Raw genomic sequence first — 72,089 nt, 5'->3', positions numbered from 1 at the left:
AGCCCTAGAGTTCGTACTAGAATAACACCTTAAGACACAAATCAACCAAAACCCTAATGTCACCTAGATACTCCAATGTCACCTAAAGTGGGTATGATTATACGATATGCATCACACAATCTCATATTCCTCTATTCAACCAACACATAGAACCTCAAAGAGTGCCCCAAAGTTTATACCGGAGAATCACGACGAAAACGTGTGCCAACCCCTATGCATAGGTTCATGGGCGAAACCCGCAAGTTGGTCACCAAAACATACATCAAGTGAATCACGTGATATCCCATTGTCACCACAGATATGCACGGCAAGACATACATCAAGTGTTCTCAAATCTTTAAAGACTCAATCTGATAAGATAACTTCAAAGGGGAAACTCAATCCATTACAAGAGAGTGGAGGGGGGAAGAAACATCACATGATCCAAATATAATAGCAAAGCTCGTGATACATCTAGATCGTATCACCTCACGAGAGAGAGAGAGAGAGATCAAACACATAGCTACTGGTACATACCCTCAGCCCCGAGGGAGAACTACTCCCTCCTCGTCATGGAGAGCACCGGGATGATGAAGATGGCCACCGGAGAGGGATTCCCCCCTCCGGCAGGGTGCCGGAACGGGTCTAGATTGGCTTTCGGTGGCTACGAAGGCTTCTGGCGGCGGAACTCCCGATCTATTGTGCTCTCGGATGTTTTTAGGGTATATGGAGATATATAGGCGGAAGAAGTACGTCAGGGGGGCCACGAGGGGCCCACGAGGGTGGAGGGCACGCCTAGAGGGGTGGGCGCACCCCCTACCTCGTGGCCTCCTCGAGGCTTCCCTTATGTGCACTTCAAGTCTTCTGGGCTTCTTTCCTTCCAAAAATGAGTTCCGTGAAGTTTCAGGTCAATTGGACTTCGTTTTTTTCCTTTTCTTCGAAACCCTAAAACAAGGTAAAAACAGAAACTGGCACTGGGCTCTGGGTTAATAGGTTAGTCCCAAAAATGATATAAAAGTGTATAATAAAGCCCATAAACATCCAAAACAGTAGATAATATAGCATGGAGCAATCAAAAATTATAGATACGTTGGAGACGTATCAGCATCCCCAAGCTTAATTCCTACTCGTCCTCGAGTAGGTAAATGATAAAAACAGAATTTTTGATGCGGAGTGCTACTTGGCATAATTTCAATGTAATTCTTCTTAATTGTGGCATGAATATTCAGATCCGAAAGATTCAAGACAAAATTTCATATTGACATAAAAATGATAATACTTCAAGCATACTAACTAAGCAATTATGTCTTCTCAAAATAACATGGCCAAAGAAAGTTCATCCCTACAAAATCATATAGTTTAGTCATGCTCCATTTTCATCACACAAGAATGCTCTCATCATGCACAACCCCGATGACAAGCCAAGCAATTGTTTCATACTTTAGTAATCTCAAACCGATAAACCTTCACGCAATACATGAGCACAAGCCATGGATATAGCACTATGGGTGGAATAGAATATGATGAGGGTTATGTGGAGAAGACAAAAAGGAGAAAGTCTCACATCAACGAGGCTAATCAATGAGCTATGGAGATGCCCCATCGATTGATGTTAATGCAAGGAGTAGGGATTGCCTGCAACGGATGCACTAGAGCTATCAATGTATGAAAGCTCAACAAAAGAAACTAGTGGGTGTGCATCCAACTTGCTTGCTCACGAAGACCTAGGGCACTTGAGGAGGCCCATTGTTGGAATATACAAGCCAAGTTCTAATAATGAAAATTTCCCACTAGTATATGAAAGTGACAAAACAAGAGACTCTCTATCATGAAGATCATGGTGCTACTTTGAAGCACAAGTGTGGTAAAGGATAGTAGCATTGTCCCTTCTCTCTTTTTCTCTCATTTTTTCATTTTTTGGGGCATTTTCCTTTTTTATGGCCTTTATCTTTTTTTTGGGCATTCTCTTTGTTTTATGGCCTTTCTCTTCTTTTTTTTATTCCTCACTTGGGACAATGCTCTAGAAAATGATGATCATCACACTTTTGTTTATTTATAACTCAATGATTACAACTCGATACTAGAACAAAGTATGACTCTATATGAATGCCTCCGGCGGTGTACCGGGATATGCAATGGACCAAGAGTGACATGTATGAAATAATTATGAACGGTGGCTTTGCCACAAATACTATGTCAACTACATGATCATGCTAAGCAATATGACAATGATGAATGTGTCATGATGAACGGAATGGTGGAAAGTTGCATGGCAATATATCTCGGAATGGCTATGAAAATGCCATAATAGGTAGGTATGGTGGCTGTTTTGAGGAAGATATAAGGAGGTTTATGTGTGACAGAGCGTATCATATCACAGGGTTTGGATGCACCAGCGAAGTTTGCACCAACTCTCAATCTGAGAAATGGCAATGCACGGTACCGAAGAGGCTAGCAAGGAGGGAAGGGTGAGAGTGCGTATAATCCATGGACTCAACATTAGTCATAAATAACTCACATACTTAATGCAAAAGTCTACAAGTCATCAAAAACCTCGGCACTACGTGCATGCTCCTAGGGGGATAGATTGGTAGGAAAAGACCATCGCTCATCCCCGACCGCCACTCATAAGGAGGATAATCAAATAACACCTCATGTTTCAAATTTGTTACACAATGTTTACCATACGTGCATGCTACGGGACTTGCAAACTTCAACACAAGCATTTCTCAAATTCACAACTACTCAACTAGCATGACTTTGATATTATTACCTCCATATCTCAAAACAATCATCAAGCATCAAACTTCTCTTAGTATTCAAAACACTCATAAGAAAATTTTACTAATCTTGAATACCTAGCATATTAGGATTTTAAGCAAATTACCATGCTATTCTAAAGACTCTCAAAATAATATAAGTGAAGCATGAGAGATCAATTATTTCTTCAAAATAAAACCGCCACCGTGCTCTAAAAAGATATAAGTGAAGCACTAGAGCAAATGACAAACTACTCTGAATAATATAAGTGAAGATCAATGAGTAGTTGAATAATTATGCAACTATGTGAAGACTCTCTAACATTTAAGAATTTCAGATCTTGGTATTTTATTCAAACAAAAAGCAAAGCAAAATAAAATGACATCTAAGAATAGCAAACATCATGTGAAGAAGCAAAAACTTAGGATCAACCGATACTAACCGATAGTTGTTGAAGAAGAAAGGTGGGATGCCAACCGGGGCATCCCCAAGCTTAGACGCTTGAGACTTCTTGAAATATTATCTTGGGGTGCCTTGGGCATCCCCAAGCTTGAGCTTTTGTGTCTCCTTAATTCCTCTCATATCACGGTCTCCCTAAATCTCAAAAGCTTCATCCACACAAAACTCAACAAGGACTCGTGAGATAAGTTAGTATAAACCATTGCCAAAACCTTATCATACTCTAATGTAGCAAATCACTAAAATTATTATTCAACATTGCATACTAAATGCCTCTGTATATTTAATAGTCCTATCCTCAAATAGAACCATTAAAGAAGCAAACATATGCAAACAATGCAAACATAACAGCAATCTGCCTAAACAGGATAGTCTGTAAAGAATGCAGAAACATCCATACTTCCCTAGCTCCAAAAATTATGAAAGAAAATCCCCACTGTATTAAATTTATCAGAGCTTAATATGCAAAAGGTTTCAACATTTTATCACATTTTGAATTTTATAGGGAATTATTGCAACAGTGGTAAACTTTCTGTTTTCAAACAGCAACATGTGGACTTCTAAAATAGGCATAGTAAAGGCTATCAATGCCACTTTTATTGAAATAAAAGATGCAAAACATTGTTCTAAATAACAGCAAGCAAATCCTAACAAAATAAATTGACACTCCAAGCAAAACACATATCATGTGGTGAATAAAAATATACCTCCAAGTAAAGTTACCGATGAACGAAGACGAAAGAGGGGATGCCTTCCGGGGCATCCCCAAGCTTTGGCTCTTGGCTATCCTTGAATATTACCTTGGGGTTCCTTGGGCATCCCCAAGCTTAGGCTCTTGCCACTCCTTATTCCATAGTCCATTGTCGGAGTAAATAACCATGGGTAGCCTAGCCGGCTCCCCCTGGCCCTTCTGAAAAAATTACGAGCCGATTCGGCCCTCAAGAATCCAAGACGCAGGGCCGCCTTCCCCTTGCCAGCTGTCTCCAGGCCGGCTATCGAAAGGCGGCCCGACTTCAGCCCTCATGAAGAGAAGCCGCGGGAGGGCCGGCTCCGAGAAGCCGGCCGCGAGAAGGCCGACTCCAAGAAGCCGGCTCCCATAAAGCGGTCAAGATCGTACCCTTGAAGTCTGCATCCACATAACGGCGATGTGACGGGGCGTGGCTACAGTGAAGCCTGCCACCCCCTAATCCCGGAGCACGCCTGGCACAGTGCGCTGTACGGGTGGCCATGACCCGTCCGACGCAGCACTGTTGCCACGTTGACCCTGATGTCATCCACGACAGGTTACCAGTACGGCCCACGGGCGATGGGCCCCTTCGGGCAGAGAGACACCCGAAGGCGGCCAGACCTCCCCCAGTCGGCCCAAGATAGAGCCGGCTCCCCACAGCCGGCTTGCCACCTCCCTCGAAGAAGACGCCCCATTAAGGAGACAAGACGCGGTGGGGCTACAGTGATCGCCCACCGGGCAGCGGCACTGTAGCCACGCCCACTTCAGCGAAGCCCTCGCCACCAGGATTGAGCAACAGTAACCAGCCGCCGACAAGGCCCTGACAGTGGGGCCTGCCTGTCGACCAAGGAGCCGGCAGCCGGCGGGACCCACTAGCGGGCGGGCCCCAGCAGCCGGCGCAGAAGCCAAAGAGCGTAGACACAGACGGCTGGGCCCCGCGCCCAGCCAGATTACCATTGTACCCCCGGGGGGTAGGCCTATATAAACCCCCCGGGGCATCCATGCAAAGAGAGATCAATCCCTGCTAGTCTCAGACACCACATAGGGAGGAGAAGAGAGCAAGCCGTGCCCTTCTTCCTCCTCTCGCCAACAGCTCAAGGAGCACCGTGTAGCTACTTGTTCATCTAGTGACCATGCGGAGACCCCGCAGAGCAGCAGTAGGGGTGTTATCTCCACGGAGAGCCCCGAAGCTGGGTAAGATTCACCGGCGTGCATGTCTTAGCCTCATCCCGTTTCCAGGCACCGGCGACGTCTTACTGGCTCCCACAATGATAAGCCACTCGTTGGCATATGTCGCACCTACCACCCGACATCCATTGAATCCTTACCCAAAACTTGAAAACTTCACAACACAAAACTTAACAGAAAATTCGTAAGCTCCGTTAGTATAAGAAAATAAATCACCACTTCAAGGTACTGTAATGAACTCATTATTTGTTTATATTGGTGTTAAACCTACTGTATTCCAACTTCTCTATGGTTTATAAACTCTTTTACTAGCCATAGATTCATCAAAATAAGTAAACAACACATGAAAAACAGAATCTGTCAAAAACAGAACAGTCTGTAGTAATCTGGATCAAACGTATACTTATGGAACTCATAAAATTATCAAATAAATTTCTGGACCTGAGGAATTTATCTATTAATCATCTTCAAAAAGAATTAACTAAATATCACTCTCCAAATAAAAATGGCAGCAATTCTCGTGAGCGCTAAAGTTTCTGTTTTTTACAGCATGATCAACAAGACTTTCCCCAAGTCTTCCCAACGGTTCTACTTGGCACAAACACTAATTAAAAGCATAAAACGACATATAAACAGAGGCTAGATGAATTATTTATTACTAAACAGGAGCAAAAATCAAGGAACAAAAATAATACTGGGTTGCCTCCCAACGCTATCGTTTAACGCCCCTAGCTAGGCATGATGATTTCAATGATGCTCACATGAAGGATAAGAATTGTAACATAAAGAGAGCATCATGAAGAATATGACTAGCACATTTAAGTCTAACCCTCTTCCTATGCATAGGGATTTTGTGAGCAAACAACTTGTGGGAACAATAATCAACTAGCATAGGAAGGTAAAACAAGCATAACTTCAAAACTTTAAGCACATAGATAGGAAACTTGGTATTATTGCAATTCCTACAAGCATATATTCCTCCCTCATAATAATTTTCAGTAGCATCATGAATGAATTCAACAATATAACTAACACCTAAAGCATTCTTTTCATGATCTATAAGCATAGAAATTTTATTACTCTCCACACAAGCAAGATTCTTCTCATTAATAGTAGTGGGAGCAAACTCAACAGAGTAACTATCATGGGATTGAAAATTGAAATCAAGATGACAAGTTTCATTGTTATTATTATTCTTTAAAGCATATGTGTCATCACAATAATCATCATAGATAGGAGGCATGCTTTCATCATAATAAATTTGCTCATCAAAACTTGGGGGACAAAAAATATCATCTTCATCAAACATAGCTTCCCCAAGCTTGTGGCTTTGCATATCATTAGCATCATGGATATTCAAGGAATTCATACTAACAACATTTCAATCATGATCATCATTCAAATATTTAGTGCCAAACATTTTATAGATTTCCTCTTCTAGCACTTGAGCACAATTATCCTTTCCATCATACTCACGAAAGATATTAAAAAGGTGAAGCGTATGAGACAAACTCAATTCCATTTTTTATAGTTTTATTTTATAAGCTAAACTAGTGATAAAACAAGAAACTAAAAGACCCGATTGCAAGATCTAAAGATATACCTTCAAGCACTCACCTCCCCGGCAACGGCGCCAGAAAAGAGCTTGATGTCTACTACACAACCTTGTTCTTGTAGACATTGTAGGGCCTCCAAGTGCAGAGGTTTGTAAGACAGTAGCAAATTTCCCTCAAGTGGATGACCTAAGGTTTATCAATCCGTAGGAGGCGTAGGATGAAGATGGTCTCTCTCAAGCAACCCTGCAACCAAATAACAAAGAGTCTCTTGTGTCCCCAACACACCCAATACAATGGTAAATTGTATAGGTGCACCAGTTCGGTGAAGAGATGGTGATACAAGTGGTATATGGATAGTAGATAATAGTTTTTGTAATCTGAAAATATAAAAACAGCAAGGTAACTAAGGATAAAAGTGAGTGTAAACGGTATTGCAATGCTAGGAAACAAGGCCTAGGGTTCATACTTTCACTAGTGCAGGCCCTCTCAACAATAATAACATAATTGCATCACAAAACTATCCCTCAACATGCAACAAAGAGTCACTCCAAAGTCACTAATAGCGGAGAACAAACAAAGAGATTATGGTAGGGTACGAAACCACCTCAAAGTTATTCCTTCCAATCAATCCGTTGGGCTATTCCTATAAGTGTCACAAACAGCCCTAGAGTTCGTACTAGAATAACACCTTAAGACACAAATCAACCAAAACCCTAATGTCACCTAGATACTTCAATGTCACCTCAAGTATCCGTGGGTATGATTATATGATATGCATCACACAATCTCAGATTCCTCTATTCAACCAACACATAGAACCTCAAAGAGTGCCCCAAAGTTTCTACCGGAGAATCACGACGAAAACGTGTGCCAACCCCTATGCATAGGTTCATGGGCGGAACCCGCAAGTTGGTCACCAAAACATACATCAAGTGAATCACGTGATATCCCATTGTCACCATAGATATGCACGGCAAGACATACATCAAGTGTTCTCAAATCTTTAAAGACTCAATCCGATAAGATAACTTCAAAGGGGAAACTCAATCCATTACAAGAGAGTAGAGGGGGGAAGAAACATCATAGGATCCAAATATAATAGCAAAGCTCGCGATACATCAAGATCGTATCACCTCAAGAACACGAGAGAGAGAGAGAGAGAGATCAAACACATAGCTACTGGTACATACCCTCAGCCCCGAGGGAGAACTACTCCCTCCTCGTCATGGAGAGCACCGGGATGATGAAGATGGCCACCGGAGGGGGATTTCCCCCTCCGGCAGGGTGCCAGAATGGGTCTAGATTGGCTTTCGGTGGCTACGGAGGCTTCTGGCGGCGGAACTCCCGATCTACTGTGCTCTCGGATGTTTTTAGGGTATATGGAGATATATAGGCGGAAGAAGTACGTCAGGGGGGCTACGAGGGGCCCACGAGGGTGGAGAGCGCGCCCCCTACCTCGTGGCCTCCTCGAGGCTTCCTTTACGTGCACTTCAAGTCTTCTGGGCTTCTTTCCTTCCAAAAATGAGTTCCGTGAAGTTTCAGGTCAATTGGACTCCGTTTGATTTTCCTTTTCTTCGAAACCCTAAAACAAGGTAAAAACATAAACTGGCACTGGGCTCTGGGTTAATAGGTTAGTCCCAAAAAATCATATAAAAGTGTATAATAAAGTCCATAAACATCCAAAATAGTAGATAATATAGCATGGAGCAATCAAAAATTATAGATATGTTGGAGACGTATCGACAACAACACTCCGAGCAATGCCGAAGACAAAGAAGACCCCGTCGAGCTAACTTTCGAATAGGACGATCGGGAAGATGGGCAAGTTAGCCTTAACGAACAGGCCGTAAACAAAGACTCGGAGGACAGTAATTGTCTCCCACTCTTCGAGGACGAGGTGAGCCTCGGTGACGAAGACTTTATCATACCTGAGGAACCTCTCGAGTAGGAGCGATTTCAGCGTCGGCTAATTGCCACTGCAAGGAGCCTGAGAAAGAAGCAGCAGCAGCTTCAAGCTGATCAAGATCTGGTCAACGATAGGTGGACTGATGTCCTGGCAGCCGAGGAATACAGCCTCGAGCGCCCAATCAAAAGTTACCGAAGTGTAAACTGCTACCCCAATTTGACGACGAGGCCCTCGAGCCCGCACCGTCAGCGCGTAATGCGGCTGACCGACCACCTCGTGGCCGGGACAAAACGGCAACTAAAGCCGAACACCAGCCCATACTACCTCGCCGTAAAGGTAGAGACATAACGGCTCAGGGATATACACATGACCTGCGGCAAGACTTGGACAATAGAGCAGGTCAGACCAGATCGATCTACGGATCGTGGGGCGTGCACTGATGCGCGACGACTATCTAGCCGGACATGACAAGCATAATCACACCCGGGCCGAAAACCGCAGACGGACTCCATCCGAGCTGCGTCGCGACTTGGCCCGATATAGAGGCGCCGCACACCCCCTATGCTTCACTGATGAAGTAATGGAGCATGAATTCCCAGAAGGGTTCAAGCCTATGAATATCAAATCGAATGATGGAACAACAGATCCCGCGGTATGGATTGAGGATTTTCTTCTCCATATTCATATGGCCTGCGGTGATGATCTTCATGCCATCAAATACCTCCCACTAAAATTAAAGGGACCAGCTCGGCACTGGCTAAACAGCCTCCCAAAAAACTCTATTGGCAACTGGGAAGACCTGGAAGACACCTTTCTCGACAACTTCCAAGGTACATATGTCCGGCCTCCGGATGCTGATGACCTCAGTCACATCATCCAGCAGCCTGGAGAGTCCGCCAGGAAGCTCTGGACTAGGTTCTTAATTAAAAAGAACCAAATTGTCGACTGTCCGGATGCCGAAGCCCTAGCGGCTTTTAATAATAGAGTCTGAGATGAATGGTTGGCCCGTCACCTCGGCCAAGAAAAACCAAAGTCTATGGCAGCTCTTACCGCACTGATGACCCGCTTCTGTGCGGGAGAAGACAGCTGGCTGGCTCGCCGAAACAACAGCACCAGCGATCCTGGCACCTTTGAGGTCAGGGACGGCAATGGCAAGCCTCGACGCAATAAAAACAAGTGTCAAAACAATAATGGAGGAACCCAAGACACGTCGGTCAATGCCGGATTCAGTGGTTCCAAATTCGGTCAACGGAAGAAGCCATTGAAGGCAAAAGATGGCCCATCCAGTTTAGACACGATATTGGATCGGCCCTGTCAAATTCATGGCAGCCCTGACAAACCCGCCAACCATACCAACAGAAATTGTTGGGTTTTCAAACAAGCAGGCAAGCTCAACGCCGAACACAAAGGGAGGGGGCTGCCTAGTGACAGCGAAGACGAGGAGACTCGCCAGCCAAATACTGGGGGACAAAAGCAATTTCTCCCCAAAGTAAAAACAGTAAACATGATATCTGTGACGCATATCCCTACGAGGGAGCGCAAGCGCGTACCACGAGACGACTATGCCATAAAGCCGGTCGTACCAAAATTTAACCCATGGGCAGCCTGTTCGATCACTTGTGATTGCAATGACCACCCAATAGGTATCCGTCACAAAGGTTCGACAGCTTTGGTCCTCGACCCAATCATCAATGGATTCCATCTCACATGAGTCCTTCTGGACGGCTGCAGTAGCCTTAATTTGCTCTATCAAGACACTGTTCGCAAAATGGGCATTGATCCCTCAAGGATCAAGCCCACCATAACTGCCTTCAAAGGTGTAATACCTGGCGAAGAAGCTCAATGTACGGGCTCAATCACGCTGGAAGTCGTCTTCGGTTCGCCGGACAACTTCCGAAGCAAAGCCTTGATCTTCAATATTGTTCCGTTCTGCAGTGGATACCATGCACTGCTTGGGCGGACCGCGTTCGCTCGTTTCAATGTGATCCCACACTACGCCTATCTAAAGCTTAAGATGCCCGGTCCACGCGGCGTCATAACGATCAATGGAAACATGGTACACCCCCTCCGTTCTGAGGAGTATACCACGACCATCACAGCCGAAGTACAAAGCGGACTCGTTAAACCGCATAATTATCGGCCATTAAGCCACCGGCCTCTACTACACAAGACCGATCAATTTTCAAGTTGGATTAGTAGTTCTGCCTTTGTCGTTCGCTGCATATGCCCGCGAAGTTCGCATCGCGCATGCATAATTATGCACTTAAAATGCCTTGGTCGTCAGCAGAGGCACAATGCGGACAGGCCTACTACACGGTTCGTCCTCCTACAACTTTTCTCCCTTCTTTTCAAACTATTTCTTATTTTTTGTCACACATGAATCAAAACCTGCTCGTCCTATGGACATGCAAGGACTCTTTAGGAGCTCAATTTCGTCCAGGAAACCAAAGATTGCTCCTTTTAAGGAATCCTCTTCACTAAGGCAAAGGCAGCAGACGTGCGATAGGAGGTTCAAAAGATTTTTTGTAGACCAAACACTCTATTTAAAACCTGGATATAGCCTTTTTCCTTAGCCTTCGACCCCTGGCATGTAAAATGACCCGGGTAGAGGTGTTATAATCTGTAAGATTGCACTTGACGTATCAATCAGATTCCAGTGGACATAATCTTTTCTCCTACAACTTTTCTCCCTTCTTTTCAAACTATTTCTTATTTTTTGTCACACATGAATCAAAACCTGCTCGTCCTATGGACATGCAAGGACTCTTTAGGAGCTCAATTTCGTCCAGGAAACCAAAGATTGCTCCTTTTAAGGAATCCTCTTCACTAAGGCAAAGGCAGCAGACGTGCGATAGGAGGTTCAAAAGATTTTTTGTAGACCAAACACTCTATTTAAAACCTGGATATAGCCTTTTTCCTTAGCCTTCGACCCCTGGCATGTAAAATGACCCGGGTAGAGGTGTTATAATCTGTAAGATTGCACTTGACGTATCAATCAGATTCCAGTGGACATAATCTGTCTTCAGTACTTATTTTTTCCTCATAGAAACTGTATTTTACCTTTTCGGTGGTTTCACATATACACCTCGGCACTAATCGCCAGGGGCTCGATATGGCAACATATTAAATTGCCAACAAGTCGGAACAGCTCTATAGCATACTTTGGCATCACGAGTTTTGGCATTATATGCATCAGCTTCGAATCATGTCTTTGGTCAATAGTTGGGTTGCCTGGCTCCTATGCTTACTACCTTACGTTCCGCTCTATCGGCTAGGGTAGTAAAGGGAGAACTACTACGATTGTGTTTCCGGTTCACCTGGTTAAGCACCTCAGTAGAGAAAGCCAAAAACCGACTGTCATGATACGGCGAGAGCTGGTCAACCACTCGGTGACTTATTAAAATCTTTTTCGATTTCTTCCGTATAACACGAAGGACCGTTTTCTAGTCGCCTATGTAGCGCAGCCGTATTCGCATAACCGCGCACATACAAGGGGCTATATCATAGACCCACCGTCAAACTCCTATGGCTAAGTGAAGGTGTTAAAGCCCTATAGTCCGATTGCCTAGTTCGCTGCACTGACACCTCCTTCACGGACCAAGACATTGGGTCAAGTGTAGTCAGTTGCTATTCCGAACACCCCCGCATTATATGCGAGGGGGCTGAAGCCGACGACTGGCAAATCTTCAGATTATAAAAAAACGGCCGCACGGGAGGAAATGCCTTTCAGGCAAAAGGCATAAATATAACACGGCCTTAATATATCATAATATTTGTTATCACAATTCCGATACATTCACTGGAGCATAATATTCTTCAAGCACTGACCCTCTATCAAGCGGGCGCCCTCTAGGACATCTTAAAAATAATGCTCCGGTGTGCAATGGTCCTTGCCCTCGGGCGGACTGTTTGCTGCAACATCTGCGGCCTTCATTTTTGCCCAGTACATCTTGACGCGGGCAAAGGCCATCCGTGCACCTCCAATGCACGCTGACCGTTTAACGACGTCGATACACGGTACCGCATTAACAAGTCGTTGCACCAAACTGAAATAACTATTCGGAATTGGCTCAGTTGGCCACAGCCGGACCACGACTTCCTTCATGGCAGCTCCAGACACCTTATGGAGCTTGGCCCACTAGGCCATTTGTTCGTTCAGCAACGACGGACGCTTTGGCACGTTGAACTGTGACCAGAAAAGCTTCTCCACTGCACGTCCGTCTTGCGCTTGATAAAACTGCACCGCATCAGCGGCACTCTTTGGCGGGTCCAAGAATGAGTCTGGAGAACTCCACAATTGATTAAGCGGGGCATACTTCGGGTCGCCGAATTTAGTCTGTAATAGAAAGGGCTTACCAGCCGCTATCTCCCCAGCTTGCCGGATCTCCTCCCGAGCCGCTCTAGACTCGGACCGTGCCTCTCATGCCTCTTGTAAAGCCTTGTTGAGTTCGGTTGCCTTGGCTTTGTTATCCTTATCGAGTGATTCGCATTGGCTAGTGGCATCCTTCAGCTCTCGTGCCATGATAGATATTCTCTCCTCGCACTAGCGCCGAGCGGCTTGTTCGGCCTTTAACTCAGCAGCTGCCTTCTTGACAGCCGCATTGCTCACTCTGGCTTGCTCCTTGGCCAGGGCAAGTTCAGCCCGAAGGGTCTCAACTGCAGCAGCACCATCTACAATTATGCATGTCCCAATATATAATTTTCAGCTTCGTGCTCATATTAGTATACATGCATAAGCTGGCTGCCCCAAAACATACCTTGTGCCTCCTCAAGCCGCCTGTTAATAAGAGTAATGTCCTCATCCGCTGACTCAAGTTTCCGCCTTAAATCTGCAACTTCTGCAGCATGGGCAGTCACCATTGACATACTAGCCTGTTTTCAAATTAATCATGTCATTTCCTGAGCATATCTTTTGGATCCTCTGATCGCCTCCCTGTGGAAGCCGACCAGAGTCTCAGGGGATATTATCTATACACAGGCACATTCTGTATGTAAAGAGCGGTTAAGATATTACATTGCATACCTCAAAGCCTCTTAGTAGGCCCGTGAAGGCTTCATTCAATCTGCTTCTCGCGGACAGAATCCTCTCAATTACCATAACCATTAAGGTATGATGTTCCTCTGAGATGGACGCATCCTGCAACATGCCCATTAATGTATCCGGCACCTCCGGACTCCTGGAAGCGGCTGCAGGAGTACGAACTCCCTTCGAAGGGATATGTTTGCTCGACCCTAGAGTCGTCTTCGGCTGTAAACCGGATAGTCTGGGGCCTTTATTATTGGTCCCCGTAGGGGCCGCACACCCCGGACCCTTGATGACCAAAGTATCACCTTCGGGCGCTGCCTTCATTGCCCCCTGCGCCACTTGATGATCGGGGGAGACCCTCCGGGATGACACCTCGAAGTCGTCCGCCCTAAGGGGCGAGGAAGCATGTGGAGGCGTCTCGCTTTCCATCATCTCCGGAAGCAGGTCACCCGAGAAGGAGGACTGTTGAGGAAGACTGCGGGCCGGACTGCAAACATATATTTAAGATGTTACCCTTGTGACCTGAAAAGAACGTGATATGTCTAGAATACCCTTGTTCACTTACCATTCAGCGAAAGGCTTGTCCTTACAGAGGGACTGTGCGGCAACATCGTCTTCCGAACCCGAACCGTCTGACAGGTAAATTTTCCCTCTCTTGGAAGCCTCCACCTTCAAACCCTCGGAGGCGGTCCTTTTCTTCCATGGGGAGAAGGGATATAAGCTTCTTCTTCCCCTTAGTCTTCAAAAGAGGGAGTTATGGTCTCCCCGGACATAGTGTCCGGTGTAGCTTTAGAGTGGGAGCCACCCCTGGCCTTTTTGCCCTCCTCTTTATCCTACTTCGCCAGCACTTGATATGACGTCGGGGCCAGCATCCTTGTTAACACAGAATCCGTTGAGTCTTCGGGAAGCGGAGTCGAACACCTAATTCGTTCTGCCTTCTTTATCCATCCCTGGTCAAAGACGGGTTTCTCAATATACTGATACGGGATAATCAACTAAGTTGTGTTCAGGAGTCAAGTGCTTACCGAGGTATCCGAATGATTGCAGTCGAGGCCGATGTCCTCGGTTGTATCCGGCCACTGCTTTCGTGTCCCGAAGAATAACTTCCACATCCCTCTGTGCGTTGTGCCGGACAATCTACGCACCGGACACATCGTCATTGAAGCCTGGTTCAGGGGCTAGTGAGGGAGTCCTGGATTAAGGGGTCCACGGGCGTCCAGACTATGTAACATGGGCCGGACTAATGGGTTATGAAGATACAAGACAGAAGACTTCTCTCTGTGTCCGTATGGGACTCTCCTTTGCATGGATGGCAAGCTTGGCGTTCGAATATGTAGATTCCTTCCTTTGTAAACCGACTCTGTACAACCCTAGGCCCCTCCGGTGTCTATATAAACCAGAGGGTTTAGTTCGTAGAGGCAATCACAATCATATAGGCTAGACATCTAGGGTTTGGCCATTACGATCTCGTGGCAGATAAACTCTTGTGATCCTCATATTCATCAAGATCAATCAAGCAGGAAGTAGGGTATTACCTCCATAAAGAGGGCCCGAACCTGGGTAAACATCGTGTCTCCTGTCTCCTGTTACCATCGACCTAGACGCACAGTTCGGGACCCCCTACCCGAGGTCCGCCGGTTTTGACGCCGACAATGGTCTCAATGAGACAACCCACCATGTACTCCTACATGGCCTCTCATCGCCACCTTTACCAAAATGTGTTCACACACTTAACTCTCAATAGTAGGACATGATCACAACCATTCTAATTCATCCTGGATGAATCAGATATGACACAACTCTAAGCAATAGCAAGCATGGCATGGATGAATTCACAACATGGCTCAAGCAACTCCTAATCATGCTAAAAAGGTTTGGCTATTTACTATGACAATGACAAGTCATGCAAAGGAATGGGTTCAACTACTGCAACATGTAACAATTGAATCGGTGTTGTCCTAATGCAATAAATAGAGATCAAGAGCGAGAGAGTGGGATTGCATCAGAATGATCAAGGGGGTTTTCTTGCCTAGAAGATCAGCATGGGAGCATTGTTCCTCAGATAGGTAGTCGGTGCCACTCGCAGGGGCAGAACCTATTGAGAAGAACGGTTCCAGAGAGGCAATCAATATACATCAAATGCAACAATATGATGCATGATCATGACATGTCAAAATGCTATGAATGGTGCTAATGCATCTAGCAACAATTTGGATGAAGTACATTTGAATGAAAGGTTCAAATACAACTCCAATTTAAGCATTTTAAAATGACATTTAGTTGTTTTCACTTATACAGTAAATAAAAGTTGCTTAAATAGGCATGAAATTATTACAGATGGATCATTTGGATTTTTCTGATCATTCATATATAAATTATTTAAACACAAGCTACGGTTGATTTTTTGTGATTTTTCTAAGGTTAGTCAATTTTCTATAAATCATTTGTGATATATAAAAACGCCAGAATAATTATGATATCAGCAAGACGTAGCAGGTCGGCTATGCCGTCCAGGGTCAAACCTGACCAGTGGGGCCCACCGGTTAGTGGCTCATTTCACTAATAGTGGTGGAGAAATTGCCAACTCGGCAGTCGCTCGCAGGGCTAGTCTAGGACTGCTTTAAGTTCCGTGCAGCCCGAGATGTAGATGTATCCCACGCAACCAAACGGATGTTTTTCCCCGCGCGGGCTTGATTGGTGCTAATGCAGGCAACCAAACATGTATGTATTGTTTTGTTGCTCGCTAGATGGATATGCATTGTCGGCAATGTTTCACTTTGTAGCCTACTCGTGCTTGTGTGGTGTACAAGAAGTTGAAGAAGAAGTCCTTCACCGTCATGCATTGTTGGTTGAAGTTGAATGAGCAACCGAAGTGGAGCCTTTTCATTGCCAAGACCGCTGCCCAAGCAAACGAGAAAGAAAACGGTGACCATACCGACCCAATCCAAGAACCGCCAAAGAAGGTTAGAAGAAATTTACGAGGGAAGAAGTGGGAGGAGGAGAGGACGAATAAAGAAGGTGTGGCGGCCAAGCTGTCAGAGGGGTTCGGGGACATCTTGACGAAGAAGGAGGAGGCATGCGTGAAGCGCTCGGAAATCAAGGAGGAGAGGAAGGCGAAGAGGTTCAAATTGTTGATGTAGGCAACGGACAAGAAGATCAAGCTCGAAGAGAGGAGGATCATGATCGAAGAGAGGAAGGTCACGCTCGAGGAAAAAAGGGTGAAGATCTCCACCGATATGTCCATTTTGTATCATGTTTTCTTATTATTATTTATGATGTTTTTATCCATAATAATGCTTTTTGGAGTAATTCTAATGCCTTTTCTCTCATAATTTACAAGGTACACATAAAAGAGGGAGAATTCCGGCAGCTGGAAATCTAGACCTGGAAAAGCTACGTCAGGCCACCTATTCTGCACAACTTCAAACAAGCTGAAACTTCATGGATATTTTTTATTAAATATATGATGAATATTGGAGCAAATAATTACCAGAGGGGGCCCACCAGGTGGGCACAACCCACCTGGGCATGCCATGGAGCCCAGGCGCGCCCTGGTGGGTTGTGCTCACCCAGGACCACCTCCGGTGCCCATCTTCTGGTATATGTCATTTTGACCTAGAAAAAATAAGAAGAGGACTTTTGGGACGGAGTGCCGCCGCTCGAGGCGGAATTTGGGCAGGAGCACTTTTGCCCTTCGGTGGAGCAATTCTGTCGGGGGAACTTCCCTCCCGGAGGGAGAAATCATCGTCATCATCATCACCAACAACTCTCCCATCTTGGGGAGGGCAATCTCCATCAACATCTTCAACATCATCATCTCATCTCAAACCCTAGTTCATCTCTTGTGTTCAATCTTGTTACCGGAACTATAGATTGGTGCTTGTGGGTGACTAGTAGTGTTGATTACATCTTGTAGTTGATTACTATATGGTTTATTTGGTGGAATATTATATGTTCAGATCCAATATGCTATTTAATACCCCTTTGATCTTGAGCATGATTATCATTTGTGAGTAGTTACTTTTGTTCTTGAGGTCACGGGAGAAACCATGTTGCAAGTAATCATGTGAGCTTGATATGTGTTTGATATTTTGATAGTATATATGTTGTGATTCTCTTAGTGGTGTCATGTGAACGTCGACTACATGACACTTCACCAGATTTGGGTCTAAGGGAATGCAGTATGGAGTAGCAATTAGATGATGGATTGCGAGAGTGACAGAAGCTTAAACCCCAGTTTATGCGCTGTTTTCGTAAGGGACCGATTGGATCCAAAAGTTTAATGCTATGGTTAGAATTTATTCTTAATACTTTTCTCGTAGTTGCGGATGCTTGCGAGAGGGTTAATCATAAGTAGGAGGTTTGTTCAAGTAAGAACAACACCTAAGCACCGGTCCACCCACATATCAAATTATCAAAGAAGAGAACACAAATCGAACCAACATGGTGAAAGTGACTAGATGAAATTACCATGTACCCTAAAAACACTTTGCTTATCATAAGAAAATGTTTTGGCATGTCCTTTGCCTCAAAAGGATTGGGCTACCTTGCTGCACTTTTGTTACTACTATCATTACTTGCTCGTTACAAACTACCTTGTTATCAAACTACTCTACTACTTATAATTTCAGCACTTGCAGACATTACTTTGCTGGAAACCACTTGTCATTTCCTTCCGCTCCTCGTTGGGTTCAACACTCTTACTTATCGAAAAGAGCTATAATTGATCTCCTATACTTGTGGGTCATCAGTCATCAATGCGGAAGACGCCAAGATATTGACCTTGAATATGTACTCTTTGGATGCCGACACAAGAATCATCGTGCAATCCATCCGCTACCAGATGTTGCAGCGGCAGAAAAATGAGTTGGTGACGATGGACTATGAGGACGCGAACGCGGAGGCAGAAGTTGCCAACGCAGCAGTGACGTCACCACCTTGATCGGCCAGCAGACGGCTAGGATTGCCGGGCCGACATGGCAAAAATGCACGGACCGCTGAAGTAATGTTCTTTTGGATTTGGGTAGGTAAGAACTAAGCATATTTGCTTCTTTGTTGTGATCGGGCTTACGATCCGGCGCTGATGTGATTTGAATTTATTGGTGGATATATATAGATTAGCATTGAATGTCGTCCTTCTTCATCCATGTTCGTGGACTGATCCTTTTGCCTATGGACAGGTGCGGCAGAAAATTTATGGATTACCGTTAAAGATGCCTTAAAGTAAAGTATAATCCCATTCTCAGCGTGAACAAAAACGGGCCACGAGACAAACAAAGTCTCCCAACGAGTGTCGTTGCGTGCACACAGTTATACGAAAGTTTTTTTTCATGGTAATACGTGTCTCATTTATATCATAAAAATCAAATTACAAGTCACGTAAAGACTGACATGACAAAACTAAAAAGATAGCAGAACATCGCTAAGTTTGACACCAACGTCCGTCACCTGTCTCCGGCACCACCACAGCAGCCACTAAAGAAAAAAAATGATGAATCATCTCCTCACCTGAGCTCGACGCGGCTCCATCGCTGATATGCAGCTTTGCGGACCTCCAAGGTGGCTCATCAAAGATGAAGCCATTGCCGTTGAACGAATCAGACCGGGGCAACACCCCGGACACGCCATCAAACTCCAGATCTGACACCCCACCACGACTAAGACACCGAAGTAGGAAACCATACTTGCCATCCATCAACCATGAACCCAGCACACGTTCCGTCTTTCAGATGTCGTCGATGCAGACCACAATCTGCATCCGTTTCCGAACTACCTCCCAAGCTCCGCGCTGACGATGGAGCAGACGCCGTCGCAATGGCGGAGCCCGAGGACACAAGTCCACCACAAGGATGCCGTCGCCGTCACGGTATCCCTGCTTGAGTAGACTGGTTCCCAAATCTATCACCGACCATAGAGACGATCGCCTCGCCGGAGAAGAATCTGAAGCTTCTTTATTCAGCATCGCCGAAGCCGTCGCCGAAGCCAAGGCGTCGAATGATCCAAAAACCGAAGCTATTAGGGCGTGTTCTGAACTCCTCCCAACTCTCCCAACTCCTCAAATCCAGCTTCCCAATGCAGCTTCTAACTCCACATAGCGATTTTGATCCCGTTCGGCAGCCACGCTAGCTTCTCTCATCGCCAACATGGGCTGGCAGCATCTATGGCCCGTCTTAGCACCATATTGGGCCGGCTCGAACCAGCCCATAATGGGCAAGCTCGAGAGATGAGGGGTACCGATTCGTTGAGAGGAGGACCGTACCGCTTCGAGTTTCATTTTTTCTATCGAGCGAGGGGAGGTCGAACCGGTACGTAACTTGACGGTGGCAGGTCGCTGTAAATAAGGGGAACTCCAACTTCATGTTTCGGTGGAGCTGGGCCAATCGGGCTCTTCGTTTTTGCACTACGCTCTGGCTAGCTTCTCAGAAGTTAGCTTCTTGGAGCCCATCCGTTCGGCTCGAAATCATTCGTGGAGTTTGTGGAGTTGGAAGCTGAAGGAGTTCAGAACAGGCCCTTAGGCCTCTAAACCTAAAGAAAAACGACCCGCACACGCGGAATCCGGTGACACCTCTCACGACCGACGACCAAGATATCGCCTGCGAAGGAGAGCCGCCGGAAAACGGCGTCAGAAAGTTGGCTCTCTTGGCGGCGACGGCTAGGGGTTTTGGTTGCTAGCCAAACGCCCAAACCCGCTACATCCTCCAACCAGCACACCTTAAGCACCGGAGATAACAACCGAAAGATACAAGTACGTACGTAGCCGTAGTATCATATGCCTACAAGGATACGGTTTTAGACACAGACGCATGCCGAGTCACGTGACATGATCGATCACCTCACCTGGAGCCTGGAGAGGCCGGCCGGACACGTTAACGCCGTAGTCACGCAGACAAAAGCTACGTGCCGGCCGAAGCGACACACGCGTCGCCAGGTGTTGCATGACGCTAGTATAAGACGCAGTACGTATACCTGGTCTGGTTCTCTGCCGCAGCAACAACATTATTCGCCCCACCAATCATACATCCCGATTTGTATTAAAAATCATCATTCATCACTCCAAGTCAAGAAACCAACCCCACCGCACCGCGCCGATCGGGTCGGGAACCCGTCGCGTTCACCGCAACGAGCCAGAAACGCCCACCCCGACCCGACCCGATCCAGCAGGCAGGCAGGGACAAAGGCGAACACCACCCGACCCATACCATTCCAGACCCCCGCAGACTGGCGCGCATCACCATTTTCCACCCGGCGCGCGGCCGGCTGTGCCACCGCGCCACTTGGACCGGACGGAGGCTCTCGGCCCCGCGCGGCTCGTTGCCATAAACCAGCCGTCGCGCCCCACCTCACCTCTCCTCTCGCCCAGTCAAAGCCAGAGAGCACCAGCCTCAGCCTGGCTGGCGGGCTGTCTCCTCTGCCGCTGCCGCCTTCCCCTCCGCCTCTAAATCCTCCGCCCCGCCCCGCCTGACCATCGACTCGACCGGCGCCGAATCCGGGACGGCGCGGGGTGATGGGTGTGTCGCCGGTGTCGCCGGGGGGCAGCGGCGGCTACGAGTGCTCCTTCAAGATCCTCCTCATCGGGGACTCGGGCGTCGGCAAGAGCAGCCTCCTGGTCAGCTTCGTCGCCGCAGCCAACCTCGACGACGACATCGCGCCCACCATCGGTACGTCTTCTTAGTCTCACTCTCACCCCACCACCACACCACGCCACGCCACGTCCAGTCCGATCGCTCTCTTGCTCTGCTTGGTACTACCAGACTAGTACGAGGTTCAGTGTACGCTCGTCGTATTGCTTCGGAGTATATCGTGTGGTGGCAGTAGGTAGCGGATTAAGGGCACCAGCGATTCCGCCCATTTCGGTGAACGAGACCTTTTCCTTTTAAGTTTTAATTAATGCCCGAGCTGTTCTCTGCTTTTGATTCTGCTGAATTGTCTCCACTTTCTTCTTGTTTGTTGGCGTTGGCCAGGGCTGGGAGTAGTACCATATGTCCTTTACAGTTGGTCTTATATGCCACTAATAGGTTGGTCCCCATCAACCCAAATGCTTAAATGCTGAAGCTAGTATTTGGGAAGATAGGGAAAGCGATCCATGCTTGTGCAACAAAACCTGATTGCGCACTAAAGAAAAATTAGTACTCCTACTCAAGCAACCCTCTCAGAAAAGTCATTTGGACAATTTTACCTTGCACGTAATCTATGGGAATGGTCCCAACTCGGTGCCCTTATGTATTTCCTTCCCGCCACTATGTTTTCTCGCCAGTTTAGTCTTATGGCCTATGGGTGAACTCTTTGTGTTATGCAACTCAAGATTGTGTGAGAGACAGTATGTCCTGACTGGGTCAAGACCTGGCTCGTACAATTTGAAGAAAAATAATTATAGCCAACTCTAGTCTAACCCTTAGGCCCGAGACAGCAGTGCTGTTATGCTTGTGCATGCAGCTCTATATACTACAGTACTATGATTTTCACACCATCACAATTTTATTCTATAAATTGCACGCTCTTTTGGATTATATACTTCACATGTCTTATAATTTTGTTTCACATTGATTGCCAGGAGTTGATTTCAAAATCAAGTTTCTTACTGTTGGTGGAAAGAAACTGAAGCTGACTATATGGGATACTGGTGAGTTCACAATTTCCTCTCATTCTCCGACTGTTCAAGTATGGTCTTTCGCAGTAGGAACTGGCACAAATAAGTCCTAACTTCAAGTAAGCGGTCGTGTATGCAAGACTTTTATGTTCCAAGAACAAGTGGTTGGAATTTGCTCATAGAGACGCAACAATGTTTTAATATGCCAAAAACTACCAGGAGTTGCTACAAGCACCAACTAGAGCAGAAAATAGCAATAAAGATCATCTCAGAAAAAAGATAGACAATAAGCATGGAAAATTCCTAGATTTAGCTTGCTAGTCATCTTGCCCTCCCATCCTTCTCTGCCATCATTACTTCAAGCATTTATAAGATACTTTATTATTTGGGTGCACCCATCATGTTACTCCCTTTCTCCTGACATCATCTCGACCAGAGGTTCCATCCTTATGAGTTTATAACCCCACTCAGTGCTGTCCTAAAGAATAATTTAGAGCTGCACCATATTACCTACTCTTCACGACAGTAGTACTACTGGAAGGTGTCTTAGTTATCTGTAAACAGAGTAAATTATGACATGGTGTCTACAATATTTTAAATGTTCTACAAGTCATTTTCTGTTGTTTTGCAGCTGGCCAGGAGAGGTTTAGGACAATCACTAGTTCTTACTATAGAGGTGCTCAAGGAATTATTCTAGGTAAAAAAAATGTTCTTAGTTGTTTTTGAGTTCTTACATATACTGTTGTTCTAAGATGATGTCAAATTTTCTCACTCGGAGATTAGATATTCGGGATATGCCATAGAACTTTTTAGGTTGGTCTATTGAATCGTTCCGTTAATATACTCACCAGTAGGTCAGCTACTTAGTGCTACATTATGTAGATCATTTTTTTCTGTAGCACAGTTTTCTTGCATTTCCCTTTGTATTCATGATTTCTCCATTGATGAACCCAAATCAACTCTGTTACTTGCAATGCATGGAATTATGAGAAGTTGGTGACCACAAGGATGCACCCTTCCATCAAACGAGAAATATTTTTCATTATTTTGTGGATACTTCTTTCTATGTGTATGCATGGACAATCTTATTAGTTAAGAGTATCTTATTTACTCATGTTTGAGCGCCGCTAGGCTAGCGGCTTCTGTGCTCGCTCAGCCCACCTGGGTTTGAGGCTTGGCCTCTAGGCGGTGCCTCATTGTTGTTCTTCTAAATAAAAAAATGCCACAGGTGCTAGTGCATGCTGGTCAAGATTTTTTTTATTGCTGATGTTTTGATCAGTGTAAATTATATATCTAGCGAAACGTGGAACCTTTGATCATACTTCACAATAATTTAGTTGCTACTAATCACTTGGTCATGGCGAATATGAAAGCATGTGCTTAGGTTAACGATGGCAAATATTGATTAGCTTGTGTAGTGCTAAATTATCTTGAGAATTATGGTCCTTTGTGTATTATGTTTTTCATGCTATAAAGTGGATTAAGGTCTAATATCTTATAGTATTTTACTCATAGTATATGACGTCGCGAAGAGAGAGAGCTTCACAAATTTGGGTGATGTATGGACTAAGGAGATAGACTCAAACTCATCAAACAAAGACTGCATAAAAATGCTTGTTGGAAACAAAGTTGATAAGGTACCATTTTTTTCCAAATAGAAATTGTTATTTTTCCTGAATATTTTGTTCCAAACTTGTTATTTCTTTCCAAACCTAAATTGCTTTTTCTACACAACTTTATATCAATTCAGGAAATCACTCATGGGTCAAGTAGACATAGATTCAGTTGTTAGCTTTAATTTTGATGGTCCCATCTTTGCAGGATGATGAGAGAACAGTCACAAGAGAAGAAGGTCTTGCCTTCGCACAAGAATCTGGATGTCTGTTTCTTGAGAGCAGTGCAAAAACTCGAGAAAACGTCGAGAATTGTTTTGAAGAACTTGTGCTAAAGGTAAAGACTCCAGAGATACTGTGCCCCACAACCTTAGACTCTAGAGTCTTTTATACAATTAAGATGCAAACACATGGGAACACAACTGAAGAACTTAGTTGCATTTTCAGTTTCGTGGTTGCTTTTTCTTCAAGTAGGCAAGCCCCTAGCTACATGAATCACAAACAGACTCAGTTTTGCCGTCGTGCAGATCCTTGAGGTTCCAAGTCTCCTGGAGGAAGGCTCGTCATCGGTTGTCAAGAGGAACATTCTGAAAAAGCAACAGGAAAGTCATGCAAAGTATGGTGGTAGATGCTGTCAATAGATCCATGACGTATGATTGAGCTCGCTATCTATGGTCATCGTATCGCAGGCAAGTTCGTGATACCCAAACTGTAGGTTCTCGTTGTACATGAGTTGTGTCTAAACAACCTGTGAGTAGAAAAGGTGGGGAAATTGGGGAAAGTAAGTACAGTACTCCCTCCGTCCCATAATATAATAGCGTTTTCGACACTACACTAGTGTCGAAAACGCTCTTATATTATGGGACCTAGTGTCGGAAACGCTATTATATTATGGGACGGAGGGGTTAGTTTGTAAGGTTATGGAGAGTGGTTAAAATTGGTTTGTACAAAGGGAACACAATGTCTATTCTTGCTGTCTAATTAGGTATAATTTGCGCAAATTGCTTTGTCCCGGGGATGAGACAGACCTTCCCTACTTTCTTGATTCTTGATGTTAGCGACTGTTGCATGGACGGCACTGAAGGTTTATTGTCAAGATGTGCGCATTCTGCTCTTTTGATAATTCCAGCAAACAAAAGATTACCCTGGAGGGTAGGCCCTTGATGAACAGGACACTCCTGGATGATGCAAGCCAAAGGGCCAGGGGAAGTAAAGAGGCCATCGTTTCCTTCGTGCATTTTCCAGATTTCCCAGCAAACAAAGATATGTCCATGGAGCGTTAGTTTTTCAGGATTCAGCCACAGGTGCCGAAGAGCCCAGGGGTTATAGATCAATGTTTTCGAGCCAGGAGTTCACTTGACAGTGAAAGAAATTGGAAGCATTACTTGACTAAACTGAACCCTAACGGCAAATTGATGTTGGATTTTTGCTCGGCATCTTTGTTCCACTTATGCTGCTGTGGAGGCACAGCCTATATTTAAGCGGTTGTAACATATGTGATTTTTTGGTTCAAGTGCCAAAGGCATCAAGTGCTACCTTTTCCGTTGGATGTTTTGTCAGAAAAAAAGAATGTCCAATGACAGATTTCATATTCTAAAAGCACTTTATTATTAACTGAAAAAACACCAACGACTGCAAATCCAGTGATGAGAATCAGTAATTCATGGGCAACATTATTTGTCGGCTTAACGAGAAAGTGGTCTTGAGACAAGTATTCTGTCTTAGTAACGGTGAATGAGATCGCCAAATGCCCCAGGGTTCTTCGAGTAGTGATCAATCTCAGCCTGCAAAAAGATAGAACCAAAGATGTTAGCCACGCTCGTGCTTTCATTATATTTCTGAAAATTCTGTCGAGTTATATCATGTGAAGAAAAATAATACTCCCTCCAATCCATAATAAGTGTCGTGGTTTTAGTTCACAAATTTGAACTAAACCACGACACTTACTATAGGTCGGAGGGAGTAACTTACGAGTACTAACCTTGCGCACAGCGATAATGGCTGTAATAAGCTTATCGCCGATTAGCTCATGCAAAGTTTTGTCTGCAGCAAGTGATTCTACAGATTCCAGAAGGTCCTGTGGTAGCCTTTTAAGTTTGGTAGCATAATCTGCAGGATTTGATTCTGGAAGAGACACAAGACACATGTGACATTTGCAGACAGTCTCTGAGGAAACCAAAAGCTAGTCGGCAGAAAAAAAGTTACAATAAAATAATCTAATTCCAGACATATAACATAACATTTTTAGGGGCATACCGGATCCATTAGGCACATAAGGTATAGTAATGTGTTAGATTATTGATTAGCAGTTTTAACGATAATGAAGAACTCCGACTTCTTCTCACTACATTGACACAGCATCTACCATGTCTCAAAATCTCATCCAGTTGACTCGCAGCTCAACAAACAAAGATGACAAATCTGACTGAATAGTACTAGCCTGATGTGGCTTTCCTTTTATCAAGCTAGGAATTTCATTTTGATTTGATATTATGTGGGCATAATACATGTGCATTGTGTCTATGTCATGATGGTTTTTCCCAGAATTTTCAGGACCTTTAGATGTGTTTTTCGACAACTTTCTATCATGGTGTACATGTTCCTGCAAGGATCACCGCACATGCTCAATATGTTCCTAGGGCATTTTCAGACATGGTAGGACGACAAATATGAGTAATGCATGAGAGTAAGGTAAAAAGGTCAAGCAATGAAATTCTTTTCATACCAATTGGTTCAGGCAACTTAAGGCCTTTCCTAAGTCCATCAATCCCAGCAGCGACAATAGCAGCAAGCCCCAAGTGTGGATTTGCGCACCCATCAAATGATTTAATTTCGAAGTTGCTGACCATGTCGAGAGGCACACCAGGTGGGCATGCGGTTCTCAATGGAGCCTCCCGGTTTTCTTTCCCCCAGCATAGGTAAGCTCCACTCCATGTATTTGGCTGAATTCGATCGTAGCTACATATAGAGAAGCCAATAATGACGATCGTTAAAATGGCTACTTTGATGTTCTGGCATTTCTCCAACAAGTAGCAAACTGTGTTATCCAGATTCAAGATAATAAAAATACGTTGACATCCTCTAAGTACCAGAGAGTATGCAAGAAAACAAGTACCAAAATGAGTTATCAAAGTTATTATCGAACTAAGGCGTATTCTTGGAAGCTTTTCTGGAAGATGTTACCTGTTAGGGTGAGGAGCAGTAAATGCCAAGATTGATGGAAGATGATGGTATACTCCAGCAAGGAACTGTTCTCCAACGTTTGACATTCCATAGTGGATGTATTCATTTGATCCCATAAAAACATTCTGATCATTCTTCCATAAACTCAGATGCACATGGGAGCCCGATCCAATATCATTCAGGTCAGGTCTGTGTCCAGCAGAACAAATCATCAGCTACCAGAAAGGCAAGTTTAACTTGATTGACAATTTTTTTTTTCAAATCACACATGTTTGGTGATCTGGTACTGCTAAAACCTAATATTTACATGATGCATCAGAGTATAACATAGGAATATCAGCAACTGGAAGTTTTATTTGATCAACTCTAGCTCATTTCAGTTTTCTTCTAATCTTCCAAGTAAATATTCAATTCTTTCACAAGCCAGTAATGTTGTCTGGATACACTGTCTGGTGTTCATGTATGATTTGCTGTTAACACAAAACAGTGTACGCAATAAACTTCCAACTATAAAGCATGCTAATGTAAAAACAGAGTGTAGATCCATTGACTTACTTTGGAAGAAACGTTGCTATCAACCCATGCTTTCGAGCAACAGATTTAATAATCTCACGAGCATATATCAAATTGTCAGCAGCAAGAGTGCACAGGACATACTTCAAGGCAACCTCGAACTGCCCTTTTCCAGCTTCGGCATGCAGCTTTTATATTTTTTGAGCAAGAAAGTGGATGTAAACATGGAAAAAACGATCGATCAGTAAGTCATGACATATAATCAAAAAGGTAAACAGTTTGATATGTAACATCATGAGTTTTGACATCTTTTTGGTGGTAAAATAACGTCTTACCTGCTCAACCACAATATTTGCCACTTTAAGAGAAGAATACACTTCTTGTAGTATAGATGAGGCACCATCAAATGATGAGGTTGAGCAGTAACTGCTATTATCATATGGAACCCAACGCTCATGTCCCTCACTGTAGAGTTTTTAGATTTGGGTCACATAGAGAAAAACATGGCCTTTAGCATAATTTATTTTGCAGAGTCAGGAAAAGCTACCTTACTAATTTTCTGCGGAGATAAAATTCATTCTCAAAACCTGCCTTCATTGTCTACAAAAAACAAACAACTAAGCATAAATACAAAAACTAGTCCACATACAGAACTCATGAGACAAAAATGATCGTCACAAAGTTATGTAGGCAAAATTCTGGGTTTATTCTTACCACATTGAATTCATCCAGCAGAACTTTTGTGACTTTCCTTAAGGCATATCTAGGACAGTATTCCCAGGCTTCTCCAGGCCTAATTTGCATGTCAGCTATCACCATTTCCTCACGTGTTGACCTTGCAATGTGAGTACACTATCATTAGTTCAATGATGCCTTAATAAGTTCAGAGAATTGACCTACTGTTAACAAACAAGAAACTATTCATATACGTACAATACTAAGTTATGGGATTCTAAGGGATGGTCCGATACAAAGTACAGAGCAAGCGTTAAATGAATTAACTTTACCATGGGAGTCTCAAAAGTGTTGACATATCTGGCATAAGCCTGATCTCGCCTACACCAGTAAGGTTTGTTCCATCAGCTGGGCCGTCACAGAAGGAAGTCATTCCCATTGATGCAAAAGTCAGGCCGACACCCTTATTCCTTGCAATCTCATAAAACCTTCCGGCTGGGACAACCTGAAAGTGAAGTTCTATTTTCTCAAAATTGGATTGGTATTAGCAATTCTAAAAACAATGCCGTTGTTCAGGTGGGTGAACTGACCGTCAACACAGTCAACACCATGCAATTATCAGTAGTTTTATACATGCCAAGTTGACCATCTACTGAAACGGAACAACTTGTATGCAATCTTCAAACAAAGTTCATGCTAACTATTGTGTCTACTTGGTAGTTTATTTAAGACAATTTTCTAAAAGAGAATTTTTGGTCCACGAAAAAAGAGAGAAATGATCAGTGAGATTGTGAGAAAACTACATCCATAATGTAAACAATGCAGCATGTGCTTACGCGGCATCTATGTTGGCCTGAAGCATCATTCCAGACGATGCGAACAAAAAGCACATCTTGCTCAACACAAGATGATGCTATCCTATTGTCAGCTATCGTTTTCTGGTGAATTGACCCATTGGCAACGTTCAACTTGTACAGATCCGATGCATTTCTTCTAAAGATGTCCTCAACTGCATCTATAGCTTCCTGAATGCTAAGATCACCATCTTCACATGCAGCTGATAGGACACGGTAAACAACATCACGTGCCCTCCTGGATCCTGCAAATCAGTACAAACTATATATTATCACTTAAAATCAACAACTAAATGGACACGCTTGTGTGGTTTTCAGATAACTTTCCTTATGTGCACTACTTATTTATATACTCCCTCCACTACAAAATACATGCCGCAGTCTTCAAGATGTAACTTCGACGCTATTTTTCATATGACATATGTTAGTAAAAAAATTGAAATTATTTTTTCATGAACTAAACAACCTTTTGTTAATTAGTTGTCAAAGATAGAAAGGGTTGACTGTACAATTTTTAGGAAATCATGTTTTGGAACAGAGGTAGTATATCTGAAGGTCTAGATCTTGTGCCAAATCTGTCTGTTCTTTTGTATTTTTATATTGGTCCAAAAGTTTGTTTTCCTACTATGAGAGGATACTATTTAAACTACTTCATTTATGATAATATAGCTAACGTTTGTACTGACGTACAATGATCTCTCATCATCTTATGAAAGGGTTAAAACTGATTATTGTACCTAGATAGTATGTCTCCGGAAAAGCATATCCATCTGAACTAAACATGACCTGCCAATGGTTAACAATTAACAAATAAAAATATCATGTGCATAGTATCTCCAGAAGCAAAAGAAACTGAGAATGAACATATGTGACTGACAATGAGACATACATCAAGAGTGCTATTAGAGAGGAAATTGAAGAGTAACTATTTCAAACAAGATAGTAAATCAGATGCATTGGAAGAGCAAAAATAAGAGAGAGATTCTCAAACCTAAAATAAAGTCAACAGTAATCTATATTAAGCAACGAATACTGCTCGGACCTGGAATCTGGGACCATGTGTGCTGTAATTTTTCGTTCAAGAACATGGACGTACGTGTGTAGTAATCTCTGTGTCTAATGGTCTCCTTCCAGTAAAGAAAGTGACATTTTGGGATACGTGCAGTCAAACTTTCTTGACTTTGGCTATTGATATCTCTATGACTATTGAGGGTCTCCAAATGAACATATGAAAACAAATATATGAGTATATTCATCTGAGGAAGTATTTTTGTAATATTATAATGTTACTAAATCTTATCAGTAAACTGCATTATCAATGTAGAGTTATGGAGATCACGTCAGTGTCCACAATAGCAATCTTTGTCACTGGAAGGAGTACTATGGCAAAAACGTAGATGTGGTGGCACAGTGGAGGATAATACGTTATTGAGTTGTGGAGAATATTAATTAGTTCAGTTTTTCTGCACCATGGAAAAGCAAAATCTGTTTTCATATTAATAACTTCTTCAGATTCTATATAAATAATTATCCATATGACGGATATGGTACCTTGTTTATGGGAGCTAGCTCCAGAAGCTCTTTAAGTGATGAGACCATTCCTTGAACACTTAGTTTTGGAATTGCCAAACCAAAATCAAGATAGACCTGTTTGCGGATTGTGTATGATGATTAACATAAATCAAAACTGAATAGGTGAATAAATGCACAAAGACGAGGCTCCAACCTGGGAGTAAACAGATGCAAGATAGGATGCTTCCTTAGAATATGGATAAGAAGCATGTAAAAGGACTAACTGACACTTGGTGAATCTTTCATCCTCAAGAACAGCACGGAGATGTAGAGGATTGCACTTCCGCAAGTCCAGGTCTTTATCTCCAAAGCTGAAATTGTGTAGAACATGTATATACTTGAGATATTGACATGACCAGACAGGAAAGTGCTTTCACAAAATCTAAAATGCCAGTCATTACCCTGTGTGAATCTGCATTGGTAAGTGACACTGCACAGCAATATCAAGACTACGAGTAAATAGATAGTCGATGAGGCTCTTATTTGTAATCCGAAGAGGTCTTTGCCCTGAAAAGTATGGAGTATAAGCAGAAAATAGATCTTAAAATCATAGGTTACATGTTTTATCTGTTTACACATTTCTCCCTCCCAGTAGAGAAAATATGTTCACCTGTTAGCTCCTTACGAAGACCATCCTCTGCATCTGTCTTGCTAACACATGGATCAATCTCTAAGCCACTTCTGTATGCAGCAATGCTTTTCAACCCAACAATTTTGCTGGCAACTGTGAGAAATTAGTCAAGGATGTCCATGTAGTTGAAAGAACAAACAGAAAAAAACAACCAGTTTGTCCCAAATAAAAAATTCTGGAGGATATGATTTGAGCTTAGCCACAAAAGTTTCAGTGAATGAGTCCAACGTCCAGCTTGATCCACTGAATGAATCCTGAAAGAAGTAACTAATTTCATCACTAGCTAATCATAATCTTTACCTTGATACAGTATATTAGAATAAGTTAGCAACTGCAAAGGAAATACGTCAGCATAGAACTGAATCATAATCTTTACCTTGATACAGTATATTAGAATAAGTTAGCAACTGCAAAGGAAATACGTCAACATACAACTGAATCATAATCTAGTTATTGCAAGGGTGGCCCAAAAACCCTTTATCATTGACTCGAGAGAGGGAGACTCACGTCGTTAATAATCGTCTCCGCCAGCCATTCGATTCTCAGAACTCTGCCAACTGTGGGAACAAATTCCTTGTGGGCTTCCAGCTCAAGCATTTTATCAAATGCTAGGCCATCGTCCACGAGGATCGCGGATATATTGGCAGCTTGGAAGCATTTTGAGCTGATAGACGACAACCCTTGGGCCTTTCTGAACTCTTCCACCTTGTCAAGCGAGGCTTCACAGCCGTACAATGCGGCGATGTCCTTGATGCTTCTCTGCATTCAATGATATTTCAAGGATGTCATGAGTTGCTGAAAATCTATCCTTAGATACCATGCAATAATTGTGGAATAAGCAACATGGAACAGTATTCCTATTTCTAGACAGAAGAGCAGCATTTGGAAATTGGAACCACAGAAAAGTTACTGGCACGTAAGAGATGGACAGAGCACTGAACAGATGGCCCACATCACATGACGGCGTGAACATCTTAAGCTGAGAAGCAAGAAGCATGCCAAATAACCCCAGCACCTCCCATGGGTCCAGCAGCGTGCCATTAAAAGCACACACGCCCATCCATGGAATGGACCTCACAGCAGGGCAAAGAGACGGAGCAAAAGGTCTACTGCACCCCACCGCACTGCACCCCACCATACAATGGCGATTGGCCAAAGCAGGCATAAAGCTGGCGATCTCTGCCGTGCCACCAGTTAAAGGAAAAAAGACGAACTCATTCATCCGCATATTCTGCCCAGTCAGTAGTAACTAACGGATCGAACATGGTGTCATTATAGACATTAAATAACTAAATATGGACTCATTATCATGTGCCCTCCAAAACCACCAGCTATGCTTGAAGTATGTGTTTTCTTAATCTTACAACATCCCGCGGTCTTATTTAGAATAAAAATCATGCGATATGCCACTTAAATATTTAAATTTTAGTATACTGTTTGTACTTAAGTATGTCTAATGATAGTTTATATGCGTACATGTTTCGAATGTCAAAAATATAGTTTCTCTATATTATTTACGTGATTAATATATAATCCACATATTTATGTATAGTTTCTCTAAACACGTGCATGGTATATTCATGCGCATTTTCTACATATATGCCGCATCATATATGTAAACAGTGCATGATCCGTGTTAAAAAAAAAGTGCATGATCTAGTGGAATGACCAAACCAAGATTTGAAAGCAATGATAACATTGACTAGAATGATACATTTCCTTATTTTCCTCCATGTTTTAATGGCACTATAATTTACCTCCTTATTTGCCAAATGGAAAGTCCATAGTAGCCCTACATAATCATTGACAACATCTTACCCCCACAAGAGGTAAAAGTAATACTATTAGCCATGGGATCATGTGAATGTAAGGGCTCATATCGATTTGGGCCCATCTTGAAAGAGCGACAAAATTTTAGAGCACATGGCCTATTTGTAAATCAACCCGTCAACACGTATAGGACCCTGATAAGACAGGCCAAAGTACACCTAACTACTCTATGGCCGACACAATCTAGCACACACTCCACTGACTTTGGAAAAAGAAAATGTTGCGATCTCGAGCAGGATGCAAGCAAGACGGCGCGGTGGAGGATGGCCAGCCGGGGAGTGGATAAGCACAGCGGCGGCGTGAAGCGAAGCAAGCGTGCGTGTGGTCAGTCAGTCGGTTACCGTAGTACAGTAGTACCTTGAAGGAGAGGGAGTGAGGAGCGAAGGCGAGCGCGTCGCCGTCGGCCTCGGAGAAGCAGCGGAGGAAGGGGAGGGAGGAGGCCGTGTCGACGAGGTTGTGCGCGTGCGCGTCCACCGCCGGCGTCTCCTCCACCGCGCGTCGCAGCTCCGCGTACCTGGCCTCCATGCTCCGCCGCCGGTCGCTCGCTCGCTCGCTCGCTCAGCCGGGGAGTGGTGGGAGATTTTCCGGGGGCGGCGCCTTCTTGTTTGACCGTGGGAAACCCCGAACGATCTTGCGTGTCTGGGAACGGTGTATTGTACTATTGCAAATGGAGACTCGGAGGAGAGAGGGTTTTTTATGCAGGAAGTGGGCGCTCCGCGACGCAGGCGCGGCACAACTACCGGTCAGTCTACTCCTGCCGCTGCTCTGCTCGGCTCGGCTCGGCTAGTGACAAGCGGGGGTCGATGTGGCGATGGAATGGGAGGCTGCCTGTCCTGTGGGACCCACTTGTCAGTTGAGCTAGTGGTTTGGTGGACGTGTACTCTATCTTATTTCGATGAACGTGTTATCTATCTTCTAGGCAAACATTGCCACAAGCATTTATTTTTTTATTTTTATTTTTAAAAGAAGAAAGATGAACAAATGTGTCTACATACATACTTCATCCTTTCTGATTTATATGGCTCAACTCAAACATCTCACCAAGGATAGATAATGAATGATGGAATAATTTTGATATTTTGCAAAAATACTCAATTAATGCGCTCGTTTTCATCAAACAATTGTGTGAACCAATGCATTAATTGCAATGCATGCATGCATGACCAATAAATGACTAAAACTTTTACTACATGTATGGCCTCTTTTGGTTCATAAGATAGGATTATCATAGGAATAGGAATCTTGTAGGAAATGAGATGACATGTATCTCAAATCTTATAAGTAGGAATAGGAAACAAGATATCATTTGGTTGACACCAAAAGAATTTTCCCATTGAGTCTAGGCTCTTTTTTATTTTTCTATGAAATATGGAGGATAGGAACCAATCCTATGTAGGAATAGGAATCCATTCCTATGAATCAAAGGGCTCTAAAGGAAAAAAATCCTATAAGAATCCTATCCTCTAGAATTCCTATGAAATTCCTCTAAACCAAAGGAGGCCTTAGTGAGTTTTCTTTTAATTCTTGCATGCAGTGATTTAATGCACCTCAATATCTGAGTGTGTGATGTGCAGCAATAGAAATATGACTTATAAAATGAGAAAACGAGAGTTTTGAGATACTAAGGGGGTGTTTGGTTCTAGGGACTTTTTTGTGTTGGGACTAGAAAAAGTCCTTAGCAAACCAAATAGGGTGGGACTTTTTTGCGACTTTTTGCTAAAAGTCCTTAGAAGCACCTCCTTAAGAGTTTTTTTTAAAAAGTCCTAGGAACTAGAAAAAGTCCTAGGACTAGAAAACCAAACACCACCTAAGCTTTATAAACCGGAAATGGGGTAGTAGTACTATCTCCGTCCGGGTTTATTAGGCCCTCTTGTATTTTGGTCCAAATTTGACCATATATTTAACTAAAAATATACTCTGTATAAAGTATAGTTTTTGTGACATGTAGTTTATATAATTATTAGTTAAATTTATGCTCAAAGTTCGGCTCAAAATAAAGAGGCCTAATAAAATTGGACGGGGGGAGTGCAGATAAAAAAATGTTTGCATACACTCTACCACTACTCTTTAGCCTATTAATTCATGTGTATGGGCACCCCGCAAAAAAAAATCATGTGTATGGGCAGCGGGACTAAAAAAAGGGAGAGTTACTGCTGGTGAAATGGGCAGCGGTACTTGCTACATTAGCCAAATCATTCATTCACGATGGTCCACAATAGCTGACTGTTTTTTGTCCGAATTCTTAGCGTGTACAGTATGTTAGACCGATGACGAACCGACGTCGAGCGGCTCACGAAACCGACGTTGATGATATATCTGTCGTGCAGGCTGGAGGACGATAAGGCTGAGATGTCTTGGCATGGACGGCGCTCCAAACCCAATTACTATAGCCTGGACCGGCCGGCTTGGTCGACTGTCACGGCCGTGTTACAGTACAAGATAAGCACGTACGTAGTCACGCATACAGCACATTACAGCCCCCGGGCCGAGCTGCCACGCACCCGATGGTTCGACAGGTACAATGCCTAGAAACAGCACTAGCTGATCGACCGGTACATGGGTCTGCTTACGGCCGGGTGTGGGGCGAAAGCAACAAAAATAATGGAGGTCCTCCATGCGTGCATCGCACTCGCCCCGCGCGCTCTGACTTTTGCCGCCTACTACTAGTAGTACATGTGCTACCTGCAGCTGGGACGCGCGCGTGCTATACGGACGCTGCCATGATGCCCACGCTTTCGTGCCGCCCGCGTATTGATCGGTCGTGATCCGTCGACGAGGGCCGGGAAGCTTTGCCGTGTGTGCCACCGGTGCGGTCGCACGGATTCGGAGCGGGGTGGATTGAGTAGATTATGGGGATGTTTGGTTTTAGGACTAGTATTGACACACTTTGTCACACATTTTTGCTAAACTTGTCTAAGGTTAGTTCATCAAAATGAGAGCCACAAGTTGACAAGCTTAAGGGAATCTTGCCATGCTTTTTGTGTGTATGCCATGTGGGGTCTAAATGTGGCTTGCCTAAGATGTGACTTGAACCAAACACTCATCTAATGTAACGTACCTCAGCGACTAGATTAGATCGGGGCAAGGAGGGGAAGAACAACGGTAGGTAGAGGAGGAGGAGATAAGTATTAAGAGAGTGAGAGAGAGGACAACTCTTCTCGTCAGTTTGTTTCAGGTTACAATCGATGCCTCTCTGGCTCACACCCGCTGGGCATATATGCTCCACTCCACCCACGCACGTACCCACAGCCAGCTCACCCAATCAGTCACGGCCTTCTGGGAAATATTCGTTCCCTCCCTTGCCTGGCTCGCTGTCGCCTGGGCCCGCCTGTTCGATGCCGCCCGCGCTGGTCAGGGGTCCAGCCCCAGGCATGACATTCCCCCCCCCCCTTGAAGTCCGACTTGTCCCCAAGGCAGTGTAGTAGAGAAACGGAGGAGAAGAAGCTCAGGATCCTCCCATGTAGAGAGCGAGCGAGGCAGAACGTGCCACTGCACGAGCACCCGCTCCACAGCCTTCCCTTGGACCTGCACAGTACGCTGATCAGTTACCTGAAGTGGCACATGGAGTGCATGGAGGACGTCATTGGAGGGCGGAAGCTGCTTGTCTGCGCTCTCGCTGGCCCCCAGCGCACGCTTCAGCTGAGAGACATGCACCACATTGTGAATTTTGCTGGACTCCGACAATGCCAATCGGTACGCCACGACGCCAATGCGAGCCTCGATCTTGAATGGTCCATAGTATCGGAACGTCAGCTTCTAGTATGGCCTTTGGGCCAAAGAAGTTTGGATGAATGGTTGTAGTCGGAGGTAGACCATCTCACCCACCTGAAATTCTTTGTCCGTACGGTGCTTGTCTGCTTGCTTTTTCATACGATCTTGCGCTCTCTTCAACTGTTGCTGCAGCAATTCCCTCATAACTTCTCGCTCTTGCAGCCACGCTGTCAAATCAGGAACCGAGCTCTCGTCAACTTGTGCAACCCCAAATTCTCGTGGCAGCGTCCCATAGAGCACTTCATACGGTGTTCTTCCCAGAGCCGAGTGGTAGGTAGTGTTGTACCAATATTCTACCAAGAACAGCCATTTGATCCAATTAGCGGGGCATGAATGAACGGCACATCGGAGATAGGTCTCCAAGCACTGGTTCACTCGCTCGGTCTGGCCATCGGTCTGGGGGTGGTAGGATGAACTCATCCGGAGCTGCGTCTTCGAGAGGGTGAACAGTTCTTGCCACAGAGTGCTTGTGAATATCCTGTCCCGGTCGGAGATGAGTGCCAAGGGTAGTCCATGAAGACAGAAGATGTTTTGCATGTAAATGGTGGCCACGGTCAGAGCTGTAAAGGGGTGCTTCATTGGAACGAAATGCGCGTATTTGAAGAACTTGTCAACCACCACTAGGATCACATCGTATCCCCCTGACTTGGGCAGTCCTTCAATGAAGTCTAGTGACACCACTGCCCACAGCTGCTTGGGAATTGGCAGGGGCTGGAGTAGACCGGCTGGAGAGACGCGATCATTTTTTGCTTGCTGGCAGATAGCGCAGCTCCGAACAAACTGCTGCACCATTCCCTTCATGCCCTTCCAAAAGAAGAGGCGTTTAACTCTGTTGTAGGTGGCGTGAAAGCCAGAGTGCCCCCCGGTGGCACTGTCGTGAAGTGCCCGGATCAGCGATGTCTGGATCTCCCCGTTGTCGCCAATCCAGATGTGTTTCTGAAAGCGTATTACCCCATCCTGAAGGGCGAATTCCTCATCATCCTTGCTCGCCATGAGGGCCAGACGAGTCAGCAACTGTTGCGCTGCGGGGTCCTGCTGGTAGCTATTAGTGATCGCTTCCAGCCAGGCCGGCTTGCAGAGCGAAATTGCCGCTAGTTCTGTGTTGGCATCCGGCACTCGGCGAGATAAAGCATCCGCTGCCTTGTTCGATATCCCAGGCTTGTACTGAATCCTGAATTGGAGGCCTACTAGCTTGGTGAACGCCCGCTGCTGAATGGGGGTGTTAAGGCGTTGATCTGTCAGGTTCAACAGGCTGCGTTGGTCTGTTCTGATCAAGAATTCTGAGTGCTGCAGGTAAGGCCTCCACTTGTCCACCGCGAGCAACAACGCAAGACACTCCTTCTCATAAGCCGAGAGTCCCAAATTTCGCGGCGACAACGCCTTGCTGAGGTAAGCAACGGGGTGCCCCTCCTGCATGAGAACCGCACCGATGCCAACTGCACTTGCATCTGTTTCAATCACAAACTCTTTTCGGAAATCTGGTAATGCGAGGACCGGGGCTTCTACCAAGGCTTTCTTCAGGGCACAAAAAGCTGCTTCGGCCGTTGGCGTCCAGACAAAGAGTACATTCTTCTTAAGCATGTCCGTGAGGGGACTACTGAGCACACCAAAATTGCGAACGAATTTGCGGTAGTAACCAGCCAGACCCAAGAACCCCCTCAACTGCTTGACTGATGTTGGTTGCTCCCATGTCTGAACTTCCTACACATGTTCATCGAGGGTGGCTACCCCTTGTTCGCTGATACAGTGTCCCAAGTACTTAACCTGCCTTTGCGCAAACTCGCATTTGGAGCGCTTAGCATGAAGAGCGTTGTCACGGAGAAGCGTCAACACTTGCCTGAGCAGCCGGATGTGTGCTTTGAGGGTTTTCGAGTGCACCAAAATGTCATCCATGAAGACCAAAACCCCGTGTCTCAAAAGGGGTGAGAACACATGTTCATGCCATTCTGAAAGGTACCCGGGCCATCTGACACTCCATAAGGCAGTACCCGGAACTGGTAGTGGCCATTATGCGTTCTGAAGGCTGTCTTTGCTTCATCCTCTTCCACAAGCCGTATTTGGTGGTATCCTGCCCGTAAATCCAGTTTGGAAAACCAACTAGACCCACACAATTCGTCCAGCAACTCGTCTATAATGGGCAGAGGATATGAGTTATGGATTGTGATAGCATTGAGATGCCGGAAATCCACGCAAAACCTCCAAGTAAGATCTTTCTTCTTCACCAATAATACTGGGGATGCGAAGGGGCTGCAGCTTGGAACAATCAACCCGGCTGCCAGCATCTCTTTAACTTGCTGTTCAATCTCTGTCTTCTGCTATGGGGTATATCTGTAGGGTCTTATGTTCATTGGTTTCGCGCCTGGAATCAGTGGGATGGTGTGGTCCCAGGGCCTATGCCGAGGAAGAGTTTTTGGTTCCGAGAACACCAAGGAAAATTGGTCCAAGAGCTCGACAATTTCTGATGGCAAGTCTTGCTCTTTCTGTCCTTCTGTCGTCGCATAGAGCACCACCACATGAGCCACACCATTGTTCTGCTCCAACTTGTGCAATTCCATCGCTGAGATTGGCTCGACCTTTGACAAGTTGTTCTGGACCCCGTGCAGCCGGATGTTGTTTCCGTTGTGCTGGAATTGGAGGACCTTATCTGCCCAATCCACCCACATTGGTCCGCACTGGACTAGCCAATCCATGCCCACTACCATGTCGTAGCAGCCCAATGAGAGAACTCGCAAATCCGTCTGAAACTCCTGACCTTGTGTGCACCACTTGCAGCCTGGCACCCACCCGAGCAGAGCAAGGTACCCCCATCAGCGATCTTCATGAATACCTGCTCAACAGGCCTGATCTGAGTGGCCATATGTGCAGCCACCGCCGTGCTCATGAAGCTGTGCGAACTACCTGAGTCCACCAGAATTAGAACTTCGAGCCCAGCCACTTCTCCCAATAAGCGAATCGTGTGTGGCGTTGTTTGCCCAGTCGTTGCTACCTTGGATATGGACATGAGAATTTCTTCATCTAAATCCTCTGCCTGGTTGAGTGGCACTGCTTGTTCTGCTTGCAGCAGCTCTAGAAGTTCCTCGACCACATGCAATTGGACCGTAGGAGCACATTGATGTCCTTATCCCCATCTTTCGCCACACTTGAAACACAGACCGCGTGTGCACCTGTAATTTCACAGCGCTGCGACGCTATCCTCTCCACGAGCCGCCCGATCAGGAGCATTGGCTGCGTCCAAGGCCCGACGATCTTCCGCGGCCGCAGGTGGCACCTGCGGCAAGGGGCGCGCCGGAGGAGCCCTCATTGCGAGGAGAGGCCGTGCCGCTGGCCTGGGGGAAGGTGCTGGGTCTTGGCGTCTGAAATTCCCACGCGGCAACGCCTCCAAGAGTTCTTCCTGCATAGAAGCCAAAGAGAAGGCAGTATCTAGATCCTTGGGCTGATGCAACATGACTCCAGCGCGAATGTCGTGCCGGAGCCCTTCGAGAAATTGCGTAGTAAAGTACACAGAATCGAAACCCAAATTGTGAGCTAAGATTTGGTGCATTAACTCCTCAAATTTGTTCATGTACTCCCCAACACTACCCTTCTGCCGCAACATGTTAAACCGGCAGATATGGGCTTGATACTGCTCCCTCCCAAACTTATCACACAACCCCGAGCACAGATCCTCCCAAGTAAGGTTCGTGTTCTTCGCCTCCTACAACTGCAGCCACCAAGCTGCGTTGCCCGAGAAGTGAAGAGTAGCCAAGCGAACCCACAACTCAGATTGAACCCCATATACTTCAAAATACTTCTCACAATGAGATCTCCAGAACTGTGGGTTATCCCCATCGAATGGGGGAAAATCCACCTTGGGTAGAGCCCAATTGACATGTCCTCCCGGTTGGTACCCTCTACTCTCCGTTCCCCGCCCTTGTTCTACCAGATCGAGACCAGACTGAACATGGGGAAAATTTCGGGAGTGAGACGCACTGTTGACCGGAGGCGGTTCTAGGGTGGTGACCACCCCGTGAACCTGTCCCCCGGAGTTGTGGATCTCACCGTGGCCATCGGGCCCGTGGAGCCCCAGGCTGGTTCGTGTCGAGGACGAAGCCCTGTGCCCCACCGCGTCGCCCTCCAGAGCCGGATCTGGATCAGGGGGCGTCGCTGCCAACACTGGGTGGATCGCGATGCGCTCGACTTGCTACCGCAGCTCATTGACTTGATGTTGGATGTGCGTCACGGCTGGCCGCCACAGCTCCAGGGAGGTCTGGATCGCATCCAGCCTCGCATCCGTCGCCGCCCGGCTGTCGTTGAAGGACTTGATGAGCGCGGCCAACTGCTCCTCCATCGCCGCCGTCTTGCTTGCCTGCTTGGTGGTGTAGCGCGGTTTCGGGTACGCTGTCTCCAGATCGACTGACCTCTGATACCAAGTTGTAACGTACCTCAGCGACTAGATTGGATCGAGGAAAGAAGGAGGGGAAGAACAGCGATAGGTAGAGGAGGAGGAGATAAGTATTAAGAGAGCGAGAGAGAGGACAACTCTTCTCGTCAGTTTGTTTTAGGTTACAATCGATGCCTCTCTGGCTCACACCCGTTGGGCATATATGCTCCACTCCACCCACGCACGCACCCACAGCCAGCTCACCCAATCAGTCACGGCCTTCTGGGAAATATTCGTTCCCTCCCTTGCCTGGCTCGTTGTTGCCTGGGCCCGCCTGTTCGATGCCGCCCGCGCTGGTCAGGGGTCTAGCCCCAGGCGTGACACCTAAGTTGGTCAAATTTGCCTAACCTTAGTTGTGGCAATCTTTGGCTAAGTTAGTCAGAAACCAAACAACCCCTATGTGCACTGTCCCGGGCGGTGATATGACTTGTGTGGTGAGATCTATGAAATCAATATTTTTAATAGGAAAGGATGGCTTTCCTGACATCCCTCTCCTCTCCCTCCCCTCACGCCGACCATGGTCACCGATCTCTGCCACCATCAACGTGAGCTGACGCTGATGCGTCGGAGACGGTGGTCGTGGGGCGCGTTCATGTACCGCTCAGCTCGTCCCATGTACCGCAACGGACTTTTGACCCTGGGGGTACTCGGGCCTACACTCGCGACACACGCCATGGCGGGACCAAGAGGTGGGGCGAGCCCGGTCCAGGTGGGGCCGCCTGCTACAGGGCATGCGACTAGGGTTACGGAGGGGATAAATCCTCCCTCACCCCCCTCCATTCCAGATCTCGACCTCCTTCTTCTCCACTTCTGGGAGGCACCGCCTAGGGTTTCTCCCTCGTTAGGCTGGTGGGAGGGGAAAGTGGGGGAGACCACAGGTCCTTCGCTCAGGTCGCTGCATCTCCACCAAGCGCGAGTTCACCCCGCAATAGCTATGGCAGATCAAGGAGCGGAGAACCACGGCCACCACATGGATGGCTTCGGGGTGGGCCGGGCCGGTCGTGGTGTCGGTCGCTTCGGCTGGGGCGCCGAACGCGGCGGTGGTGGAGGCGGTCGCATCATGGTGTGGACGCGCGACATCGAGGAGGGCGACCAGGTCTCCACCAACATGGACCATGGTCGCGGGCTGTCAGATCGGACAAGGTGGGAGGCCGCGGCCATGGAGACACAGAGCGACGACCGTTGGTGTCGGTGTCAAAACCGGCCGATCTCAGGTAGGGGTATCAAACTATGCGTCTGAGGATCGAAGGTAACAAGGGACAGGGGAACACGATGTTTACCCAGGTTCGGGCCCTCTTAATGGAGGTAAAACCCTACGTCCTGTTTGATTGTATTTGATAAGTATTGGGGTTACAAGAATTGATCTACCTTGAGATTGTAATGGCTAAATCCTAGCTGTCTAGCCTCTATGAATTCTGATAGCCTCAATGGACTAAACCCTTCGGTTTATATACACACCGGAGGGGCCTAGGGTTGTATAGAGTCGGTTTACAGAGGAAGGAAATTACATATCCGGACACCAATCTTGCAATCCACGCATAGGAGAGTCCTACCCGACGCGGGAAGGCCTTCTGCCTTATATCTTCATGGCCCACCAGTCCGACCCATGTCACATAGCCCGGACACTCGAGGACCCCCTAATCCAGGACTCCCTCAATAGCCCCTGAACCAGTCTTCAATGACGATATGTTCGACACGCGGGTTGTCTTCGGCATTGCAAGGCGGGTTTGTCCTCCTGAGTAGAAAGCAATCTTCTGAACAAAAGAATTAAATCCAACTCTGTATAATTGTTGCAACCACTAGCCACAACGGTAAGATACCAAACAAAACAGTGTCTTCCCACTGACAACATTTTCGGCGAAACGTCGCGTCCGGCCTCTTAATATTTCGAACCGTTTTTACATCTCCCGCTTCGCATTTCGAGGCACAACCTCTATTGGCATGTCTTGTCAAAACAGAGATCGTGCCCGCCCATTACGGGATCCTCATCAATACGGTTTTGTGTAATCGTGCCATTCGCATGACCCCTTTGGAACAGGCGAGTTTAAGGCTTTGACGGGGGGGGGGGGCGTTTGATATTCACAGCCTATATAAGAGGATAAATATTCCTTTATTTCCCCCACGCCTTCTTCCTTCTCCTGTTTTCCCATCTTCGAGCTCCAGCGCTCAAACTTCAATCTTTCCCACCGCCGCCAGCTTCTCCAGCCATGTCTGGATCCCGTTCAAAGGGGAAGTGGGAGGCCTCCTCCGTTACCGAGAAGGACGTCAAGGAGCTCCAGGAGGCGGGGTATTTGTCTGCGGATATCGCGCACAAGCTCCCTGCCAAGAACCAAGTCATCCCCACCCCGGAGCCCAGCGAAAGGGTTGTATTCATCCCCCACTTCCTCCGCGGCTTAGGGTTTCCCCTCCACCCCTTCGTCCGGGGCCTCACATTGTACTACGAACTAGATTTCCATGATCTAGCCCCAAATTCCTTCCTTCACATCTCGGCGTTCATCGTCGTGTGTGAGGCGCTACTCCGCACCCCCCCCCACACACACACTTCGGCCTATGGCTCAAGGTCTTCAATGTGAAGCCGAAGGTGGTCGATGGGCAGCATGCGGACTGCGGCGGCGCCATGGTGAGCAAGCTCCCCAACACTGTTTGGCCTAAGGGGGCCTTCGTGGAGACTGTCAAGGTGTGGCAGCAGGAGTGGTTCTACATCACCGAACCCCCGCGACGCCAAGTGGGCGGCCGCTCCTGAGTTCAGATCCGGGCCCCCTATGCGGCTCACCTCATGGACCGCTAAGGGTCTGGACTGGGGATCCACAACAGAAGTGTTGATGCTGCAAAAGCGCATCACAAACATGATAAGCAAGAACACCAGTCTCACTAACGTGATTCAGGTGATGCTCTTCTGCCGGATTCTTCCCTGTCAACTCTGGCCCTCTCACATGTGGGAGTTCAATCCGGAAGATCCTCGGACCTTGAAGCACTTCTTCAGCAGAACGCACGAAGACATCTTGAAGCTGTTGTTCAAGGCCCAAAAAGCATGGTCGAAGGAGACCGAAGACATCGGTCTCGACAGCGAGAATCCGGCCACACCGGTGAGTATGATTTTCCCAAATATATATTCGGTCATAAGTTTCCTCAAACATAATGAGTTTCTGTCTCTTGTACAGGGATGGATAGCAAAGGCGGAGCGGATTAAGTGTCCCGCCCCGCTGTCTGAAGACCCGGCCGAACCCCAGCTGACAAAGATGCTGGTCCCGGCACCCTATCAGGCGCCGGAGAAGAAGGCCAAGAAGAAGAATGGCAAAGAGGCCAAGGGCGGCCTCCGCCACAAGGGTCCTTCGGATGCAGTGTCAGGAGAGACTGAAATCCCCTCCTCCCACGAGGGAGATGAAGACGAAGAGGAGGAGGAGGCGGAAAGTGACTCCCCTCTTAAGGGGAAGAAGAAGAAGAGGGCAGCCTCCACAGACCCGGAGGAGGAGGCGCCCAAGAGGGGGAAGATGTCCCTCTCGGATGGTTCGGATTCAGAGGCCGAACCCATCCCCAAGAGGCTTCCCAGGGTGAAGCCCCTGGCCGGATCGTAAGTACCCAAAGATCTATTATATGTCTTCGGTCCACTATGTTCTTATAATATAACATATTATACTGTGTATATTTCAGCCCTGCACGCGACCTCCCCAACCCTTCACTATCTGAGGGGAGTTCTCTGCCACCAGAGATGGCAGAGAGCGAGACACCCCCGCGAGCCCCTTTGCCAATCATCATGGATGACACCGAGGTGTTGTCCCGAAGGACCTCCCCAGGCCGCGGAGAGGTGGGCGAGGCTGGCGAGATGGCACCCGAGGGTAATACCTCGGCTGCCGAAGACATGGGGGGTGCGACCCCCATGGCGACCGATGGCGGGGGCCCTGACCAGGCCGGCCCCCAGCCAGACATTATTCCGGAGACCAACGTGGCTCCGGAATCGGGCGAGCAACCCCCTTTGGAGGAGAGGGGAGCATCGGCTCCAGCGGCAGCCTACACTAATCCGGAGGCGCCGAATACTCTGCTGGAAGCAATGCGACGTGCTTCCATCGTGGAGGAGCACCACACCTTGATGGGTGCGGTGGTAGAGAAGGTTCAGTCTGCCAAGAGCAGGCTAAATGAGGCCTTCACTAGCTTGTTAACTGGCTTCGAGGTATGCGACGTAATGCTCTTAGACGCTTTTTCACATGAAGGAAATATACCTGTATATAGATAGTAGCCCCTGAGACTCTGTCTGGTGCTGAAAAGCCGAAAAAAGGATCACATAATATTTGGAAGAGGTGACATACTTCTTTATTTATGACAGGCTTCCCTGTTGGCGGCGACCGCCCAGGCCGCGGAGGTTTCTGAGCTTAATCGGAAACTGAAGTTGGTCGATGATGAAATCGACCACATTAATAAGCGGTTCGATGAGACGCAAGGTATGCACGTACTTTTAAAGAGTTTTGATCATATATCTATAGTAATATGCTAACTCAGAGTTGAATTCATGTACTGCTGTGATTATGAGTGCAGTTGGCGCGGCCGAGGTCGAGACCCTCAAGAGCGCCCTTGCCCAAGCCAAGGAGGTGATAACCCACAAGTATAGGGGATCACAACAGTTTTTGAGGGTAGAGTATTCAATCCGAATTTATTGATTCGACACAAGGGGAGCCAAAGAATATTCACAAGTATTAGCAGTTGAATTGTCAATTCAACCGCACCTGAAAGACTTAATATTTGTAGCAAAGTATTTAGTAGCAAAGTGATAACCCACAAGTATAGGGGATCACAACAGTTTTCGAGGGTAGAGTATTCAACCCAAATTTATTGATTCGACACAAGGGGAGCCAAAGAATATTCTCAAGTATTAGCAGCTGAGTTGTCAATTCAACCACACCTGGAAACTTAATATATGCAGCAAAGTATTTAGTAGCAAAGTAATATGATAATAGTGGTAATGGTGGCAAAAGTAATATTTTTGGTTTTATAGTGATTGTAATAGTAGCAACGGAAAAGTAAATGAGCGAAGAACAATATATGAAAAGCTCATGGGCAATGGATTAGTGATGGATAATTATTTTGGATGCGATTCCTCATGCAATAGTTATAACATAAGGTGACACACAACTAGCTCCAGTTCATCAATGTAATGTAGGCATGTATTCCGAATATAGTCATATGTGCTTATGGAAAAGAACTTGCATGACATCTTTTGTCCTACCCTCCCATGGCAGCGGGGTCCTATTGGAAACTAAGGGATATTAAGGCCTCCTTTTAATAGAGTACCAGACCAAAGCATTAACACATAGTGAATACATGAACTCCTCAAACTACGGTCATCACCGGTAAGTATCCTGATTATTATCACTTCAGGGTTAACGGATCATAACACATAATAGGTGACTATAGACTTGCAAGATAGGATCAAGAACTCACATATATTCATGAAAACATAATAGGTTCAGATCTGAAATCATGGCACTCGGCCCCTAGCGACAAGCATTAAGCATAGCAAAGTCATAGCAACATCAATCTCAGAACATAGTGGATACTAGGGATCAAACCCTAACAAAATTAACTCGATAACATGATAAACCTCATCCAACCCATCATCGTGCAGCAAGCCTATGATGGAATTACTCACGCACGGCGATGAGCATCATGAAATTGGTGATGGAGGAAGGTTAATGATGACGATGGCGACAAATTCCCCTCTCCGAAGCCCCGAACGAACTCCAGATCAGCCCTCCCGAGAGAGTTTATGGCTTGGTGGCGGCTTCGTATCGTAAAATGCGATGAATCCTTCTCTCTGATTTTTTTCTCCCCGAAAGTGAATATATGGAGTTGGAGTTGAGGTCGGTGGAGCCTCAGGGGGCCCACGAGGCAGGGGGCGCGCCCAGGGGGTAGGCGCGCCCCCACCCTCGTGGACAGGGTGTGGGGCCCCTGACGTGGATTCTTTCGCCAGTATTTTTTTAATATATTCCAAAAATATTCTCCATTGATTTTCAGGTCATTCTGAGAACTTTTATTCTGCACGAAAATAACACCATGGCAATTCTGCTGAAAACTGCGTCAGTCCGGGTTAGTTCCATTCAAATCATGCAAGTTAGAGTCCAAAGCAAGGGCAAAAGTGTTTGGAAAAGTAGATACGTTGGAGACGTATCAACTCCCCCAAGCTTAAACCTTTGCTTGTCCTCAAGAAATTCAGTTGATAAACTGAAAGTGATAAAGAAAAACTTTTACAAACTCTATTTGCTCTTGTTGTTGTAAATATGTAAAGCCAGCATTCAAGTTTTCAGCAAAGATTATGAACTAACCATATTCACAATAACATTTAGGTCTCCTGTTTACTCATATCAATGGCATAATCAACTAGCGAGCAATAATAATAAATCTCGGATGACAACACTTTCTCAAGACAATCATAATATGATATAACAAGATGGTATCTCGCTAGCCCTTTCTGAGACCGCAAAACATAAATGCAGAGCACCTTTAAAGATCAAGGAGTGACTAGACATTGTAATTCATGGTAAAAGAGATCCAATCAAGTCATACTCGGTGTAAACTAATAGTAATACATGCAAATGACAGCGGTGCTCTCCAACTGGTGCTTTTTAATAAGAGGATGATGACTCAACATAAAAGTAAATGGATAGGCCCTTTGCAGAGGGAAGCAGAGATTTGTAGAGGTGCCAGAGCTCGATTTTGAAATAGAGATGAATAATATTTTGAGCGGTATACTTTCATTGTCAACAAAACAACCGAGAGATCTCGATATCTTTGATGCTACACAGATTATAGGCGGTTCCCAAGCAGAATGGTAAAGTTTATACTCCCCCCCACCAACTAGCATCAATCCATGGCTTGCCCGAAACAATGGGTGCCTCCAACTAACAACAATCCTGGGGGAGTTTTGTTTGCAATTATTTTGATTTGAGCATGGGACTGGGCATCCCGGTGACCAGCCATTTTCTCGTGAGTGAGGAGGAAAGTCCACTCCTCTTGAGAATAACCCGCCTAGCATGGAAGATACAAACAACCCTAGTTGATACATGAGCTATTCGAGCATACAAAACAGAATGTTTATTTGAAGTTTTAGAGTTTGGCACATACAAATTTACTTGGAACGGCAGGTAGATACCGTATATAGGAAGGTATGATGGATTCATATGGAATAACTTTGGGGTTTATGGAGTTGGATGCACAAGCAGTATTCCCGCCTAGTACAAGTGAAGGCTAGAAAGAGACTGGGAAGCGACTAGCTAGAGAGCGACAACAGTCATGAACATGCATTAAAATTAATCAACACTGAATGCAAGCATGAGTAGGATATAATTCACCATGAACATAAATATCGTGGAGTCTATGTTGATTTTGTTTCAACTACATGCGTGAACATGTGCCAAGTCAAGCCACTTGAATCGTTTAAAGGAGGATACCACCCTATCATACCACATCACAACCATTTTAATAGCATGTTGGCACGCAAGGTAAACCATTATAAACTCCTAGCAAATTAAGCATGGCATGAGCAACTATAATCTGTAATTGTCATTGCAAACAGGTTTCATTCATAATAGGCTGAATCAGGAACGATGAACTAATGATATTTACAAAAACAAGAGAGGTCGAGTTCATAAGCTTTTCTCATCTAAATCAGTTCATCATATATTGTCATCATTGCCTTTCACTTGCATGACCGAATAGTGTGGATAATAATAATAGTGCACATGCATTGGACTAAGATGGAATCTGCAAGCATTCAACTCAGTGAGAAGACAAAGTAATATGGGCTCTTTGTTAGATCAACAATAATGCATATGAGAGCCACTCAACATTTTCATTAAGGTCTTCTCCTCTCGACCCCCAAAGAAAAGAAAGGAACAAAACTATTTACACGGGAAAGCTCCCCAAAGCAGAAGAAGAACGAGAAATCTTTTTGGGTTTTCTTTTTAATTACTACTACTACAGGCATGAAAAGTAAACTAGCTAAAACCTACAACTAACTTTTTTGTTTTTCTTAAGGTTTTTTCAAACACACAAGAAGAAAGCTTAAAAAGAAAATAAACTAGCATGGATGATACAATGAAAAAGTATGAGCACCGACAACTGGCATGAGTGTGTGAACATAAATGTAATGTCGGTGAGAAATACATACTCCCCCAAGCTTAGGCTTTTGGCCTAAGTTGGTCTATGCCCAAGGATCAAAGTTGTAGCTGGGGTCGTACTAAGAGGCAGCGGCAATTGCCTCATGAGCTGCAGCTTGGAGGTGAGTTGCCTCCGTCCTCCTCTCGTACTCGCTCGCCTCTTTCCTGGTTATAACATATCTCCCTTTTGTCTGAAAGTCAAGAAAGCAGGAGCAGGGAGAGCAACGTGGAAGGTGCGATGTCTGTCAAAGATTAGTCGGTACTGGAGGAACTGATCGTTCCTCTCAACAAACTGATGATGAACCATAGCATTATAATCAAGATAAGCAGGAGGCAACTCAATATCATCCCCACGTATGGGTATACCAAGAAAGTTAGCTACACGAGTTGCATAAATTCCACCAAACAAATCTCCAGTTAAACCATTAAGATATAACCTACGTGCAACAATAGCCCCCAAGTTATATTGTTTATCACCTAATACAACACTCTTGAGGACAATAAGATCTGGAACACACATGTGACAAGCCTCATCATTACCATTAATGCATCTACCTATAAAGAGAGCAAAATAATGTATGGCAGGAAAATGAATGCTCCCTATGGTAGCTTGTGTTATTCATCTAGATTCCCCCACAGTGATACTAGTAAGAAATTCTTTAAATTCAGATTTGCAAGGTTTACTAGCACTACCCCACTGCGGGAGTTTACAAGCAGTATTAAAATCTTCTAAGTCCATAGTATAAGATTTATCATAAAGATCAAATAGGACAGTGTGAGAATTGCGCGAGGATGTAAATTTAAACCTTCTCACAAATGAATCAGTTAAGTAGAGGTATTGCCGACACTTATCTGCCTTGAAGCTCTCCAGATCAGCATTACACACATACACGTCAAATTCTTCCTTGATGCCCGCCCGAACCATGAAATCCTCTGACGGCCATTCACAAGGCCGCACTTGAGCCTCCCTTGGTAGTTCATTTTCCGGCTCGCGTATTGCGGGCCTTGGGCCTTGCTTCCTTGAGGAACCACCTTGGTACATTTTCCTAAACATATTTCTTCCTCTGAAAAATTTCTGAATTTTTAGTGACTCAAAATAAAAGTGAACCAAACTAAACAAAATTGATAGCAACTACTCCTACAAGTGCCTAGAGGCTATATCATGCATTAAAACTACTCTTGACCACATAAATTTGACATGCAAGCTCAAGAACAGGGTCGCCTAAGCAGAATTTTTTTGCAATAAATAAAGCACTAGAACAAAAACTAATTGGACCATAGGAGGAGTCACATACCGAAGAACAATCCCCCAAAGCAGTTTTGTGAATGGAGCTTTGAGCAAGGAGATCGAAAATGGCAACAAGATGAGCAAGAACTCGGGTTTGAGCTAGTGGATGATTTTTCTGGAGGAATACGAAGTGTGTGGGTGCAAGAATAAGTGGAGGGGACCCACGTGGGGTCCACGAGGCAGGGGGTGCACCCGGGGGGGTGGGCGCGCCCTTCACCCTCGTGGGCACATGGTGGGTCCCCCTGATGTGTTCTCAGTATCAATAATTCTTAAATATTCTAGAAAAAATCATATTTCATTTTCAGGGCATTTGGAGAACTTTTATTTTTGGGGTATTTTTATTGCAAGGATAATTTAGAAAACAGACAGAAAATACTATTTTTGCTTTATTTAATATAAATAACAGAAAGTAAAAGGATGGTACAGAAGGTTGTGCTTTCTAACTTCATCCATCTCATGCTCATCAAAAGGAATCCACTAACAAGGTTGATCAAGTCTTGTTAACAAACTCATTCCGAATCGCATGAAACCGGAGAAATTTCGAATAACACTAGGTTACCTCAACTGGGATATGCACATCCCCAACAATAAGAATATCATATTTCTTCTTGACTGTAGGAAGAGGAAATTCAAAACCTGCAATAGTGATTGTTGAAAATTTTCCAATAGAATTGATACTGTGGACTTGAGGTTGTTTCCTCGGAAAGTGTACTGTATGCTCATTAACATTAACATGAAAAGTGACATTGCCTTTGTTGCAATCAATAACAGCCCCTGCAGTATTCAAAAAGGGTCTACCAAGAATAATCGACATACTATCGTCCTCGGGAATATCAAGAATAGCAAAGTCCGTTAAAATAGTGACGTTTGCAACGACAACAGGCACATCCTCACAAATACCGACAGGTATAGCAGTTAATTTATCAGCCATTTGCAAAGGTATTTCAGTAGGTCTCAACTTATTCAAATTAAGTCTACGATATAAAGAGAGAGGCATAACACTAACACCAGCTCCAAGATCACATAAAGCAGTTTTAACATAGTTTCTTTTAATGGAGCATGGTATAATTGGTACTCCTGGATCTCCAAGTTTCTTTGGTATTCCACCCTTAAAAGTGTAATTAGCAAGCATGGTGGAAATTTCAGCTTCTGCTATCTCTCTTTTATTAGTAACAATATCCTTCATGTATCTAGCATAAAGGTTCATTTTAAGCATATCAGTCAAACGCATACGCAAAAAGATAGGTCTAATCATTTCAGCAAAGCGCTCAAAATCCTCATCATCATTTTTCTTGGTGGTTTAGGAGGAAAAGGCATGGGTTTCTGAACCCATGGTTCTCTTTCCTTACCATGCTTCCTAGCAACAAAGTCTCTCTTATCATAACGTTGATTCTTTGATTGTGGATTATAAAGATCAACAGCAGGTTCAATCTCTACATCATTGTCATTGCTAGGTTGAGGATGAACATGAACATCATCATTAACATTATCACTAGGTTCATGTTCATTACCAAATTGTGTTTCAGCATCAGAAATAGAAATATCATTGGGATTCTCAGGTGTGTCAACAACAGGTTCACTAGAAGCATGCAAAGTCCTATCATTTTTCTTCTTCTTCTTCTTCTTCTTCTTCTTCTTCTTAGAAGAACTGGGTGCATCAACAGTAGTTCCTTGAGAATCTTGCTCAATTCTCTTAGGGTGGCCCTCAAGATACAAAGGTTCCTGAGTCATTTTACCCCCCTCTAGTCATAACTCTAACCACATTATCATTTTTCTTATTATTTAATTCATTGAGCAAATCATTCTGAGCCTTAAGTACTTGTTCTACTTGAGTGGTAACCATAGAAGCATGTTTACTAATAAGTTTAAGTTCACCTTTAACCCTAGACATATAATCACTCAAGTGTTCAAGCATATCAGCATTGCGTTTCAATTGTCTACCAACATAAGCATTGAAGTTTTCTTGTTTAACAACAAAATTATCAAACTCATCTAAGCATTGGCTAGCAGACTTATAACAAGGAATATCACCTTCATCAAATCTATAGAGATAATTTACCTTTACTACCTATGTCGAGTTATCAAGACCATGTATTTCTTCAATAGGTGGTAATTCTTAACATCTTCAGCTTTAATACTTTTTTCTTTCATAGATTTCTTTGCCTCTTGCATATCTTCAGGACTGAGAAATAGAATACCCCTTTTCTTCGGAGTTGGCTTAGGAGTTGGTTCAGGAAGTGTCCAATCATTTTCATTACTCAACATATTATTCAATAGCAATTCAGCTTGATCAACAGTTCTTTCCCTGAAAACACAACCAACACAACTATCCAGGTAGTCTATGGAAGCATCAGTTAGTCCATTATAAAAGATATCAAGTATTCCATTTTTCTTGAGAGGATGATTAGGCAAAGCATTAAGTAATTGGAGAAGCCTCCCCCAAGCTTGTGGGACACTCTCTTCTTCAATTTGCATAAAATTATATATTTCCCTTAAGGCAGCTTGTTTCTTGTGAGCGGGGAAATATTTAGCAGAGAAGTAATAAATCATATCTTGGGGACTATGCACACAACCAGGATCAAGAGAATTAAACCATGTTTTAGCATCACCCTTTAATGAGAACGTAAACAACTTAAGGATAAACTAATAGCGAGTTTTCTCATCATGAGTAAACAGGGTGGCTATATCATTTAATTTAGTAAGATGTGCCACAACAGTTTCAGATTCATAGCCATAAAAAGGATCAGATTCAACCAAAGTAATTAACTCAGGATTGACAGAGAAATCATAATCCTTATCAGTAATAAAGATAGGTGAAGTAGCAAAAGCAGGGTCATATTTCATTCAAGCATTCAAAGACTTTTCTTTAAGCTTAGCTAATAATTTCTTAAGATTAGATCTATCATTGCAAGCAAGAAAGTCTCTAGCAGTTTCTTCATCCATAACATAACCCTCAGGCACAATAGGCAATTCATATCTAGGGGGAGAATCTTCATCATCACTTTCATCAATATTATCAGTTTCAATAATTTCATTCTCTCTAACCCTAGCTAGTTCTTCATCAAGAAATTCACCTAGTGGCACAGTATTATCAAGCATAGAAGTAGTTTCATCATAAGTATCATGCAAAGCAAAATTGGCATCATCAATAACATGCGACATAACAGAATGAATAGCAGGTGTAGGTGTCGCAAGTTTACTCAAAACAGAAGGTGAATCAAGTGTAGAGCTAGATGGCAGTTCCTTACCTCCCCTCGTAGTTGAGGGAAAAATCTTGGTTCTTTGATATTTCAAGTTCTTCATAGTGACCAGCAGACATAAATCCCAAGTGACTCAAAGAATAGAGCTATGCTCCCCGGCAACGGGGCCAGAAAATAGTCTTGATAACCCACAAGTATAGGGGATTGCAACAGTTTTCGAGGGTAGAGTCTTCAACCCAAATTTATTGATTCAACACAAGGGGAGCCAAAGAATATTCTCAAGTATTAGCAGCTGGGTTGTCAATTCAACCACACCTGGAAACTTAATATCCGCAGCAAAGTATTTAGTAGCAAAGTAATATGATAATAGTGGTAACTATGGCAAAAGTAATATTTTTGGTTTTATAGTGATTGTAACAGTAGCAACGGAAAAGTAAATGAGCGAAGAACAATATATGAAAAGATTGTAGGCAATGGATCAGTGATGGAAAATTATGTCGGATGCGATTCCTCATGCAATAGTTATAACATAGGGTGACACAGAACTAGCTCCAGTTCATCAATGTAAATGTAGGCACGTATTCCGAATATAGTCATATGTGCTTATGGAAAAGAACTTGCATGACATCTTTTGTCCTACCCTCCCGTGGCAGCGGGGTCCTATTGGAAACTAAGGGATATTAAGGCCTCCTTTTAATAGAGTACCAGACCAAAGCATTAACACATAGTGAATACATGAACTCCTCAAACTACGGTCATCACCGGTAAGTATCCTGATTATTGTCACTTCAGGGTTAACGGATCATAACACATAATAGGTGACTATAGACTTGCAAGATAGGATCAAGAACTCACATATATTCATGAAAACATAATAGGTTCAGATCTGAAATCATGGCACTCGGCCCCTAGTGACAAGCATTAAGCATAGCAAAGTCATAGCAACATCAATCTCAGAACATAGTGGATACTAGGGATCAAACCCTAACAAAACTAACTCGATAACATGATAAACCTCATCCAACCCATCACCGTGCAGCAAGCCTACGATGGAATTACTCACGCACGGCGATGAGCATCATGAAATTGGTGATGGAGGAAGGTTGATGATGACGATGGCGACAAATTCCCCTCTCCGAAGCCCCGAACGAACTCCAGATCAGCCCTCCCGAAAGTGAATATATGGAGTTGGAGTTGAGTTCGGTGGAGCGTCAGGGGGCCCACGAGGTAGGGGGCGCGCCCAGGGGGTAGGCGCGCCCCCACCCTCGTGGACAGGGTGTGGGGCCCCTGACGTGGATTCTTTCGCCAGTATTTTTTATATATTCCAAAAAATAGTCTCTGTTGTTTTTCAGGTCATTCTGAGAACTTTTATTCTGCACGAAAATAACACCATGGCAATTCTGCTGAAAACAACGTCAGTCCAGGTTAGTTCCATTCAAATCATGCAAGTTAGAGTCCAAAGCAAGGGCAAATGTGTTTGTAAAATTAGATACATTGGAGACATATCACAAAGTAATATGGAAGTAGCGGTAACGATGGCAAAAGTTACAGCAGTAGTTTTTGTAGTGATTGTAACAGTGGCAACGGAAAAGTAACTAAGCAAATATCTATATGTGAAAAGCTCGTAGGCAATGGATCAGTGATGGATAATTATGTAGGACGCGATTCCTCATGCAACAGTTATAACATAGGGTGACATAGAACTAGATCTAGTTTATCAATGTAATGTAGGCATGTATTCCGAATATAGTCATACGTGCTTATGTAAAAGAACTTGCATGACATCTTTTGTCCTACCCTCCCGTGGTAGTGGGGTCCTATTGGAAACTGAGGGATATTAAGGCCTCCTTTTAATAGAGTATCGGAACAAAGCATTAACACTTAGTCAATACATGAACTCCTCAAACTATGGTCATCACCGGGAGTGGTCCCGATTATTGTCACTTCGGGGTTACCGGATCATAACACATAGTATTTGACTATTGACTTGCAAAATAGGATCAACAACTCACATATATTCATGAAAACATAATAGGTTCAGATCTGAAATCATGGCACTCGGGACCTAGTGACAAGCATTAAGCATAGCAAAGTCATAGCAATATCAATCTTAGGACATAATGGATACTAGGGATCAAACCCTAACAAAACTAACTCGATTACATGGTAAATCTCATCCAAGCCATCACTGTCCAGCAAGCCTATGATGGAATTACTCACGCACGGCGGTGAGCATCATGAAATTGGTGATGGAGGAAGGTTGATGATGACGATGGCGACGGATTCCCCTCTCCGGAGCCCCGAACGGACTCCGGATCAGCCCTCCCGAGAGAGATTTGGGCTTGGTGGTGGCTCCGTATCGTAAAACACGATGAATCCTTCTCTCTATTTTTTCTCCCCGAACATGAATATATAGAGTTGGAGTTGACGTCGGTGGAGCCTCAAGGGGCCCATGAGGCAGGGGGCGCCCTGCACCCTCATGGACAGGGTGTGGGCCCCCTGGTGTTGATTCTTTTGCTAGTATTTTTTATTAATTCCAAAACATGTCTCCGTTGATTTTTAGGTCATTCCGAGAACTTTTATTTCTGCACAAAAATAACACCATGGCAACTCTGCTGAAAGCAGCGTCAGTCCGGGTTAGTTCCATTCAAATCATGCAAGTTAGAGTCCAAAACAAGGTCACAAGTTTTTGGAAAAGTAGATACGTTGGAGACGTATCAACTCCCCAAGCTTAAACCTTTGCTTGTCCTCAAGCAATTAAGTTGACAAACTGAAAGTGATAAAGAAAAAAACTTTTACAAACTCTGTTTGATCTTGTTGTTGCAAATATGTAAAGCCATCATTCAAGTTTTTAGCAAAGATTGTGAACTAACCTTATTCACAATAACATTTAGGTCTCATGTTTACTCATATCAATGGCATAATCGACTAGCAAGCAATAATAATAAATCTCGGATGACAACACTTTCTCAAAACAATCATAATATGATATAACAAAATGGTATCTCGCTAGCCCTTTCTGAGACCGCAAAACATAAATGCAGAGCACCCGTGAAGATCAAGGACTGACTAGACATTGTAATTCATGGTAAAAGAGATCCAGTCACAGTCATACTCAATGTAAATTAGTAGTAATGCATGCACATGACAACGGTGCTCTCCAACTGGTGCTTTTTAATAAGAGTATGTGTGACGCCCCCGATTCAATCGTACACTAATCATACACGCAAACATGTATGATCAAGATCAGAGACTCACGGGAAGATATCACAACACAACTCTACAAATAAAATAAGTCATACAAGCATCATATTACAAGCCAGGGGCCTCGAGGGCTCGAATACAAGAGCTCAATCATAGACGAGTCAGCGGAAGCAACAATATCTGAGTACAGACATAAGTTAAACAAGTTTGCCTTAATAAGGCTAGCACAAACTGGGATACATATCGAAAGAGGCGCAGGCCTCCTGCCTGGGATCCTCCTAAACTACTCCTGGTCATCGTCAGCGGCCTACACGTAGTAGTAGGCTCCTCCAGTGTAGTAGGAGTCGTCGTCGACGGTGGCGTCTGGCTCTTGGACTCCATCATTTGGTCGCAACAATCGGGTATAGAAAGGGGGAAAAGGGGGAGCAAAGCAACCGTGAGTACTCATCCAAAGTACTCGCAAGCAAGGAGCTACACTACATATGTATGCATTGGTATCAAATGGAAAAGGGGTAGCATATGTGGACTGGACTGTAGAATGCCGGAATAAGAGGGGATAGCTAGTCCTATCGAAGATTACGCTTCTGGCAACCTCCATCTTGCAGCATGTAGAAGAGAGTAGGAGGTAATTTCACCAAGTATCATCACATAGCATAATCCTACCCGGTGACCCTCCCCTCGTCGCCCTGTGAGAGAGCGATCATCGGTTGTATCTGGCACTTGGAAGGGTGTGTTTTATTAAGTATCCGGTTCTAGTTGTCAAAAGGTCAAGGTACAACTCCGGGTTGTCCTTTTACGGAGGGACACGGCTATTCGAATAGATAAACTTCCCTGCAGGGGTGGACCACATTTCCCAACACGCTTGATCCCCTTTGGCCGGACACACTTTCCTGGGTCATGCCCGGCCTCGGAAGATCAACACGTCGGAGCCCCACTTAGGCACAACAGACAGGTCAGCACGCCGGTCTAAATCCTATGGCGCAGGGGTTTTGGCCCATCACCCATTGCACACCTGCACGTTGTGAGGGCAGCCGGAAACAGACCTAGCCCCCTTAATACAAGAGCAGGCTTACGGTCCAATCCGGCGCGCGCCGCTCAGTCGCTGACGTCACGAAGGCTTCGGCTGATACCACGACGTTGAGTGCCCATAACTGTTCCTGCGTATAGGCCAGTGGCCAGACTTAGATCAAATACCAAGATCTCGTTAAGCGTGTTATTTTGAAATAACCGTGGACGCCGACTAGGGCCAGACCCACCTCTCGCCTAGGTGGTCTCCACCTGCCCTGTCGCTCCGTCGCAAAGATCCACTCAGAGGGCCGTCGGGATAAACGTTCTTTCGGACCCAATCCGTGAATCACTCACGGGTACTCTTCGAGTCGACCTGTCTTTAGTCACCACAAGTATCATATATTATGTATAAATATATACCCGTGATCACCTCCCGAGTGATCACGACCCGATAGTATAGCATGGCAGACAAACAAGAATGTAGGGCCACTGATGATAAACTAGCATCCTACACTAAGCATTAGGATTGCAGGTAAGGTAACAATAGTAGTAGCAAGGACATGCTATGCAATAGAATAGGAATAACCGAAAGCAGTAACATGCTACACTACTCTATGCAAGCAGTAGAGAGAAGTATAGGCGATATCTGGTGATCAAGGGGGGGGGGGCTTGCCTGGTTGCTCTGGCAAGAAGGAGGGGTCGTCAACACCGTAGTCGGTCGGGGCACCAGCAGCGGCATCAGTCTCATAGTCTATCGAGAGAAGAGGGGGAAGAAACAATGAATACAACACAAACAGATGCATATCGATGCATGACATAAGAAGTAACGGTGCTAGGTGTGTCCTAACGCGGTATGAGGTGATACCGGTGAAGGGGGGAAACATCCAGGAAAATATCCCCGGTGTTTCTCATTTTCGGACAGATGAATCGGAGGGGGAAAGTTGCGTGTTCGCTATGCTAGGGATGCGTGGCGGACGAACGAGCTGCGTATCCGGATTCGTCTCATCGTTCTAAGCAACTTTCACGTACAAAGATTTTCCATCCGAGCTACAGTTTATTTTATATTGATTTTAAAAGATTTAATTCATTTTTAGGATTTATTTAATTATTTTAAATCAGCATTATCTAGAACAGTGCATGGTGACATCAGCATGACGTAGAGGTGACGTCAGCGGTCAACGGTCCGCTAACCAGAGTCAAACCTGACCGGTGGGTCCAGTGGGACCCACCTGTCATAGACTGAGGCTAACTTAATTAGGTTTAATTAGTTTAGTTAATTGATTAGGTTAATTACTGATTATATTAAACTAATTATGATTAATTAACTTAATTAATTAATTATTGTAATTATTATTTATTTATTTACTGTTGTTAATTCTTTTTTCTAAAAGGTTCTGGGGTCGGGCCCCACATGTCATTGGGCCAGGGGGTCTTGGCGGGTTCGGGCGCAACGGCACGGGTCGTCGCCCGAACAGCAGAGCCGTGCGGGGCTGGCCCCTGGCGCGGCCAGCGGGCGCGCGGCCATGGTTCAGGCGGCGGAGCGAGGTCAGTCGGGGCGGCACCGGCGGCAGGGAGGCGGCGGTGAGCAGCGGTGGAGGCGGGGCGGCGCGGGGTGTGCACGAGGATGCAGGCGGCGGGCGCTGGTCGGTAGGGTGGAGTGCGGCGATGCGGGTGCGGCCGGAGAGGCGGAGCGGACGCGAAGGGGGGCGAGGGCGCGAGCGCGAGCGCACGCTGGCCGTGGCCGGTGGAGAAGCGGCTGCGGGGAGGTGCGTCGGGCAATGGGGCAGCCGGGGAAACGGCGGCGATGTACAGGACGGGCGCGTCACCGGGTAGCGGTCGACGCAGCGGCGTGTAGGCGGTTGCGGGGTGCCGGAGTGGGGCTGCAGCAGGGGAGGTCCGCGGGCGAGCGGCGCAGGAGGGAGTGGAGTGCGCGGGCGTGCGCGGCAGGGCGGAGGAGCAAGGCGAGGCGCGCACGAGCTCGGGTGCGTGTTGGCGCCAGTGGGCGCGGTGAGCGCGCACCGCGCCGGAGCAGGGCGGGCAGAGAGGCAGAGAGGAGAGGGCGGCGGCTCATGGCGGGTGTAGGGACGTGGCAACGGGGGTTGAGGAGGAGTCAGGGACGACGGGTCAACGGGGAGGCAGGCCGGTGAGGAGGAGGAGGCAGGCCGGCGAGGTGGCGCGGGCTCCGGGCGGCAGCATCCTGGCGCGTCGTGTGGTCGCCCCGATCCCGATCTAGATCGGGGGAGTGGGGGGAGGGAGAGAGCGAGTGGGAGGGGGAGTGCATGGTGGCCGGTTAGGGTTTCAGCAGGGAGTGGGGATAAGGAGTGGGGGTAGATGGGCCGGCCAGCTGGGCCAAGGCCTAGTTGGGTCGGTTGGTTCGGTGGCCATCTGGGCCGAACGGCCCAGTTTGCCAAGGGGTTTCTTTTTGTTTGTTTGTTTTCTATTTTTATTTATTTCTTTTATTTATTTTCTTTTATGTTTTATTTCAATTTAAATTATTTAGGCATTTTCTAAAAATGAGTTTTCTCCACAATAATTACGAGTGCAATACTTGGCACCCACCGAACATTTTTATTTCAATGTTTGACAAATTTTATCGTTCGACTCGATTTTGAATTTGAATTTTGTATCAGTTTCTAATCAATGCGAGTTTATCAACAGTAACCGAAGTGATGTGTCATCATTAGCAGAGTTTTACTGTAGCTTAATTATCCGGGCATTACAAAACTCCTCCACTACAAGAAATCTCGTCCCGTGATTTAGGAGGTAGAAGGAAACAGTGCTGGGTATTCATCATGCGGGCGATCCTCGCATTCCCAAGTGGCTTCTTCTTCAGAGTGATGTGACCACTGGACCTTGAGGAATTTGATCGCCTTCTAACGTGTGCGGCGTTCAGCTTGGTCGAGAATGCGGACCGGATGCTCTTTATAGGAGAGGTCCTGTTGCAATTCGAGCACTTCATGATCCACTGCTCGGATTGGGTCCTTGAAGCAACGACGGAACTGTGACACGTGGAACACATCGTGAACCTGAGAAAGGTTTGACAGAAGCTCCAATTGATATGTCACTTTTCCTTGCCTTTCGAGAATAGTGAAGGGACCGATATAGCGAGGAGCTAGCTTGCCCTTGACCCCGAAGCGATGAGCACCCTTCATTGGTGTAACTCGAAGATAAGCCTTTTCACCAGGTTGATAGACCATGTCTTTATGATGACGGTCATACTAACTCTTCTGACGTGACTGAGCATTCTTGAGATTCTCACGAATAATGCGGACTTGTTCTTCGGCATGTTGGATAATATCCGGACCGAAGAGTGGACGTTCCACAGTTTCTGACGAGTTCAGAGGGGTCCGACACTTTCGCCCATATAACAATTCGAAGGGGGCCATCTTCAGACTATCTTGATAGCTATTATTATAAGAGAACTCAGCATACGAAAGAGATTCCTCCCATTTCTTGCCAAGGAAATTACACAAGCTCGAAGCATGTCTTTGAGAACTTGGTTGACACGTTCAACTTGTCCTTGCGACTGAGGATGAAACGCAGTACTGAACAACGGATGAGTTCCCATAGCTTCTTGGAAACTTGCCCAGAATCTTGAAGTGAACAAGCTGCCACAGTCTGAACTGATAACCAGTGGAATACGGTGAAGTGAAACAATTCTGGACATGTAGAGAGTTGCAAGCTGACTAGCAGTGATTGTTTCTTTGACCTCCAGAAAATGAGCAAGTTTAGAAAGCCGATCAATGACGACAAGAATAGCATCATTACCTTTCTGCAATTTGGGAAATCCGGTGACGAAGTCCATCTCGACATGGTCCCATTTCCATTCAGGAATAGAGATAGGTTGCAGAGTTCCAGCAGGCCTTTGATGTTCTGCTTTGATACGATGGCAAACGTCACACTCAGCAACATATCGAGCAATGTCTTGCTTCATATTAGACCACCAGAATCTCTGACGAATGTCCTGGTATATCTTTGTACTACTGGGATGAATAGACAAAGGCGTATCATGAGCTTCTTGCATAACCTCCTATCTCATATCCTGGCTTTCCTCTGAACATGGCACCACTAGGTGGACCTTGAAGTACAAGGTGTCATCATCAGCAATAGTGAAGAACGAGGGCTTTCCTTCTACGAGGTAGTGCTTGATCTTGTGGGCTTGAGAGTCATACTTCTGTATCGTTTTGACACTGTTCACGAGATCTAGTATAGCAACCAGGGTATTGAGAGAACCCTGGGTAACTACGTGGAGGTTCATCTTGCGGCACTCGAGGGGAGGGGGAGCAAGTGCACCCGGAGGAACTATATGGAGGTTCAGCTTTCTGAATTCTTCAACAAGCGAGGGCTGAACTTTGTGAACCTGGAGGTGGTTGCAGTAAGACTTGCGGCTCAACGCATCAGCCATTACATTAGCCTTGCCTGTGGTATAGGATATACCCACGTCAAAGTATGCAACAGTCTCCATCCATCTCTGCTGAAGGAGGTTCAGATCTGGCTGAGTAAACAGATACTTCAGACTTTGGTGGTCGGTGAAGATCTCGCAACGATTACCGAGAAGGTAATGTCGCCACTGCTTTAGATCATGAATGACAGCAGCAAGCTTGAGATCATGAACTGGGTAGTTCTCTTCATGAGGGCGCGGTTGACGAGACACATAAGCAATCACTCTACGCTCTTGCATTAGGACACAACCTAATCCTTGATGGGAAGCGTCGCAGTAAATGACGAAGTCCTTCTTAGTATCAGGTGGAGCAAGCACTGGGGCAAAAGTCAACTTGTCTTTGAGTGCCTGGAAACTTTCCTGACATTTGTCTGTCCATTGGAATTTGACGCCCTTATGCAATAGATTAGTCATAGGCCTAGCGATCTTGGAGAAGTTCTTGATGAATCGACGGCAGTAGCTGGCGAGACCGAGAAAACTTCTGACTTGCTTGACATTCTTTGGAAGAGTCCAATCGAGAGTAGCCTGGACTCGTTCAGGGTTGACGGCAATACCATCCTTGGAGATGAGATGCCCAAGATAGGTTACTTCGGGTAGCCAGAATTCACACTTGGAATACTTAGCATAGAGTTGATGCTCTCGAAGCTTTTCCAGCACAAGATGAAGATGTTCAGCATGTTCTTCTTTGTTCTTGGAAAATACAAGGATATCATCCAGATAAACCACGACGAATTTGTCGAGGTAATCCATGAATATATAGTTCATCAGACGAGAGAGAAGGTGTCTGGAGCATTCGTTAAGCCGAATGACATGACGGTGTACTCGTATGATCCATATCGAGTCACGAAGGCGGTCTTTGGGATATCCTCTTCACGGACACGGATCTGGTGGTAACCCTACCTCAAGTCAAGTTTGGAGAACACTGATGAACCAGCCAGTTGATCATAAAGATCATTGATCCGAGGGAGGGGATATTTGTTCTGAATGGTGGATTGGTTAATAGGTCGATAATCTTGGACCAATCGGTTTGTCCCATCCTTCTTCTTAACAAAGAGAGAAGGTGCTCCCCAAGGAGAGCAACTAGGGCGAATGAAACCTTTGCTAAGAGATTTGTCGATTTCCTCCTTAAGCTCAATGAGTTCATGCGGCGACATCTTGTAGGGTCGTTTGGCTATAGGAGTGGTGCCTGGTTTCAAGTCGATGATGAATTCGACAGCTCTAGCAGGGGGAATCCTTGGAAGTTCTTCAGGAAAGACGTCTTGGAATTCGCGAACGACGGGAATGTTTTCAATGCGCTCGAGTGGTGCAATGTTCAATGCATTCAAGGCATAAAGATGTGCCTCAGCATTCTGAACTAGATGAGCCTGGTAAGTAATTATTTCATCAGAAGGGTGTAGAAGATGGACGGTCTTAGTGGCGCAAACTATAGAAGCAGTATGCGCTTTCAACCAATCCATTCCCAAAATGAGATCAATGCTACAGGACTTCAGTACGGTGGGAGAGACAAGGAATTCTAGTCCTTCGATTTCAACGGGGACATCGTTGCAAATCATGGAGGTCCGACATTGGCCCGCGGGTGTGTGTACTAATAGCGAAGCGTTCATGTCTTCGCTTTTAATGCCATGCATGAATGCAAAATCCTCTGATATGAATGAATGTGATGCACCTGTATCAAATAAAATGGATGCTGGTATGGAATTTACGAGGAGTGTACCCATCACGGTAGCAGGCTGGTCTAGAACTTCATTGAGATCAACGTGGTTGGCATGAACACGACCATAAGACCTGGCATTGTTGTTGCGAGGCTGATTGCTTCCACGGCCAGCTGCGGGAAGGGCCAGTTGATTCTGATTCTGATGGCAGTCTCTGGCACGGTGACCTGGTTGACCACACTTGTAGCAGAGACCATTATTGGGAGTGGGAACAAGAGCTCGGGGTGGTGGAGCTGGAAGTCTTGGCTGCCTAGTTGGTGGGGGAGGCAGACGCGGTGCATCATAGGACTGCCTTAGAGCAGGTGCAGTTGGCTGGTACATGCTGTTGGGAATCCATATCCTACGCTTCTGCGTGGACGGGTCCGAAGATGAGCCCGTGTCACGGTTGCGCCTATGAGAGCTCTGGTGTTCCTGCAGACCAGTTTCGACATTGATGGCCTTGTTCGCCAAGGTGGCAAAATCAGCAAAGTCATGCACTAGAAGTGCGAGCTTGATGTCAGCTTGAAGGGCATCATGGAACTTATCCTGTCTGCGTGCATCAGTTGCAATGTCTTCTTCAGCATAGCAAGATAAATCCAGAAACTCCCGCTGATAAGCTTCCACAATTTTGTTGCCCTGGGTGAGGTTGCGGAACTCACGCTTCTTCTGGTCCATGACTCCCTGAGGAATGAAGCGGGCACGGAAAGCAGCTTGGAAGTCTGGTAGGTGATGATTGTTCCAACCGGTAGAGTACGCTTGTGGCTGTCCCATCATTGAGAAGCGGGTCCTTTAAGGAAGAAGAAAGCAAAGGTGACATAGCTGGCAGGGGCTACATCAGCAGACTCCATCTCATAGGTGATGTCACAGAGCAGTCATCAGCATCCAGAGGTTGAGTTGAGCTGCGGTACACAGTTGAGTTGAGGCACATGAAATCCTACAGAGTCACTTGGGCTGGCTGCTGGTTCATATTGGGGCGAGGAAACTGAGCCATCATATATTCCATGAACTGGCAGTTCAGCTCAAACTGTTGGATCATACCAGCCATGTACTCAGGCGGTGGTGGGGCATGGCCACCACGACCACGACCACCTGGTCTAACCATCCTGCTAATATATAACAGGGGTAGTTCAGCATTGAGAAATTTGCAAGGACAAGAATCATTCATGATGAAACATGCATAATGAAAGGAACACGATAGATACTACATAGTAGTTGGCATATCTTACAAAAGGGATCATGCATAGAGTTCGGTACACAGAGTTTAGTACACAAACTAAGAACATCATAGGCGGCACACAGGCTCGTGGCGAATGCATCTAACACTAACAAGCAAGCCTACATCAGTCCCAGGAGGAACTGTGGAGGCAGGTGTAGCTCGAACTGTGGTGGTAGTGACGCGACGGGAAGTCCTCCACGTTAGTAGACTGGGGTCCGCGTATACTTTGGTGCAGAACCCGATGCGCAGGTGGCAGAAGAGGACCAAGTGCGGGAGAGTAGCCTCCCACATGTGGCCAGCCGACATCCTGGGGCATCACGGTCCTGGCAGGGTAGATCATAGAATGCGACAGATCACCAGACCGGACAAAGGGGTGCAACAGCGTCAGAGCACGGTAGAGGTGCTGACGGGTGGTGTACAACTCGTGGCGAAGAGCTCGGTTAGCTCTATCCAGTTCATCAGCATGCAGAACCAGGTTCTGATGGTAGAAGGGCTCCTGGGTGATGGAGGAGTAGGCATCAGTGTAGTATCCCTCCGCACCAACATCGGATGCGATAGCAATGTGCCTGAAAGGGGATGTGTCCAACTCCCGATACTCTCCACGAAGATGTGTCAGAGCAGCATAAGCAGCATCGTGGACCACCATGTCGATAGTCACTCCAACACCATGAGCAGTGTGCAGCACGGTAGTGGAGTCATACTCCCGAGAGTAGAGGTGGACGATGGCATGGTACTGCTCCTGGTTAAAGTCCTGGTACTCCTCGTAGACGGTGTACTCAGGGTGTCAACAATAACCCAGATAGTCATCATCTCAACCAGCACATCAGGTGATCCTGAGGCGCCAATGGCCGTCGTGTGGTGCACGACCTGTCTCGTGCTTTCCATCTGAAAACAAAGATGTTTCAAAGGAGTCAATTGACAGTGTGGGTATAGTTCAAAATACTACTCTAAGGAATAACTAGGGCTTATCCAACTTTGGGGTGAATGTGGTCACGTGATCCTAATGATGGAGTTAGTAAATTCGTTTAACCTGAGTAGAAAAGAGTTCAGAGCCCCAGCATAAGGATCGAGGAGTAAAAGATCCTAATACCACCCAAATTGCGACGTGGGCCCGTAAGACACACAACCATGTCAGTAAAAGTTTTTCAATGCCTAGACTCAACTTCAGCCAAGGAGTGTGGAAGGGGGATTCCTACAGGCAGTTGACTCTGATACCAACTTGTGACGCCCCCGATTCAATCATACACTAATCATACACGGAAATGTGTACGATCAAGATCAGGGACTCACGGGAAGATATCACAACACAACTCTACAAATAAAATAAGTCATACAAGCATCATATTACAAGCCAGGGGCCTTGAGGGCTTGAATACAAGAGCTCGATCATAGACGAGTTAGCGAAAGGAACAATATCTTAGTACAGACATAAGTTAAACAAGTTTGCCTTAAGAAGGCTAGCACAAACTGGGATACATATCGAAAGAGGCGCATGCCTCTTGCCTAGGATCCTCCTAAACTACTCCTGGTCATCGTCAGCGGCCTGCACGTAGTAGTAGGCTCCTCTAGTGTAGTAGGAGTCATCGTCGATGCTGGCGTCTGGCTCCTGGACTCCATCGTCTGGTCGCAACAATCGGGTATAGAAAGGGGGAAAGGGGGGAGCAAAGCAACCGTGAGTACTCATCCAAAGTACTCGCAAGCAAGAAGCTACACTACATATGTATGCATTGGTATCAAATGGAAAAGGAGTAGCATATGTGGACTAGACTGCAGAATGCCGGAATAAGAGGGGGATAGCTAGTCCTATTGAAGACTACGCTTCTGGCAACCTCCATCTTGCAGCATGTAGAAGAGAGTAGGAGGTAAGTTCACCAAGTATCATTGCATAGCATAATCCTACCCGGTGATCCTCCCCTCGTCGCCGTGTGAGAGAGCGATCACCGGTTGTATCTGGCACTTGGAAGGGTGTGTTTTATTAAGTATCCGGTTCTAGTTGTCATAAGGTCAAGGTACAACTCCGGGTCATCCTTTTACCGAGGGACACGACTATTCGAATAGATAAACTTCCCTGTAGGGGTGCACCACATTTCCCAAGACGCCCTATCCCCTTTGGTCAGACACACTTTCCTGGGTCATGCCCGTCCTTGGAAGATCAACATGTCGCAGCCCCGCCTAGGCACAACAGAGAGATCACCACGCCGGTCTAAATCCTATGGCGCGGGGGTCTGGTCCCATCGCCCATTGTACACCTGCACGTTGCGAGGGCGGCCAAAAGCAGACCTATGCCCCTTAATATAAGAGCAGGCTTACAGTCCAATCCGGCATGCGCCGCTTAGTCGCTGATGTCACAAAGGCTTCGGTTGATACCACGATGTCGAGTGCCCATAACTGTTCCCGCGTAGTTGGTTAGTGCGTATAGGCCAGTGGCCAGACTCAGATCAAATACCAAGATCTTGTTAAGCGTGTTATTTTGAAATAACCGCGGACGCCGACCAGGGCCAGGCCCACCTCTCTCCTAGGTGGTCTCCACCAGCCCTGTCGCTCCGCCACAAAGATCCACTCAGAGGGCCATCGGGACAAATGTCCTTTCGGACCCAATCCGTGAATCACTCGCGTGTACTCTTTGAGCCGACCCGTCTTTAGTCACCACAAGTATAAACTTTATGTATAAATATATACCCGTGATCACCTCCCGAGGGATCACGGACCGATAGTATAACATGGCAGACAGACAAGAATGTAGGGCCACTGATGATAAACTAGCATCCTACACTAAGCATTAGGATTGCAGGTAAGGTAACAACAGTAGTAGCAAGGACATGCTATGCAACATAATAGGATTAACCGAAAGCAGTAACATGCTACACTACTCTAATGCAAGCAGTAGAGAGAAGTATATGCGATATCTGGTGATCAAGGGCGGGGGGGCTTGCCTGGTTGCTCTGGCAAGGAGGGGTCGTCAACACCGTAGTCGGTCGGGGCACCAACAGCGGCGTCAGTCTCGTAATCTACCGGAGAGAAGAGGGGGAAGAAACAATGAATACAATGCAAACAGATGCAAATCGATGCATGACATAACGAGTAACCGTGATAGGTGTGCCCTAACACGGTATGAGGTGATACCGGTGAAGGGGGGAAACATCCGGGAAAATATCCCCGGTGTTTCGCGTTTTTAGACAGATGAATCAGAGGGGCAAAGTTGCGTGTTCGCTATGCTAGGGTTGTGTGGCGGACGAACGGGTTGCGTATCCGGATTCGTCTCGTCGTTCTGAGCAACTTTCATGTACAAAGTTTTTCCATCCGAGCTACGGTTTATTTTATATTGATTTTAAAATTTTTAATTCATTTTTAGGATTTATTTAATTATTTTAAATCAGCATTATCCAGAACAGTGCTTGGTGACGTCAGCATGACGTAGAGGTGACGTCAGCGGTCAACGGTCCGCTGGCCAGAGTCAAACCTGACCGGTGGGTCTAGTGGGACCCACCTGTCATGGACTGAGACTAACTTAATTAGGTTTAATTAGTTTAGTTAATTGATTAGGTTAATTACTGATTAGATTAAACTAATTATGATTTATTAACTTAATTAATTCTTTAATTAATTAATTAATTAATTAATGTAATTATAATTTATTTATTTATTTACTGTTTTTTAATTCTTTTTTCTAAAACGTTATGGGGGCTGGGCCCCACATGTCATTAGGCCAGGGGGTCTTGGCGGGTTCGGGCGCAACGGCACGGGTCGTCACCCGAATGGTAGAGGCGTGCGGGGCTGGCCCCTGGCGCGGCCAGGGTTCAGGCGGCAGAGCAAGGTCAGTTGGGGCGGCCGGCGGCAGGGAGGCGGCGGCGAGCAGTGGTGGAGGGGGGGTGTGCGCGAGGATGCAGGCGGCGGGCGCTGGTCGGTAGGGCGGAGTGCGCGGCGCGGTGCGGTCGAGAGGCAGAGCGGACGCGAAGGGGGGCGAGGGCGCGAGCACGGGCGTGCGCTGGCCGTGGCCCGGTGGAGAAGCGGCCGTGGGGAGGTGCGTCTGGCAAGGGGGCAGCCGGGGAAACGACGATGATGTATAGGACGGGCGCGTTGCCAGTAGCGGTAGACGCGGCGGCGTGTAGGCGGCTGCGGGGTGCTGGAGTGGGGTTGCAGCAGGGGAGGTCCACGGGCGAACGACGCAGGAGGGAGCGGAGCACGTGGGCGTGCGCGGCGGGGCGGAGGAGCGAGGCGAGGCGCGCGCGAGCTCGGGTGCGGGTTGGCGCCAGGGACGTGGCAACGGGGGTTGAGGAGGAGTCGGGGACGACGGGTCGACGGGGAGGCAGACCGGTGCGGAGGAGGAGGTAGGCCGGCGAGGTGGCGCGGTCTCCGGGTGACGGCGTCCTGGCACGTGGCGTGGTCGCCCTGATCCCGATCTGGATCGGGGGAGTGGGGGGAGGGAGAGAGCGAGTGGGGGGTGAGTGTGTGGTGGCCGGTTAGGGTTTCGGGAGGGAGTGGGGATAAGGAGTGGGGGTAGATGGGCCGGTCGGCTGGGCCAAGGCCCAGTTGGGTCGGTTGGTTCGGCGGCCAGCTTTGCCGAACGGCCCATTGGCCAAAGGGTTTCTTTTTGTTTGTTTGTTTGGTTGGTTGGTTTCTGTTTTTATTTCTTTCTTTCTTTTATTTATTTTCTTTTATGTTTTATTTTAATTTAAATTATTTAGGCATTTTCTAAAAATGAGTTTTCTCCACAACAATTACAAGTGCAATACTTGGCACCCACCAAACATTTTTATTTCAATGTTTGACAATTTTTATCATTCGACCCAATTTTGAAATTGAATTTTGTATCGGTTTCGAATCCACGCGAGTTTATCAACAATAACCGAAGTGACGTGTCATCATTAGCAGAGTTTTACTGTAGCTTAATTATCCGGGCGTTACAAGATGATGGCTCAACATAAAAGTAAATAGATAGGCCCTTCGCAGAGGGAAGCAGGGATTTGCAGAGGTACCAGAGCTCCAGTTTTGAAACAGAGATAAATAATATTTTGAGTGGTATACTTTCATTGTCAACATAACAACCAAGAGATCTCGATATCTTCCATGCGACACACATTATAGCTGGTTCCCAAACAGAATGGTAAAGTTTATATTCCCCCACCACCAACAAACATCAATCCTTGGCTTGTCCGAAACAACGGGTGCCTCCAACTAACAACAATCCTGAGGGAGTTTTGTTTGCAATTATTTTGATCTGAGCATGGGACTAGGCATCCTGGTTACCAGCCATTTTCTCGTGAATGATGAGCAAAGTCCACTCATCTGGAGAATAAACCACCTAGCATGGAAGATATAGACAACCCTAGTTGATACATGAGCTATTCGAGCATACAAAATAGAATTTCATTTGAAGGTTTAGAGTTTGGCACCTACAAATTTATTTGGAATGGTAGGTGGATACCGCATATAGGAAGGTATGGTGGACTCATATGGAATAACTTTGGGGTTTATGGAAGTGGATGCACAAGTAGTATTCCCGCTTAGTACAAGTGAAGGCTAGAAAGAGACTGTGAAGCGACCAACTAGAGAGCGACAACAGTCATGAACATGCATTAAAATTAATCAACACTGAGTGCAAGCATGATTAGGATATAATTCACCATGAACATAAATATCGTGGAGGCTATGTTGATTTTGTTTCAACTACATGCGTAAACATGTGCCATGTCAAGCCACTCGAATTGTTCAAAGGAGGATACCAGCCTATCATACCACATCCCAACCATTTTAATAGCATGTTGGCACGCAAGGTAAACCATTATAAACTCCTAGCTAATTAAGCATGGCATGAGCAACTATAATCTCTACTTGTCATTGCAAAAATGTTTCATTCATAATAGGCTGAATCAGGAATGATGAACTAATCATATTTACAAAAACAAGATAGGTCGAGTTCATACCAGCTTCTCTTATCTCAATCAGTCCATCATATATCGTCATTATTACCTTTCACTTGCACGACCGAACGGTGTGGATAATAATAATAGTGCGTGTGCATTGGACTAAGCTGGAATCTGCAAGCATTTAATACAAGGGAGAAGACAAGGTAATATGGGCACTTGGTTAAATCAACAATAATGCATATGAGAGCCACTCAACATTTTCATCAGGGTCTTCTCCTCTTGACCCCCAAAGGAAAAGAAAAGAAATAAAACTATTTACACGGGAAAGCTCCCAACAAGCAAAATAAGAACGAGAAATCTTTTTGGGTTTTCTTTTAATTACTACTACAGGCATGGAAAGTAAACTAGCTAAAAATTACAACTAATTTTTTTGGTTTTATTAAGGTTTTTCAAACACACAAGAACAAGGCTTAGAAAAGAAATTAAACTAGCATGGATAGTACAATGAAAAAGTATGAGCACTGACAACTAGAATGAGTGTGTGAACATCAATGTAATGTCAGTGAGAAATACGTACTCCCCCAAGCTTAGGCTTTTAGCCTAAGTTGGTCTATGGCCACTGATCGAAGCTACTCCCTCCGGTGTACTGAGGAGGGTCCTCAGGGTGCCTGTAGCGATCTGCCCTCAAACAGTCAAATCTCTATGCATAAGTGTCATCCCTGGATCAGTAATGCTGACACACAGTACTTCGAAGGATTTATAACAGAGTAGCAATCA

At 45.7% G+C, this 72,089-nt stretch overlaps 2 protein-coding genes across 4 annotated transcripts; one reads left to right on the top strand and one right to left on the bottom strand.

Annotated features, from left to right (window-relative positions):
- The first annotated feature begins 20,862 nt into the window (after positions 1 to 20,862).
- On the top strand, positions 20,863 to 25,350 carry LOC125555675 (ras-related protein RABC2a-like). Of its 3 annotated transcripts, none has more exons than XM_048718554.1 (7): positions 20,863 to 21,259; positions 22,153 to 22,221; positions 22,820 to 22,885; positions 23,704 to 23,825; positions 24,010 to 24,138; positions 24,329 to 24,490; positions 24,931 to 25,350. In XM_048718554.1, exons 1-6 carry the CDS (start codon positions 21,106 to 21,108, stop codon positions 24,440 to 24,442), a joined length of 654 nt encoding a protein of 217 aa, XP_048574511.1. In that variant the 5' UTR covers positions 20,863 to 21,105; the 3' UTR covers positions 24,443 to 24,490; positions 24,931 to 25,350. The 3 variants fall into 3 exon arrangements, with proteins under 3 accessions (XP_048574511.1, XP_048574516.1, XP_048574507.1); XM_048718559.1 differs by having other exon boundaries at positions 24,860 to 25,350; XM_048718550.1 differs by lacking the exon at positions 24,931 to 25,350 and having other exon boundaries at positions 20,864 to 21,259; positions 24,329 to 24,802.
- A 40-nt stretch (positions 25,351 to 25,390) lies between these two features.
- On the bottom strand, positions 25,391 to 33,790 carry LOC125555663 (protein fluG). The gene is made up of 18 exons (XM_048718543.1): positions 33,417 to 33,790; positions 31,737 to 31,988; positions 31,416 to 31,483; positions 31,209 to 31,324; positions 31,000 to 31,105; positions 30,753 to 30,909; positions 30,578 to 30,673; positions 29,764 to 29,812; positions 29,009 to 29,271; positions 28,505 to 28,677; positions 28,212 to 28,332; positions 28,045 to 28,097; positions 27,833 to 27,962; positions 27,540 to 27,685; positions 26,985 to 27,173; positions 26,527 to 26,759; positions 25,783 to 25,925; positions 25,391 to 25,585 (listed from the first exon to the last, which is right to left on the bottom strand). The coding sequence occupies exons 1-18, from the start codon at positions 33,582 to 33,584 to the stop codon at positions 25,523 to 25,525; spliced, it is 2,526 nt and encodes an 841-aa protein (XP_048574500.1). The 5' UTR covers positions 33,585 to 33,790; the 3' UTR covers positions 25,391 to 25,522.
- Positions 33,791 to 72,089: the final 38,299 nt, after the last annotated feature.

Source organism: Triticum urartu, chromosome 1 (assembly GCF_003073215.2).
Source record: "Triticum urartu cultivar G1812 chromosome 1, Tu2.1, whole genome shotgun sequence".
In the NCBI taxonomy this organism is placed as follows: Eukaryota; Viridiplantae; Streptophyta; class Magnoliopsida; order Poales; family Poaceae; genus Triticum; species Triticum urartu.
This window is presented reverse-complemented; position numbering and strand designations above follow the sequence as displayed.

What these genes read in the sequence shown, in the direction of transcription:
- LOC125555675 (XM_048718554.1), top strand. Translation starts at nt 21,106, where the DNA reads ATGGGTGTGTCGCCGGTGTCGCCGGGGGGCAGCGGCGGCTACGAGTGC. An exon ending in CGACATCGCGCCCACCATCG is followed by an intron (nt 21,260 to 22,152) that starts GTACGTCTTCTT and finishes ATTGATTGCCAG; the next exon opens with GAGTTGATTTCAAAATCAAG. An exon ending in TTGGAAACAAAGTTGATAAG is followed by an intron (nt 23,826 to 24,009) that starts GTACCATTTTTT and finishes CCATCTTTGCAG; the next exon opens with GATGATGAGAGAACAGTCAC.
- LOC125555663 (XM_048718543.1), bottom strand. Translation starts at nt 33,584, where the DNA reads ATGGAGGCCAGGTACGCGGAGCTGCGACGCGCGGTGGAGGAGACGCCG. An exon ending in CAGGCCAACATAGATGCCGC is followed by an intron (nt 28,678 to 29,008) that starts GTAAGCACATGC and finishes CTTCACTTTCAG; the next exon opens with GTTGTCCCAGCCGGAAGGTT. An exon ending in CAAATATTGTGGTTGAGCAG is followed by an intron (nt 27,686 to 27,832) that starts GTAAGACGTTAT and finishes AAAATATAAAAG; the next exon opens with CTGCATGCCGAAGCTGGAAA.